We start from the raw sequence: 69,568 nt of genomic DNA, 5'->3' as shown, positions 1-69,568 counted from the left end.
TCTTGGCAGCGATGGCCTCGTACTGCATGCGGATGTCCCTCAGAGCAGCAGTCAGGTCGGGTTTGGACATGTCCATCTGGATCTGGACCTGAGTGTCCTGCATCTGGCTCTGCAGCTCACGGATCTCCTGCAAGGTGGCAAGAGAATAAAGAAAATAATTTGAAACAGACAAGAAAAAAAAAAAAAATGGCTGAAAGCTTAGAAAGGAGAAAAGAATGAATTTGGTGGGGATTAAAGATAAATAAACAGAGCGCGAGGTTCTCGTTTAAACCTTGGTCCTGGCACAATTACAACACTTTCCCACTAACTTGACATTGGAACTCAAAAAAGGGCAGGCTTAAAACATAAGTCAATAAAGTCAGCGTAAGGCATCCTCCATCAATGACGTTTACATGTAAATAAAGACAAAATATAAAATGTCAAACTATGAATTTGTTCAGTTGTGTACCGATGCAACGTCATTCAAATATTATTAGAAATCCAGAATACAACAGGGTTGATTTGAGCAAATTTCAAATTGGTCAGCTTTGGTCCCACTCAGCTGTCTTCTGGTCTAACCAAAGGATATAAATAGCTTTGCATCTGTTCACATGTGCACACAAACGCACACACAGACACAACAGCTGACATGCTCTATTTAACCTATCAGCAGTTCGGCATTTCTGAGAGGTCAAAGTTGAGGCAGACTTTATGACAGGAAGGGACCTCAAGCATGCCAACATGTGTCCTTTGATGTCTGCAAGTGAATGTGCAAAAATGTATCTGTTGCTTATGTTGCTCTTGCTCTGCATAAGAACTAAATGTACAATTTGTTGCATTTTCGTAGAGGGAGGAAGAGATTAGAGAGAAAGGGGGTGAGAATTTGTAAATGTCCCTAATAAATATCTTTTAACATCAGTGGGTGTGTTTAGGTGTGAAATATTTGATCCCTGCGTGCTGCGTGCCTACAGAGTCTTAAATCTGATATTACAGTATATCTTCACACAGATCTGTTATATGATAGAGTACGCACCCTAATGACACACATAGTACGTAGACATATTACTCTAGATGTGGTGGCCTCATTGGAGGCAGCCAAGCAAAATTTATAGTCAGATCAACAAACCTCCTCATGGATCTTTTTGAGGAAGGCAATCTCCTCTTGCAGACTCTCAATGCGTCTCTCCAGGTCCAGCCTGGCCAGAGTGGCATTGTCAACATCCTGGTTACAAACACAAAAACACAAATAATTATAGTGAAAACCAACAGAAAAGGTAAAAAAAAGGTGCAACAAGAACAAGAAATTGAGAGGCAGTTGAGAGGAAGACCGTGGTTGATGAGAGATAAAAGGGAAAGTTGTGGTTTTTTCTACAAGCTTTGAGGAGAAATTGGCTAAAGATTGAGATATACAGGAGGGATTTTATGTTCATAGAAGACATACAGCTCTGAAAGCGGACAGGTTGTTTTCAGCCTCTTCCTTCTGGTGAATCTCCTCCTGCAGTCTGGAGAGAGCAAGAGCAGCAGAAAGGGAGGAAAAAAAACAAAAAGAAACAGGAAAGTTGAAACATAGGTGAATAGAAAACACAACAACTGTGTTTGAGAGCTTTGCTTCTTCCCCAGGGATCCATTACTAGACAGATAAACTAGTGACCACCTCTCATTCCTCCGGCTTTCCATTCTTTGCTCTTTTTGACTTCCGGTAAATTTATAAGAATAGAACTGACTTGACAATTGCACATCACAAACTAACGTTTATTTTTTACATATTCCCCCATATACACACACTCACACACACTTGCTCTTTGAGTGCTAAAGCTGCGGTGCAGCTGCTCTCACACTGTCAGAGTCAGAAATATAACAGTGAGAATAGTATAGAAGTCTGCCCTTGGGTGGTACTGTTTCCAGAATTAGTATTTCACTATGCACCCTGAACAAATGGGAACTGTAGAAACCTGTAGAAAATGCATGCAGAGACGCCTCTGCCAACTGCAAAGGTGTCTCTGGTTCAGGATTCACTGGTTGGTAGTTTCTGCTTATTCTAAGGTTGTTAAATGCTCATTTAAATAGCTTTGCAGGTGTGAATGTGCAATATTTAGGAAAATGTTCCATGAAAAGCACAGTTTTAACAGACGTGAGTCAGGAGCCGTAGTTATTAATTTGATATACTGTTAGGTAAATTTTATTTCCTTTTTTCATATTAACTGGAACAGCTGGACAGCACTTAGCATATCATTAATACTTAAAGTGTTCCATAGTGCCTCTGCAGAACATATTTTCAAGAAACTTTTCACCTGTGCCATTCCCATTAATAGCCCGGTAGTCCTTGCAGTGTCTTGTTTTAGCTGCTGTTGTGTGTGTGTGGAAAGTACATTTTATGTTTTGTTTTTTGCTGGTACAGCAAACTGTCTTGCAGGAAAAACAGAAGTTAGTCAGATAATTTAAATTTAGTGGCAGGTGGTATCTTTAAACTGTGCTATCGTTCTCTGGGTGTGTGTGTGTGTGTGTGTGTGTGTGTGTGTGTGTGTGTGTGTGTGCGTCTGCAGGCGTCCATTGTGACTGCTGGCAGGCAGGAGGTCTCTGTGAGTATTTTTTCATCTTAGTGGGAGCAGCAGGTGCTTTGGCAGGCTTCACTCAGTGCTGCTGGCAACAATTTAAAAAAGGCTGATAACGAGAAAGTGGGTGTTTGAGCATGTGCATGTGCTGTGTGCATGTGTGTGTGTGTGTGTGTGTGTGTGTGTGCGCGCTTCTATATACACTTAAATTTAAGTGATGTTGCTTGCTGTTGCAGTGACAGAAATTCTAAATTCATAGAGCTGACCTAGTAGCTACAAATAGCCAATTCAAAGATAAACCAACATCACAGCTCTCTCTCTTATCTCTCTCTCTCTCAAACACACACACACAGACATGCACACACACAAGCTATGTGTATTTGTTGGTCTTTCATAAAATTTTCTTAATTTTTCTAAGTTTCTTCTCTCTTTGTAAACACACACACACACACACATAACAGGCTGTATGTATTCATCTGTTTGTTTTCATCTGTCTACTTCCCTTTCAATCTGTCTCAACTTTATTCCTGTGAGTCTGCAAGTCTCTCTCTTTCTCTCTCTCTCTCTCTCTATTTTTCTCTCTCGCTCTTCATTTTCTTCATGCAATGTCTCCTGTGAATAAATTATAAAACATCTTTGTTAAAGGTTGGTGGACTGTAACACTCATTAAAGTGAGCCTATCCTCAAATCTCTCTTACTTTGTTTCCCCTTCCTCCAACAGCATAGCGACACCTCTAGAAATCAATGAGTTGATGATTTTAACTCTTCTATTGCATTAATTGGGATAACTACCTTAAATGCTCCCCTTATTCTTCCCCTGCTTTCCTTATCTCACGATTTTCTCAACCAGCAACCTCCAGCAATTTGCCGCTCTGTATTTCAAGTGTGTACCAGAGACTGGAAATGGGAAAAAACACGAAATACAAAGGGTTTTACCTGTTCAGCCTTGTAAAAACTATTCAAATGAAACAATCCGGGGAAGGAACATCGCTCCTCAGTCGGAATGACAACTCGTCGTGTTAGTAGAAGGGCGTAGAAATTGTTTTGCTTTATAGGGCTCACAGGCCAAAAAGGTTGGGAACCTCTGATGTAGGCAATTGTTTGAGGCGATTATAGAAGTACCGTGTGTCAGAGACTAAACTCAAAATTAACTCCTGCTCCTTCCTGCCAAAGTGCATCTCTTTTCTGTCATATCGTTAAAGCCATAAGACATATCAGTGTCCCATATTCACGTACATACATATATATACAAATCCAGTGACATTACAAAACCTAATTTATTCCACCCTTTCTTATCATTCATCCACACATTGGTACAATTTAATCCATCCCAGTTTACCTCAGCTTAAGTTTCTGCAGGTCATCAGCAAGGTTGTCTCTCTCCACCTCCACTCGGGCACGCTGGTTGGAGAGGGCCTCTATCTGCCTCCTCAGCTCCCTCATTTCCTCCTCATACATATCAGCCACGCGGCCGGGCCCCTCGCGACCCCTCAGCTTCTCGATCTCCACTGTCAGTGCTGCATTCTGCTGCTCCAGGAAACGCACCTTCTCGATGTAGCTGGCAAAGCGGTCATTGAGGTGCTGAAGCTCGGCCTTCTCATTGGTCCTAGTGTTGAGGAAGTCCTGGTTCATGGCATCAGCCAGGTTGAAGTCGAGTTTCTCGCCGGCATAGGTACGCATGGCTGTAGAGGAGCTGAATCCAGCTCCCCCAGCACCAGAGGACACCCTGTAGCTGGAATAGGAGGGAACGCCAGTGCTCTTGACCTCGTAGACTCTGGTAGACTTGTGGCTTGAGGAGGAGCTGCGGCCTCCTCCTCCAGAGGAGAAGAGGGAAGACATTGGGGATGAACCAACGCCAGAGCCGAAGGTGCGACGGTACGAGGAGGCAGTCTGGGCTGAGGAGGAGTAGGATTTGCTCATAGCTAGTTGACTGCTTGGTTGGCTTGTGATCTTGATGGCACCGCTTGACGGGCTGAGACCCAACTGTCCCACTGGGCCACTGGGAGGGAAACTAAGTGAAGAAATACCAGGCTCAGAGCACAGCTATTTGTAGATTTACCACACCCACTCCTACCCCAACCCCTCCTCTCTGTCCTCCCTCTGCCTCCATTCACCCAATTCTTTACTCCCACTACCTCCTTCCCCACGCCCCTCCACTCTACCTAAACCCCATTTTCCGTTTATTGATCGCTTAATCTGCATTTTAAATCGAAGCCCAAACCTGAAAAAAGTTCACATTTGACCCATTTTGGAAGATTTCCCCAGGTATTAAGATTTGAAATGAAAATTTTCCCATTCCTACCTCAGGTTACTTTTATCTAATCATCTTAAAATTTCAAACGAACATTAATGGTGCTTTTTTAGAGACTCTGGACACTTTTGAAAACCTAGGAGGTAGCTGTTGAAAGCATAATCGTAAGGCTGCTTTAGTCGAAGTACAAATTAAGTCTTATTTTTGGTAATTTTGGCTTTATTTTGGCTTCCTTTTTTACATCCCCTCCCCCTCTTCAGGCACTCTGCTCGTTCCTCTCCCCCCTTGTCACTCCTGTTTCCAGCCCTCAATTCAGCTGTCGAAGGGGTCTGGTTTCAGCTGCTGGAAACGACAGCGGCCTCCTGTGTGTGTGTGTGTGTGTGTGTGTGTGTGTGTGTGTGTGTGTGTGTGTGTGTTCTTGGATGGATGTATGATTGAGTGAGTGAGCAAGTGAGTCAGTCAGTATGTCAGTCTCTGCATTTGTGTGCAGGAACTCAGACGTGGGAGGTTGTTGTAGAGACAGTACAGGCTTGTTTAGTTAACTCGTTCACATACAGGGAGGAGAAGTGGATCACAGCCTATTTTACCTCGCCATAAGTAATCTTGAAATAGCTTCACATGTTTGAGATAGCCATGGCATATTTACTGTAATTCAGCTTAATGACAGTTTTATGGAGCTGAAGAAACTTGATCATAAAAGCACACAGATCTTTCCTTTGAGATTTACACTCTGTTTTTTATTGTCAATTTCAAAACCTTAAAATGTATTAATTTGACCATTTCCAAGCACATGAAACGGATGTTTAGCTGTGTCCTGATACTTCACATTAGAATTTATTCTAGGCTATACAATGTTTGATTTACTGCTCCGCCAGTAGCGATAGTTACAACAGAGTTATGTATTTACCCTTGGTTACATAAGCAGCAATATGGCTTGACTGATAGAGCTGCTGCCAGGAAGGTCACACACTCCATTTTGTTGTAAAGGCTCTCCACTGCACTTACTCAGACCATGAGTGAGTGTAAAAGTCTGTGTACATGCACTGTCTGATTAAATATACCATTTGAACATTTTGAAATACTGTATGTGAATTAGCAGTCTGTGTGTATACTCATTATGTTGAAGGACAAACTTTTTTCATATGGGGGGAATTAATGTCAGATTATCACGTTACAAAGTTGTTGTGGCTAGCATGTTGCAACTGCTAAATTACACATCCAGCACACATAAGCAAAACATAAGCTTTGTGTTTCATCAAATATTGTATCTATTCTAATTTATTTTGTATCTTAATGTCCTTATTTTGCTAAATGTTTGACTTGATTCACTAGTTAGTTGCTTACTTCATCTGACTACTGTTTATTGCTGGGCAGCTAGCATACAGTGAAATAATCCAAGCTTTTTGGGGTAAAATTGCTGCCAGCTGATGGAAACAGGGTTGAGCATTTAAGACTCAAACCTACTCATAGGAAATGTTTGGGCCATTTAAACAAAACAGTTAGCTAAAATAGGCTAAAAAGCTCCATATAGCTGCGGAGTTTGTAGATAACTCTTTGATTACATTTGATCATATTACATTTGATTCCATGTTCATTTAAAAAAAATAAATTATGGTTAGACTTAAGGTTAGATAAGGGTTTGGGTTAGGCACACAGTAAGGTTATGATAAGCCTCCAAATCCCTGCATGGAAGTACAAATCAAAGTCCTTAGCAGTTTTTACCATAAATTTATGTGTGTGGTTTTTTTCCAGTGTGTTTGTGAGAATGAATGAATTCTGGTGGTCTCTAACAGATGGACGTGTCAGACACCCAGGGCCCTAGCTGAAAGCAAGCCCAGACATCGCGAGGCATCTCTGCCCCACCATGGGTCATAGGACCTACTGTGCGTAAATGTTATACTCCCATACAGGTGTTGTCAGTTACCTCAGCTGATTACACCTCTGTTCCGGTTCAAGTTGGATGGAGCTGTGCTGGTGACGTCACAAAACTCTATGGACCAATAAGAAAGAAAACAGGGTAAGTTGTCCTGCCCTAGCATGCCAACAAAACTAGGAGGTGAGTGAGCGAGATGTGAATCAACCCTAGTTTGTACAGGCCCACAGAGTCCTGAAAAGGGGTCTAATCAGGCACCAGCCGACATGCCTGTATGGGTGGACCATGGGTATGTAGAGGCTTTAATGTCTTCTCCAGTCTCACACTATCTAAACAACAGTCGCACGCCACATATCATCAAAGCAAATAAACAGTCTAGAATCTCCTGTGATTCCCAGTTTTCAAATTTTAAATCCCCAGACCAACAATATTTCTGACTGCTATCAGAAAGGAAACATTGTGCTAGTGTACTGTACAGTATGTGTGTGAGTGTCCATTTGTGTAGGCCATGTGTTGAACGCGGAGGAGTCTTCATGTGTGGTCGTGCTTGTATTTGCGTTTCACAGAGCAGTATGTGTGTGTGTCAGCTGCTACTGGTGTCAGCTCTATTTTTAGCCTTCCCGTTTGAACTCTGTTGTCCAGTCACTTTCCCAGAGGATCATGGGACTGAAGACAGAGCCCAACACCCTCAATAAAAAAAGGAATTGTGATGCCAATTTTAATGGCACACTCTTGGATAAATATAACTGCTGACAATCAAATTCTAATATCAAATATCAAATGAAAATTAGATTTGACTTACATTGCAGCACCACTCAAACCAATCTACTGTGTGTCAGATCTCTTTGTAGCAGCTAAGAGAGAAGCCATTGTTAAACACACTACCATGTTTCTTCCATACTCAAGAGTTGTTTACATTTCAAAAAGCACTCTCTTTCCAAATGTCTGTTTTCCTTTAAACTTGTTTGAAGTATACTTCATTTTTCCTGAAAGATAAAACGACAAAATCATGACATTATATAATGTTTAAATCAAGGTGTTGAGGTGATACAGGTGCTGTAAAAACAAAAAATTACTTTCAGTTTTCACTTCCTTTACGCCTCAGAATTCTCTGCTCACAAATGTAAACAGATATAACTATATAATAATAATAATGGCTGCCATAACACACACACTCAACCTTTGTTTTGCCTCATGTATATGTTTTGAAATTAACCTTACTAACGTGCTCCTGTATAATTGATTTGTGTCCTTTATCATGAGACAGATACCATCATGCCTCCTTCCTCCAAAGATTTGGACAGAAATACTTTTCAAAAGACAGTCCCAACATATTCTAATGATTCCTGTGAGTCCTGTGGTTTGTTACCACTTAGGTTTGGACTTAAAAAACTGGGACGCTGCCACTGCATTAACGATGACTTAGTCACATCCTCAAACTGTTACCCCATACGATTTCCCATCCCACTCCCTGGAAAAGACGAAGGGGCTTTTCCCCGTTAGATGTGATGTGAAATGACATGATATGAGCATGGTGTGATTTGACTGTATCATCTGCTGATGAGACTCATCAGCAAGGCTACCTACGAGTTGCCAAACAACCACAGACACACAAGCAACACCTTACCCATAGCCTAGAAAAAATAATTCTTAAATTAGCAGCCAGTTCCTAGCACGGCCAGGAAAACAGTTAGTCAGATAGACAGAGATGCATGTACGCACCAAGTCTGAGAATATCAACAGTACTTAGCAGCCAATCCCTACTCAGCCATGTCATGTTTCTTTATTTAGGGATAGGATGCAATATTCCAGTTTAAAAATATCAGCAGTAATATCCTCAAGTTTGCATTAGAAAAAGCTAATTAACTAAATTAGGTTGTAGACTATAGATCTCTACGTGTTTGTCTGGATTCTTAAAAATATGACAGAATGAGTGAGTCAGAGAACAGTTTCACATATTGGGACTTTGGCTGGGGCAGTCAGAAACCAAGCAGTGTGGATGACGTGATGGGAAAATGGCAATTCTTTTTTAACCACTGGACATGAGAAAGTAAGACTGACAATCTGTGTGTTTTTATTAAACAGACAACATCACAGAGAAACCTATAAATGCTTTTATATCAGGGTAAATACACGGTAAGTAATACAGTCGCAGACTTGCGGTAAATTACGTCAGGCAGCTGCAGAATGTGAAAATAACAGTAGTATAATAGCAACAGGGGGAGAAAGCAAATTGAAAGGCAGTGAAAATCCTATGATGTTTTAAAATGACTTAAATTGTGTCTTTAGGTGAGGGGTGACCAGCTGGCTTGAGCCTTCATAAACACTGGATGCCTGTTGCCCGGCAACAAGGCAAACACGCATACACACATGCCAATGAGTTGAGGTGCTGCACAAGAGTGACACAAGGATGAAAGGATGAGAGCTAAGGAGAGTGGAGAAAAGAGACATGGACTGTGTGTGTGTGTGTGTGTGTGTGTGTGTGTGTGTGTGTGTGCGCGCGCGTGTGTACTTGTCTTTTTGTGTGGACGTATTTTAGTTTGCAACCACTGGTCGTCACCACTTCAAACAGCCGTTTGAGGGTTAGGGCTCGGTTTTAGGGTTAGGGTTGGAGTTCGGTTTAGGTGAGGTTTATTTAGTTGGCATTTAGTTGTGATGTTTAAGGTTACGGTACGTGCCTAGGGAATGCACTGTCAATGAGGGTCCTCACAACTATAGAAAGACCAAAGTGTGTGTGTGTGTGTGTGTGTGTGTGTGTGTGTGTGTGTGTGTGTGTGTGTGTGTGTGTGTGTGTGTGTGTGTGTGTGTGTGTGTGTGTGTGTGTGTGCGTGTGTGCAGTATTTGTGTTTGCATATTTTTGATAGCATGCAAGTGTGCAACAACTTTATCGATGTCTTTTACAAGGATCTACTTTGGGTCTATCTTAGGAGAGATACGATATCAAAAGCCAACAGCAGAACAATGTGCCGGAAATAGAGAGCAGTGGACATCAAATCAAACCATGTGATTCATCAGTCACGCCAGATAGAGGGGCCACTTCCTGTCTTACTACAGACCAGTTGCCCCAGACTTCTGTCAGTAAGAATGAGCACAACTTAATATTCAGTAGAAATAAAATCTCAGGAGTGTAAGCAATGCTAATCCCACGGCATTATCAGACATTCACCGGATGCTGCCTAAGGTATATGATCACTGTGTGAATATAAGAGCCAATGCCATCGGGCAGTCTATACGTTTGGTAATGTTAGTCTGCTCAGATTAAAATGCAATGTACAGTACTTTTGGGAAACATGCAAAAGCTCCACAGCAGCAACAACACAGGTGCAATTTTTTATTGTATTTTAAAAAAAAAATTCAGAAGTGCAGAGCAATTTCTTGATTTGTATTTTTTACTATTCATATTATTTTATTATTATTATATCCTCACGAAATCCACAACAGAATGGAGAAGAGGCATTTCATAAATATCTTGAAAAATTTAAATTTAATGCAAAGAACATTCTATTCTATTTTGCTAAGGTTTACTTCTGTTTGCGCTCTGGGTACAGATGGTGCCAACAGCATTTACCTGGATCTTTTTTTTTTACATTATTAAGTGCCTATAGCGGGAGGCAGTCCATGCGGAGAAGCTGTGTTTTGAATCGGAAATAATGTCAGGTAAATTTCATCATTAATTCTAATGGAGTAACCTAGTGTATTGCAGCAGTGGTTGCAGTTCAATCTAAGGCAGTAGGTAGCCTTTCCCACTGGTTAGTTTTAACAGACACAAGAGGGAGCAATTGGACAACTGAACAAGATGAACTGCTGTGACAGCACTTCCCCAGGGGAAATATTATATATAAATATATATATATATATATATATATATATATATATATATATATATAACCTATAGGGCCTATAGGTATGGTTCTTTGAGGTAAGGCTTGTTCCATTTTTCTTTCCTTCCTTCTGTTGATTTTAAGGGAAAAAGAACTGTTCAAGCTCATCTTACAAAAAATGCCTGACATTTTCGTTTCATCACCGAGTAAACATCAGGTTACCAGTGTTCATTTTCAGATACATCTGAGATTTCTAGACAACTGTCAAACGTGCAGTGAAATACAATGCGAGCTTGTGACCTGTGGGTTTGCTTAAAGACAAACACACGAGCAACACATCAGCTACAGGGGCAGGCCTTGAACGGATATACCTGTGCACACCTTCAGGCTGTCTTAGATAGAGACGTTGCTCTTTCTGAATAATGAACGCATGACGTTTATGAATGGGTGGAATGATTTCTTGTACCTCAGAGAGCCCCCCTTTTTCCTTGGGACTCTACGTTATTTACGCAGCTGTGCTGTCGCGAGTCGATACTACGTCGCATGTTCACATGCCTGTCGATCCTCCCCCCTCCTCCCCCATCCCCACGCCCCGCCTTTTTTCACTGAGGAATTAGTTCTTTCGCGTATATTTATTTATTTATATTTTTCCGACACATGGGCTTTTTGACTTGAGCGCGAGCTGTCGACACAGGCTGCAGCTCCTTTGAACATTATGGGGATTTGAAGGAGGGGGAGAAGGGACCAAAGCACAGGGACCTGGCGTCGTTCTCTCGGCATCTCTTGCGCTGCTGCGAGGCTGGAGAGGACCATGCGACACCTTACACCATGGCGAGCTCTGCTCCTTTTAACCGCGCTGTGCCGACCGGGCATCTCAGACAAATACGGTAAGATGATGCCGATGGTGGTACTGAGGATGGCACGACCCTCGCCATAAATCGCCGTTGCACCCCCGTGATATTCCCGCAGGTACATGGCGTGCCCAAGTAGCTAATGACTTTCTGGTGATCTCATCCTCCCGTCGGCTACTTTATTCCCTGTGGCATCGCTATCACGGTCCTGTAACATTCCAGCCCAGATCACAGTTAAACTGTATTTGTGTGGCTTTTCGGAGGACTATGTGTGATGCTTTTCAGAATCAACTGCATGGTGAAACATGTTTGCCAGTGACAGACACAGTGTGTGGGTAAATGTAGAGAATGGTAATGAGATTAACCAGAGGCGGAGGAGAGATGGAGGAAAGGATGCAAAGGGGAAAAGAGAGTCTAGTGAGTATTTTATTTCTGTTTCTGGTAGCGCAAAGGACCATTTTGGGGATATATGACCCATACCATGCCTCCCCAAAACTGCTTATGCTATTACTGACTTAAAGTCCTTTTTAAAACAGCCACCAAATCCAGATGTTCGGCATTAATAAACAACGACCAGACTGGTGTGTGTATACAATACAAGATGAAAAGTAGACAGCAGAACTATGTAAACAATTTACACATAAAATCAGAGACAACAAGTAACGTTTAACTATACACATATATATTATATATGATACCAAACTCTTGGTGACTGATTTATTTAAAGCCTTTTTTTTAAACAACTGTAGGTTGCATATCTTCCATATGGGTTAAAAATAAAGAAAAAACGAAAACAAGGGAAGTTAAACAGGTTTTTGCATTTTTAAAAACATGTCTGCAGATGCCTTAACATTGCCAACCTCACATTTCCCTCTCAGCATTCTACAAATGGCAGTGACATTAGCAGCAGTGGCTGTGATGTTAATAGTATTGACAATGGCAGCAGTGGCAGTCTCAGCAATAATTACTTCATATTGAATATTGCTACAGATGGAGTGACCTGAATATTTCTTTTAGTAGATTGATGCATTGAGCTGGCATAATTTGTAATTGATACAGTACTCGTTGAAATTATTGGCACCCCTGAGTTTCAAGTACAGAATATAGAATATCTTCAGAAATAAATGCAAATTAACCAATTTTCTGCAATCAGAATATTTAATAAAATGTCCAAGGTTGCTGGACAAAAGAAAATGAAAAAAACACAACTTGCATAATAGTGAAATAATACAAACACAAAATGTACCCCAGACACAATTATTGGCAGCCTTCACTAATATTTGGTTGCAGAACCTTTGGCAATAGTGACAGCCTCTAAACATTTCTTGTAGCCTTCTCCTTGGCCTTGGCCCATGGAGCCCTTCTAGGTTTAGTGTGGGCGGCGTATAGTACAGGCTGAAACCACCGCTCCAGATAACTCCAGGTCAGCCTGAAGCTCTTTAGATGTCTTGTGTGGTGTTTCTTCACAGGCTTCTCTCGTTGAGTTTTCTTCTTAACTCCACTTCCTGGAAGTGTCTTAACAGTTTTATGATTGTGAACTTTCTTGATAACATTACACCCTTTTGAAACAGGGATTTCAAGACGATCGCCTTGTAGCCTTTGGAATTATTATGTTTTTTGATAACAGCATTTTTTTTTTTTTTCAAATTTAATTTCATCAAAAGGGTGCCAATAATTGTGTCAAGCCCACATTTTACGTCTGTATTTTTTATGTCACTATATGAAACCATTTTTTTTGGTACCGTAACCTTGGACATTTTATTAAATATTCAGATTATACAAAATTGGTTAATTTGCATTTATTTCAATGATGCAACAAGTGCACTGTAACACCTCTATACCTTTTTATACATGTAAAAAAGCATGTAGGTGGAGATTTGGGAAGTAGGGAGTGAATTCAATGAGTAATTCGGACTGAGATTGAGAAAGACCGGATGTTATTCTCTCCTTCAGGTTTTTCCCTCCACCTCTGTAAATGTTCAGTCATTTCATTTGTACGGGATATTTTCTATGTTTTCTTACTTCAGTTTTATCTATTAAGTGCAATCAGAAGCAGAAGGAACTTACTGCAATTGCAGGAGAGAATAAGACTGTAGAACTATAATATATGTGTAGTTTTTCAAAACTACTCTATGAAATATACTAAAATTAACAAAAACTACTGGTCTTTCTTTACAATTTGCCATAAAAAATCATCTTGAGGAAAAAAAAGACACATCCCAGAGAAAACCTAAGAAATTACAACAGTTTAAAAAACAAACAATGAACAATGCACAGTACAATGAAAAGCCATTCTGCGAGCGCCTGTGATTTCAGCACCATGGAGAGAAACTTGAAACCACTGTTGCTTCTCTTTGTCCATTCATCCATTAAGTCCTCTCACACATGCATCCATCCATCTGTTCATTTGATCAGCCATCCATCCATCCATATGTCCGTCTGCCCATCCTCACACGCACAGTATGATGTTCATGTCTGAGCTGACATCTCTGCAGCCAGTCTTCCCTAGGGGACAGCTGTCCTGTTGCTATGACAAATTAAAATTTGCTTGCCAGTATTTACTCATTGAAACCTTTGTGTTTTACTATGGTAGGGTATACGTTTTTCCATTTCAGATACTTATAATTGTTCTTGTAAAACAATAAATTATTGTTGTTGCTTTTGCTACCAAGCCAACTGTTGGTCTTGGGAGGATGTGAACTACAACATGCCCTTCTCTGATACACCTGGACTGGCTGGTGACTTATTTCACTTGCCACTGGGGAGTCTTTTCAGACATTCACATAGGTGAATACACATGCTTTAAAAGTTTACATCCTCTTCAGTGTTGCATTTAAAAAACCAGAGTGTACAGGCGATTAAAATAAAGACCAGAAATAAAACCCAGTTATAAACCCTAGAAAATAAACTGAAATAAATTTGTTGAATTGGCTTTGTGATTTGGCTCTTTGTTTAAGCTCTATGCTGATTGTTGGCCCAACATTACCAAATGTCCTTCCCTGGACAATCAATCAATATTTGGCTTATACACACAGTGTCTTGTGTATGTTACTCGGATACCACTTGGCTGTGTCCCAATACAATAATATCCGTGTGTACTTTTGCTGAAGCTTGTGTGAAGGTTCACACAACCCCCCACAGATTGGTGAGAACAGGTCTCTTAGATAGTGCGTATGTTGATATCTTCCATGCCGCCCAGACAGTAAATGCTTTTACGGTGGTTTTAATTTTAAGTGTGCGTGAAACAGAAAGAGAGTAAGATTTTGTCCAAATAACTTCAGATGAACTGAAATCTGGAATTCCATAAAACTTCTCTTCTCTCAAAACCTACATATAGTGTCAGGTGTCACACTTAAAAGTTTGAGAGGGCATCAGAGAAATACAAGATATTGCACTGTGCGTGTACATTGTGTGTATGTCTGTGTCTCCTCGAAGAAAGAAGAGGTGAGTCACAGAAAACGCTGCCAGGTACTGCGTCACTTCATTTAAAGGTAGAGAAAGTAGTTCTCAGTCTTTGTTCCCTTTCCAAGTATGTGGTCAGGTAAACATTCAATCCGCAGATCCATCAACTCAGCAAACCAGCTCGTCACTTGCCATCTATGGGATTATATCAGCTCTGTCCTTTTTTGCTCACACACACTCACAAACAGATTTTACACCCCTCATTTGATATTTATTTTCTTTTTGTCTGTTATACGCTTGGATGGACTCTGGAAATTAGGAGCAAAAAGAGACATGAAATGTGACATGACAGCCAGACAGAGCTCTCCGTGCGTATTCCGCTGTGTTACTCTCCTATCGCCAACCACCTGCTCCTTCCCACATTGCCATACCCCCTAAGGTCTCACTCACCAACCTAAAATAAGAAATAGTGGAAGAGAAATACAAACAAATAACTAAAAGAAAAACAAATGACAACACTATTTTGTGTCCCCTGTTCAGTCATAAATCTGCATAACACACTAGCTAATGAATAACCTCTCTCCGTGTGAGTGTAAAATCAATATAGAGCTTGTTTATCTTATTGTACTTTTTTCCTGCGTCTAACCAGGAGTAAAATTGTCCAAACGAAGATGAGATAATTTTTGTATTTCAAGGTTTTCAGAAGTTCCAAGTTTTGAGATTAAGAATGATATCACTTAGGGTGAGGGACTTTTAAAATGCTTCTTTGCCATTATATAAAAGTTTTATTACTGATAAGTGTATTAGAATTTAAATATTAAGGACAGTGTGAAGGTGGTGGGTGCTAAGTTGTTGGTGGGTTGGGTGTTTTTCAGTTTCTGCTGCGCAGTACGTTTGAGGCTAACGATAATGATTAAGCCAGGGTTAAGCTCACGTTGTTTGGTTCTCATTTCAGCCCTCTAAATGTGAGTTAAAGCAGACGTTGCCATGGAAATTTCTGAGAGGGATCTTACCCCGAATACCTACTAGCAATCTCTTTGCCTTTCTCCCTCAGGTTGCCTGTTTGAGAGAAAACTATGCACAAGGGCTCAGTTCTGCTCAGATGGTGAGTACCACACACACACACACACACACACACACACACACACAAACAAACATAATCAAACATAATCTCTTTTCAGAACTTGAACATTACACTTTTAAGACAAACTGTTTTCTTAATCCTTTCTGTACCTTTATAGAATTTTAGATTATTAACCCTGCAGCTGGACACACAACACACACGCACACATGCGCGCACACACGCACACACATATACACTGTCAAACACAAATCAAGGATTTTTCCTCTCTCAGCAGCATGCATCTAACTCTGTCACCTGCCCCTCTCCCTTTCCTCATCTTTATCTAAGCCCCTCCCCCGCTCCACTTTCTCCATGGCAACACTGACATCACGGTGAGGTCGCCACCCCCACAGTTGTTGTGCTAATACAGTGATGAGTCACTGACACACAATTACGCACTTCTCGTCAGAAAGTGCGATTACGCACATACACAGCCATTGGACAGAATACATAATGGATTGGCGTACTTACGGCTCGGGAGCAGACACAGATTTATGCACATCTGTGTGTCTGAGGACTGAACATGAGAGAAGAATATTTAATGTAACAACTACTCAAACATTTTTAGTCTGATTGATTTTAATGAGCCCTTTATTTCTCTATCTGTCTCTCTGGCTCTGTGTCTCTTCCAGAACGTACAATGCGAAATAAGCTGTGAACAATCTGTGTGTTAGACACCGTCACTCATTTTTTAGCTGGTTAAGAGAAAAATACAAGAGTCCACACAGAGCATAACCAGCACAGTCTCGATAGACACGTACGGGTCTCACAGTGACTTGTCACCTCATGAAGAATACTCAGCTACCGTGCTGAGTTTAGATGAAAGAGGTCTAGGAGGTGTTTGACTGCATGAGACAGCTAGGGGCAGAAAACAGTAACAGTAAGATCAACAGAAAACATGAACTGGTCTTGATTAACTGAAGCAACACCATCCCGACCAAATGATTTGTTCCTTCTGCTTGTGTTCAGTATAATGTTTGTTTGAGTTTGTAAATACATGGTTTTATTTGTTGGATGACGTTCGACATCCAAGGCAAAGAAAATATTATAATACTGTATTGTTAGATTATCTAAGAAAAACAAACATATAACAATAGCTGATTTTTTTCCCTATTTTTGTCCCTCTCGTTTATAACATAGACATGCTATTGTAAATAAATCGTTGTTTTATTTAATGTTCTGTTTCCTTTTGTGTGTCTTTGCTAATGCAAATTCAGCTGTATGTAGTATGATAACTTTTTTCAGAAATGAAAAGGCTGAGAAATTGCAATTAAAATTTCTATTATATTAGCCATATTAATCCTACAGTTTCATTATTCCATCATTTTTTGGAGGGCTTCTCTGCTGTGGTGCCAATTTCATCCCTCTGTGCTTTGCGTGTTGTAGAGACTCATCCATTACAGAGGGCAGCTTGCCTCCACAAAAAAAAAAAAACAGAATAAATCTCCTAGCTTAACTTAAAAATGAAAGCAGTACATAATCAGTTACTATGAATCTTCAAACTGAACTAAACAAAATAATTCTAATTGGCAAAGTAATGTGTAAATTCGGTTTCTATCCAACACAGATATGCCAGCTTATTTTATGGTGTCCTCTATGGTTTCACCACGGCAGTGGTACATCCACAATTGGTCTCGGAGCAATAGTTTGTCTAAAATGTCTAATGATGTCAGCAAAGCATGGCCTTCTATCTCTTTGCACCAAAACTCCTTTCTTGTGGTTAAAGTCCCTTTTTCCTACCAGCCTCCTGCCTTCCACTAGTGATAGGGAATACAGATTGTTTCATGTGTGCCTTGGTGTGCTATATTGACAGCACAGCATATTTTAAGTGTTGCTTATGTGTGTCTGTGGCAGGATGTGTGGCTAATAGAACTGGCTGTGCAGTCACTGTGTGCATTCTCCATACATTTGGTCCTCGCGCCCTTTGTCCCGACTCCTTGCGCAGTGCTGGACACTTTGCCTCTCCACTCAGAGGTGCAGGTTTTGTTGGGTTATGTTTTGTTTGTGGTTCTGTCCAGCCTCAACTGTGGAACATGCTAGAACAGATAGGTCCCCTTTTATGTCTGGACCGAGATCATGCTTATGTTGTTGATGCAGGCATCTTCTCTGTAAGCCTGTACAGCCTCTTACAGTCTGTGGCATGTGTTAACCAGAACAAGGTCATGCATTATCAGTTCAGTTCTGTGCACACAGATGTAGCACCCTGACCTTATCACCTGTTGCTCCTTGGGATGCTGACAGCGTCAGCGGGGCCTGAAGACTACAAGTTTGAAAAAACCGAGTTTACCAGACCTCTGTATCCTGCTCGCCATCTCTGCTTGAGGCTAGTGGCCTGAGGCTACATTAGCCACTACTAGCATAACTCAACTAAATATCCGACTGAACTGTTGGCAGCCGAGCTGCGTTGTGGGTAATGTAGGCTCCATGTTTTGACAAGGAAGAAGAACGCATGGAATAAAAATGATGATATCTCTGGTTTTGCAGTATCGATTTTGATCTTTTTGTCCATTTTTATCTTGAATTGTCCAATTTAAATCAAGCATTGAGGCATTGATTGCAATGGCAAGTCATGGAGTACTCTTTTAAGGTCAAGAAATGAACTGCGGCAGAACTGTTTTCCAAACAAAGGTTTAAACTTTGGGTTGGTGTTGTTGAGGTATCACTAGAAATCTATTAGAAGTGAAAATGAAGATTCCCAATAAACCATCTAAATCAATTAGAAGTGAAAATGAAGATTCCCAATAAACCATCTACCAGACCATTTATTCAAGTCCCTAGAGTGGTTGCATGACTTGATGGTGAACACATATACCTTTGTTTCCAGTCTGTGTAGGACTTAAACACTCGTGCTTGTCATGACAATCACTTGTTTTGGAGCATTTTTAAATCATGTTATTTTAGCTAAATATTTCATTTATTTTACATTTAACAGATCCCCCTGTACAAAAACAGAAATAACTCAAGCTCCAGAAATAGTCCAATCCAATCCAACCAAGCCATGCAGTTTTCTGTCTTGCCTTCATTCATCTTCTATTCCTCCTCCACATGCCCTCTGTCTCTCTGCCATCATTCAGTTCACCGCCAGGGATAACAGGGGCTATTGTACTTCACCGGTGCAATATACTGCTAGGATGCAATATCCTGTGTCACAATCACATCATCAGCATCAACTATTTGTAATACGATCAAGGGTTTTAATCTCTGGGAGGAAAAATATGAATAGAAAACATTCTGTGTCTCTTTTCTGTGAGTTCATATTGGGAAAGTTCTGCAACCTTGTATCTGCATCTCTCTGCATCTCTAGTTAGTATTCTGTGTTACTTGTCGGACTTTGGTACTATCATGACACTAACACAAGACACTAACACCTGCATTGCATACCAACCCACCCAGAGGGAGCTACTTAATTAAACCGAAATAAAGTGAAAACATGTCTCTCTACTTATTCCTCAATACATCGAGTAGCAAAAAAGAAGCAACACTGTTTCAGATCAGACTTGTGGCTATAAAAACACTGCTTTTCCCCTTTAATCTGTTCAGTATAACAATTCACCATCTCACTGTGGCTGGTTGGGTTGTATGAGATTTATCCGGTGTAGTGAAAGACTGTGGTGACTCATCAGTGCGCCAGATAATACATACAGTAATCTGCTCTGCCTCAGTTCTGTTCCTTTCGCTTAGCAGTCTGACAATCTTTCTTTCTTTAGAAATATAATTTTTTTTAACTCACCGAGAGTTCAGACTATAGATGAGATTTGGCTTTTCACACTGTAATAAAGTTAGAAATTGTCAGTATCTAACTCACTTAAACAACCTGCACTCCGTGGTAGATTGCTTCTCTCCTCCTGAATCTTTTTTTATCTGCTGCGGGAAGCAGAGCGCTGAGTGGATCAGGAGTTTTCCAGTTCAAGCCAGTTTTCATTGTGGCTTAAGTCCAAACTAATTATTAAATTATTGTCGTTAATTTAGGATTTAGAAAGGGTAAACTCCTCTTTACCTCAATGCAATGCAACAGACCTACAGTGCAGCTAATTCTAACTTTGTCAAGCTCAGAATGATGCATCAGCTTGTATCTGTGTGAAGAGTGGATGCATGAAATTGTGTGGGCTAAGGTTGACATAAAGTAAAGAATTGGTACATTTTTTCAAGTACTGTAGCTGTTCAAAAAATTTATTAATTTATGATCATGAAAGAGAATGGGTAACAGAAAACAATTCTGGGCAAATGCTTTTATTATTTCTGTTGCCATGAGGCTGCCTGCAGGTTAACAGCTATTTCAAGAGGACACACACTGACAGTGGCATGACCTTGTCAAAAGGACTCAAACAAGCAGTGTAAAGTGTGTGGACTCTACTTAAAAACTATGAGTCACTGCTGTAACCTTGTGTGGTGTGCGCTACCCTAAGAATTACAGGTCATTACAAAAATACTGTGCATCGAAGCGCAGCATCACTGAGCCATTTGTGGTAGAATGTATACAGTTTCAGGGGTCAGTTAAGATGCAGGGTAATGTTTTTCTTTTTGTTGGTCCACACTGAGAAATAGTGTTGCTTATTTGCTGTTTTGTACTGTATCCTCTAAGGGCAGACATTTTTGACTTGTCACACTAGGTAAAGCACAGGTGTATAACTTTAACAATGGCTCCGTTCATTCCAGGTGTCCTGATAAGCCATGGCAATGTGACAGGGAGCCAAAACCAAGGCCCCTGCAGCAGCTGAGTGGAAATAAACCATCATTAATTTTTATTATTTATACCTGTGCTTTTTTTCCTGTGACATGTTAAAACGTCTTACATGAAAAAAGCAAATTACTTTACCTGTTTCTGTAAAGTAAGCTGGATTTTGGACCAGTGGTCACTTTAAAAGAAACTTCAAGCAGAAATATGGCTTAAAAGTGTTTACAGTTGTGTGTGTGTGTGTGTGTGTGTGTGTGTGTGTGTGTGTGTTGGTTTATTCCAGACGGACTGTTTGGTCAATGTCGCAGCTCTAAGCAGGACCAGGTCCAGTACCAGGTGTCAGTTCCGGTTCTGAAGAGGATGCAGGAAGTCCTGAAACAGCTCATGCTACAAGGTAAGATAGAACATGAAAAGCATCAATAATATTCATTTACAAACCTGAACCTTTTAAAGCGAGTACCCCATTGCTTCTAAGTAGCTGTGATAAAAAACACACAGTCAAAGGTTAGACAGAGAAGTTGTGTGTAATTACTTGTGAGTGTCTTTCATGTGTCATTTTGACTGTTCCTATATGAATTACAGTTCACTTTGACTTGCATTCTATTTTCTACCTAAAATTAAATTTTCAGTCTGGTGTTAGTATGTGTCAGTATAATTAAATTGAAAGAAAGCCAATACAAAATACTGTAAATGCTTTTAAACAAGACTATTTATCATGCTAGTTGCTCTGTGAGGCTGTACTGAGCTAAATGCTAATGTCAGCATGCTAACATGGGGATGTTAACCAGTTCTAATTGTTGCCATGTTCACCATCTTAGTTTAGCATGCTAGCATGCTAACAGTATATGCTAATTAGTACAAAAACGGGAAGTGCAGCTGATGATGATGGAAATGTCTTTAGTTTTGCAGGTATTTGGTCATAAACCAACGTACTGTATAGTCAAAGTGAAGTTCATTTGGTCATGTCAACTAGTGGCCATTGTTCTGACATGAATACTCAAAGTCATGGATGCTTTATGAATACAGGCGGTAATCCATTTATAATGCAAGCACATGAACACGAGTCCTATTAGAAACAGTGTAGATTTTAGAGACTCTTTCTCTATCTGTCTATCTCTCCCTCACACACAACTCCTTTCTGCGCTTTCAATCTCTGCCTCTGTTGCATTCTTTAATGCTGTATGTATGTGTGTGTGTGTGTGTGTGGGGGGGGTTTGTGTGAGCAGGCCTTTCGTGGCAGGATGACATCACCCAGTATATTTTATCAAAGGAGCTGAAGAGAGTTCCCCACATCACCCACCCCTCTAAGCCAAACTCCCCTTCCTCCCCTTCTCATTCACCTCAGTAAGTACTCTCCAGTTACCACCTTTTATTTCACTCTGAGCCTGCTTCTTTGTCCGTCTTCCCTTTTCAACCCCTCTGGATCCATCCTAATCCTGTCTCTGTTTATTTCCTGGTTGCCAGGTCTAAACAGCACATCCCCCATCACCACAGTTCTAAATCTGGGTCCACACCTCCTAGTGGCAACTATGTGGACTACATGATCGTTGAGCCTCATCAGTCCCAGTTGCGAATGCAGACAGCATCCATGGACCCATACACATACCACCAGGTATAAAAAAACACACACATCATGATGTGTACAAAAGTTACAGCAGAGGGAAAAAATCATACATTAAATCCTGATTTATACATTCTAAGCTGACAATAGTACACAGCAGTCTAGAGCTTAGCTGAAAAGTAACAGTGTAATACCTCTTCCAATCACAGCATAGGTACCAAGATGAAGTAGAGGGATCTCTCTTAGGGACAAGAGGCAGCTATGCCCGCCCGTCTTCAAGGTCCCAGGCCAATCAGAGAGAGCGAGAGCGTGGCAGGCAGCTGCTACAGGAACCCTTGTCTCTCTACCTTGCATCTGCACAGCCCTCATATCGCCACCGGGGGGGTGCTTCCATGGCTCCTGCAGGTAAAAGTTTTTTCAAATTTCATAAATAAAACACTCGAAAGAAGCTACTCAGGAATGACGACACATTGTACAATACAGTAGAACAAAATAATTCTCTTTACCATCATAATCTATAATACTATGAGCAGGTCTGCCTTACTATGAGGACTTGGAACTTGAGATACCAGTGGACTATGTGGAAGACTACAACCTAGAGGAGAGACTTACTGCAGGCAGACAGCAAATGCTGCAGAATAAGAAGGTTCCTCAGGACTTCAGCACTCTGTCTGGAAACAACGGTGAGGAAAAGGAACTTAAACTTACTTACTCTTATTTGCATAATGTCTTCAAGAGAGGAATACTATGCAACACAAGCGTAACACCTGATTTACACTATGGATGCACTTCCAAAGTATGTGCTTATCCATTACATGTTGACATTTTCTAAATTGGACAATGCAAAAAAGAGAGCTAACTGTGTTATCTTGTCTTAGATGGCTTGCTCCAGAGGATGTCAGGAGTCTTGCAGCGGTATGGAGTTGACCCCAGAGAGGTCAGTCAAGAGCAGCTCTTCAAGCTAGCCCTCATACTGCAACTTCTGCAGGCCCAAGACAAAACAGGTACAGTCCCCAAGCTATTAACAAAGAAACAAGAAGGGAAGAATGGGAAAAATAAATAATACTAAAACTTAATTGTGTTTTACTGTAGTATTTGTCCAAAAACAGTCGTTTGTATCTCTCAACACAGATCCAATTGAGAAAGACCTCATCACCCTCAAGGAGGTATGTCGGCATCTATTGTTAGAATTTATTACAAATTGTAATCGTGCACTTTTTTCACCAACAAGTCCTCTACCATTTCCACCCACAGAAGCAGACGTTAAAAACAGACAGCGGGTCAAAGAAGCCGCAGAGGCCTGATGCCCCTCCTGCCCCCTCCTCTGCCTCAGTCCCAGTTACACCTCCAGTCAAGAGCGCCAGCCTTCCCCCCTCTGCCTCCCAGCCTCCTCAGGCCGCTCCTGCAGAAGCTGGACAAGGCTTGAAGGAGCAGGGACTGCCACTGGTTGAGGGTACGGGAGCCAAGGAGGAGTATGGGTACATTGTCACCAACAGGAGGTCTGCACTCAAGGACATTAAGCTATAAATTCTTCTGTTTGTTGTACTCTGCTTAAACTTGTGTTTGAAGATTGTCATGATCTTGCAATAGGTGAAAATCACTGCATGCTTCATTAATTGCCAGTAAAGAGCAGCAAATAAAACATTGTATTGACATAGAGGATGTTTTTTTCTTCCCAGTCCCCTGAGTCTGTATGATGGAGTGAAGCTGTTGGAACTACTGGCTGATAAGATACACCTGACAACCAGCAGCTTCATCAACATCAGGTAACCCCGCCATTATGTGTGTGAGAGAGTTGTGCATTTTGCCATTTTACACTAAACACTAAATATAATTATCACAGTTTTGAAGCATCAAATGTGTGCCCCTGTGTATGCGTGTCTCCAGTGTGGTGGGTCCGGCGCTGACGTTCCGTATCCGCCAGAATGAACACAACATGACGGCTGCAGAGGTGGCTGCTAAATCTGGTGAGACTCAAAAAACACACACGGAGACGCTCACACCTAAACACCCACACAAACACTCAGGCATGAAGTGAAAAGTGGCGAATGTGGGTACATTATTCTGTCACTCAACAGTTTTTTTCTTCAAATTCCATTTCACCAAAGCTTTTTTGTCACATCCGGTAATAATATGTTTGTTGTTTTTTTTTCAAACCGGCAGTATCTGAAAAGAACTTCCTGGAGTCTCAGACAGGGCTGAAGATTGTACAGACTGGTGTGGGAGAGGTACCTGCAACACATACATGGGCACACTTACACAGCCTCTGTGGAAAATTTCCCTTGTAACCCCTCCTATCAGTAACATATGGAGCAGTTGTCAAGGCAACAGAGATATAATCACTCCTCTGTATTCTTTACCATTTTCACTTTAACCATTCATTCATGGGCTCTAGCTTGACTTGGTAGTGTCAACGGAGACTCCCAACAGTGTAGTTTTCACATTGTAGTCACCACATATTGGTTGGTAACTTTTCAGAAAATGGGCTCCATTTTTTGTAAGAAAAATGACATTACAAGCACAAGCCCTCTGATGTTAGGGCACTGTACTCTACTGTGCAGCACAGCCAAAGGCAGCACTTCTGTCTCACCTATAAAGCTGGTTTTCCATATTGCGTGTGGGTGTTTGTCTATGCATGTAAACTGTGTGCACCTGAAAGGCAAGTGGCCAGAACAAATCAGCACGGCAACACTTTGTAACAACCAGCATTTCACTTGTTGCCATGGCGTTTCATCTCCCGCATCCCCCTGATCCCAGGTGCTATGGCAACAGTCACAGGTGTCATTAACCTCATTATTCTTTATTTACAGAAACAGGCCTCTGACTCATCGCTTGCATCTCTCATTTTGTGTGTAATGGATTAATAATGAAATGCCCATTCAGAATTAATATTAGGATAACACACACACAGATTTCATTCAGGGCTGCAAAAATAATATTGTAATTATCCTGCCAGTACATTAACGGTGTGTGTGTGTGTGTGTGTGTGTGTGTGTGTGTAGTACTGATGTGATGAGATTGCAGAATGCAATGTAAGAAAGAATGTAATATTTAACAACATTATTTCTGATTTCTGAGTTCCTGTGTTTGTTCAATTGTCCCAAATTATATAAGAAGGTGTGTTCAAATTCTGTAGTTTTTAGTGATTTTCTTCAATTTTAAGTCATATAAGGCAAAAGCCAGTGCTTATTTCTTCTACTATTCAACATACTACATAAAGTCAATGATGTGCTTTGGAGCAAAATAAAAATACTTTTATAAATGTCAGTCCCTGTTTTTTATTTGGGTCTTTTGTTGCCTCTATTATAGGACACATCAAAATCCAGTTTAGTTGCTGCTCTTGATTCGTAAGGCTTTTAGCATGGATTCATTCTTTTAAGGCTGGTTATTTTATTGACTCCATTGATGAAGCTGCAGTTTTTCTGTGGACTGAACAGGACTGTGGTGATTCAGTCCTTGTGTGAATGTGCATGTGGAAAAATGGGACTGAACACCAGCTTCAGATTCAATTGGTAAGACTGCGATGTTTAAATGCATTGGGCACATGTGAAAAAAAGATGAAGAAGAGGTGAAATGACACTCTGGAGCAGACTAAAACTTAAAGCATCAATGTGTGGCATGTCCTATGCCAGGGTTCACTGATCTCCACCAACCTCTGCTGTCTTATTAACGGGTTCCTGGAGCATAGCACCTTGACCTTCCAGGCCTCTGTCTTTAAAACTCAACTTCAGCTGCTCACTGAGCACAGCTCGCTGTCATGTGCAGTTGTAGAGAAACAAATTTTTTGTTCAAATGAAACAAATGACCTTTGAATTCCAGTGGTCAGAGCAGATTCCCTGGGGTGGCTTAGCTTTTAATAATCTGTTCTCTTTGTGTTCCTTCCGCCTCCCCATGTCTCCCTCACTACTCTTTATTTTCTCTTTTTCCCAGAGGACAGATGTACGGGGTCTCCCTCAGGTAACCAGGGTTTCCCAGGGTTCCAGTGGGACGGTTATCACCCTTGTTTCCATGGCAATCGTAGGAGGTGTGCTGGTATTGGCCATGGCCGTAGCTTGTTTCAGGCACTATGCCCAGCAAGTGGCCAATGGCAAGCTTGGCCTGGGTCCAGAGGGAGGAGCAGAAACACACTTTGACTACCAGGTAAGGAAACGTAAAGACATTCAGGATTAAGGAAAAGACATTTTATACATTTATATTTTAAACTATTTAAGAATGCAATGTCCCTTCATACGTGTGAAGAACCTCTTCTATACTGTATGTCAAACCTTCTACTGTGTTTTCCTACCTGGTTTCCAATGTGGCAAAGGACTAAAGACATAAAAACCAGGTGATGGACAGTCAAAAGCGCACTATATTTGTGAATATCTGACAGATTATGTATGAAGCTTATGATTTGAAGGCAACAAGATAGCAAAATTGTGAATTTATTGAAAATGATTAACTGATTATTCAGTTAATACCATTTACCTTTAACTGTTTTCACTCCCTATTGTCCATTCAGGAGCTATGTCGGCAGCACATGGCGTCCAAATCGTCCTTGTGCCGCCAGGACTGTGTGGGCGGGGTGACCGGCAGCATGGCGGGGTCTGCCACGGGTACGGGCGCTGGTGGTCGACGGGGTACAGACACATCTCGCGTCAGCAGCGTTTCCTCCCAGTTCAGTGACGGTCCCCAGCACAGCCCATCCTCCACCCACAGCTCTACCCCATCCTGGAGCGAAGAGCCAGCCCAGTCTAACATGGACATCTCTACTGGTCACATGATACTGGTGAGGGAACACACAGTCAGAGTAGAGAGAAGATTTACTTCCTGGTGTAGCAAAGGATTCTCCAGCTGTAGAAATCATGCTTGTCCTTGATGAGAAGTTTCTAATGTCTCGCGTGCTATCTCTCCCGCAGGCATATATGGAGGATCACCTGCGTAATAAGGACCGCCTTCAGAAGGAGTGGGAAGCTTTGTGTTCCTACCAGGCTGAACCCAGCTCCGTAGCTGTGGCTCAAGTCACAAGCAACATGGACAAAAACAGACACGCTGAATCCCTCCCCTGTTAGTTCATCACCTTGTTACTCTTACTTATCATTTCTGTTATATGTCAGGGTGTCATGCATCTTTCAGTTATCAATCACCCTTCAATATTCTAAGCGCGTAAGCAAAAGTAGAAAATATCATCATTTCAAACATAAACCATCCTTATGTTTTGTTTTGTTCCAAAACATCATTTAAGCAGCATTGTTCATTTGTCTTTATTTTTTTAACTGACTAATCCTTACTTAACACCTGTTCTCTTTTCCAGATGATCACTCTCGGGTGAAGCTGAAGACTGAAGTAAACCCCAGCAAACAAGATTACATCAACGCTAGCATCATTGTAAGAAATTCTTCAAACATTCCAAAACATTTACAGTATTTGATGATATTCAGGATTATTGGTTTGTTACATGGTGAATTATCCCCTTATCCAATAGGAAGTTTTATATAAACAGCCATTCTTTGATTTGTTTAATTTCTAATACACTATAAAAATTTAAGAGACTCCACTCTTTTTTTTTCTTTCTAACCAACAGTTTGATCATGACCCTCGCCAACCAGCTTATATTGCCACCCAGGGACCTCTGCCCCACACTGTCGTTGACTTCTGGCAGGTCAGTGCAATCTTCGCTCTTCTTTCCTTTTCCTGCCTCGTTTTTCTCCCGTCCTGCCAATTTACTGAATTTGCTTTTCTATTTGGTGATAAATACAAATACTAAAACGATGTACGCCACGGGGCCATTCAGTCAATCTATAGGACTTCTGCCTTGTTACTGCCAGATATCACAGACTTACTTTACTGCGACAACTGAATGTATGTGTGTGTGCTTGCTCTATCTAACCCGCAGATGGTGTGGGAGAATGGCTGCACGGTGATAGTGATGATGACAGCCCTGGTGGAAGATGGAGAGAAGCAGTGCGAGCGATACTGGCCTGATGAGGGCTCATCACTCTACCACATCTATGAGGTTCATTTCATATTGTGCACAGCACAAATATTTAGTGTAGTGCTTCCTAACAGTTTTGATCAAAAGACGTGCAAAAATAGAACAGGGCCATATGTAAACAAATAAATATTTAAGGTCTGAGATTATTCTAAGAATTTTGAGAAAAAAGTCAGATCTCTGAGATTAGATTAAAAAAATATTAAGATTAGTCATAAATCTGATTGAAGTCAGATTTGGAGGGAAAAAAACAGAGAAGACAGAATACAGACTTCAGAATTAACTTCTGTTATCGTGAGATTAGACAGGAATATCCAGCAGGTAGTAATGCGTACCTTTACAGCCCTGCATGTAAATATCTTTTTATGTGGCCTTGATTTTCTTCTGCAACTTACTGAGAGGAACACTGGGGCCCCATGACCATCTGGCCCAGTTTTCACCTGCGGCACCGCTCATGTCTTTTACCTCATCCGCCGCCCTTGTGGTCTGGCTTATGTAAGCAGAACGTCAAGGCCATTGTGCATTCGGATTAGGGAGCATCACAGCAGCGTGAGAGTTGGTGGCGAGAGCAGCCCCAGAGCAGCTCGTTTCAAATGGGAGCACCAAGCCACCAGCTGCCTATGATGAAATGGCACTGAGAAATTTGAGAAAAGATGTGAAAGGAAAAACTTCACCAGCATGAAGCATTTTTGATATATACTCAAAACTGTATCAATGCATGGCATAAAGGAGAAATGTGTAAACATTATCCCTCCTTATAAAAATAATAAATGCACATGTCGCTTCTCCCCTCTCTGACAGTTTGTCTCCCCCTGGTGCCAATTGGTTTTCACAGAGAAGCAGATTTGTTCCCCCTCCTGCACAATCACAGCATGTTTCTTGTTTTCTAAAAAACGTGTATTGCAAAAATGAAAAAGTGGAACAAAAAAGGGCATAATGTGTGTTACATTGTAAATCATTGGGATAATGGGGGTTATTTTGTATCTTGTGATCCACTCACTGTAAGTTGAGCTGTTTGTCTGTAGAGATTGACTGCATTTGGTTAAAATGAATTGCATCTTTACCTGACAAAGACCTTGTAGGATGAATTTCTTGGAACTTGGAAAATTCAGTGGGTGGACTCCTTTCCTTGACAAGCGAGTGATGTTTTTTTTTTTTTTTTTACCCTCTTGTCCACATGTCTTCTCTGTCTGCCACCCTTTCCTCTCTATCAGGTGAACCTGGTGTCAGAGCACATCTGGTGTAAGGACTTCCTGGTGCGTAGTTTCTACCTGAAGAACGTCCAGACACAGGAGACCAGAACCTTGACGCAGTTTCACCTGCTGAGCTGGCCGGCTGACGGCATCCCCACCTCCACGCGACCGCTGCTCGACTTCCGCAGGTAAGAGACTGCACAGACTATCCCCACATGTGCTCTTGATTTCAACCGTTACCAAAAGATTTAGCAGTTGTCGATCAGTGAACACAAAATGGAGTAAACAGGCAGTCAGGATGCAGTGGGTGAAATGTCACGGTGACTCAGTGGTCACATCAGTGGGTTGGAATCCTCCTGACCATCTTCATCACTTTCATCTCTTTTCTTTGTTTCCCACCTTCTCTGTCATTTTTGACTCTGTATTATCAAGTAAGGCGTCCGAGCTATTAACTTCATGCGTTATCCATCACCTTAGCTCTCTCTCTCTCTCTGTCTCTCCCTCTCTCCTAGTGTGCAGGTCGATAGGTTTGTATTTTAACATCTCCCAGTGTCATTTTTGTGGTTTGCAGCTAGTACTCTGGCTCCAGTTGCATAGTCACAAAAATGAGCATTGGCAGGTGTGACTGGCTACTGCAAGAGGGACAGTGAATCTGTGGCTTTCTCTTCACTTATTCTTTCCTGTTTTCCCATCTCGCTGTCCTTCATAGCCTCTTGCAGTTTCAATTTTTTCTTCCCTGATAGTCTTTCCCTCATTCCTAATCTTGTTGTTTCATCTGACATTTGCGTGTGTCTTTCCATTCCTCATTCTTCCTACGTGGTCACATACTGCTTTCATGTCATTGCTTTTAGTTTACCCAAATCCCACCATTACCTGAAGCGGCACAAGAGACCTTTTATCCTTTGCTGTATGCATCTCATTTTAGTCGTACTTTCTTTCTCTACTTTCCCTTGTTCCCTTGCTTTTCAGGAAGGTGAATAAATGCTACAGAGGTCGTTCCTGCCCAATCATCGTTCACTGCAGGTAAAAAAAGAAAAAGAAGAGATTCTGATGGGTCACAGAAAATAACAGAATTCACAGGGGCATACAATGTTTATGTACTATTTGGAGAGTGGTTTGAGGTAAAACACTTTGGAAGATCATGTGTGCTTTGACGGTTTCCTTGTGTCTCTCCCACAGTGATGGCACTGGCAGGACTGGCACGTACATCCTCATTGACATGGTGCTGAACCGCATGGCCAAAGGTGGGCCGCTCATTCAAACACACATGCTTTACAGATGTATAAATCGGGTATAATTCAGTACCCAAACATTTTGACATAGACGAGCCCATAGATGATCCAAGGTGCGCATGGAACATTTAGGGAAGGTCAGCGTTTTGGGGTGAGGGTGGAATTATGTCAAAGTTATGTTACCTATTGTGGAAAGCAGGGGGAGTTATCGTCACAGTATAGTTAAATGATTCTGCTTATGGGACATTTGAGTTATTATTCCACATTAGGTATGCATAAAGGCATGTATTATCTATTGGTACCTTAGAGGGGCAAGTTAGCTGGAAAACCTTTTAAAAAAAGGGTCATGATATATGAAACTTAATTTTTCAGAATTATTACATTGCTCATTTTTGGTACAAAAACTGAATGAGAAGCAGCTTCTTAATATGGTTTTGCTGTGTTTCTTTGTTTACAGATCTGAAAGTTCTGAGTTTTAATTTTTCAAAGATCATAGAGCTGAGGAAAGTCATTCAAAACCCCTTTTAAAGAATGTATTTGGTAACAGATGGAAGCTCAGATGTGTTACTTACCTTTTATATAGGTTGAGTGGATGTAGAGTGAAGGGTGTTATCTTCTGTAGCACCAAAATAGTGGTAGGAAACCTCAAAAACTGTGGCAGCGATGCTCTTTCTGTTTCTGTTGTTAACATTAGGAGTGAAGGAGATTGACATCGCAGCCACACTGGAGCACGTCAGAGACCAGAGACCTGGCTTGGTCCGCACCAAGGTACCAACAATCTGTGTGTTGGTGCTCAGTATTTGAGCATATGTTCCTGCTATCTTGGGCGAAGCGTCTCCCTCCGTCCTGTCGTTGACCCTCTCTGTTTTCTTTCCCCTCTTCTCGCTCCCTTCATTATTAGGACCAGTTTGAGTTTGCGCTGACAGCAGTAGCAGAGGAGGTGAATGCCATCTTGAAAGCCCTGCCACAGTGAACTGCAGCAGCTGAGGACACACTGGGGACATGCAGACAAAAATAAAAAGTACACGCTCCAAAGGATACACTCGTGGCATCCAGTCATGTGTGTCTGGCCATCACTGTAAATTAAAATTTGCTCTACCACACTTGTTTTCAGCATGCAGTATTTTACCATCTACTCATTCTCTGGGTTTTTAAAAGTTTTGGAACTTAGTGCATTGAACGATGAGGGTGTAAATATGAGCAGGGGATAGTTTTTTCACCATTATGGCACAAATCTGTGTTTGTGCTCTCTGAAATGTCTACCTAATTAAACAACAATGAGGCCATCAGACGTGAGCTAAGAAGAGTAAGGAGGTGCATATTCTGCGCTGGTGTGAATCCAGGTGAAACTTTTGCCTGAGTACAGAAAAGGGAGCCATTTGCTGTCTGGTCATACAGTCAGAGAGGACAGACTACACCTCTGTATGACCATAATGACATATTGAATTTTCTTACTGCCATTTGATTCCATCTTTGCCTGATCTACCCTTTTACTGGATATGATGACATGATTACCTCAAATGATTAACCAACAGATTATTTACGACCAACACTGACGGGTTTGTTTTGGCTGTTCTGTTGAACATTACAATCTTCTTTGCCTAATGTTAAAATAATGTCGAGTTGCTTCAAACTTCTAACACATCCATCTTACTGATATACAGTAAGGTTTTTCTCCATTTAACTCCCTGAGTATGGTGTTATGTGTCCACCAGAATACTGTATGCTATCGTCTAGTGTGTGTCGATTTCCAGAAAATTTTATTTGTGAGGCTTGTCTTTGCCTTGACAACATGATTGTTTGCTTTAAGCACTTGCCATTTTGTAAAAGATGCTGTACTGTAGATTGACCACAAAGTACACATCTCACACACAAACACACACACACACACACACACACACACACACACACACACACACACACAAAGTAACTTTGATAGGGTTCTTTTTTTGTCTTACTCAGTGTCCGCCCTTGTGATTAATGCAAATAATTCATTCTGATGATTGTGTTTATTTCATGTAGCAGACTAATAGAAAATATCTATAAAAATGTATTTTTGACTAGACATTAATAAATTTGTGATGTGATGCAGCAGAAAACAGACAAAAAAGGCTTGAGTGCTCTTTTTTTTCTGGGTGTGCTTTTCAGTATGTTTAATGAAAACAATCGTTACATGGTAAATTTAAAAAGGGTTGTTTTCTCTAATCTATTGATATGAAATCAACATATCATTCAACCTGTATCAACAACAGTGAGGCCAGACATTAGCATTTCATCTTACCAGTCACACTTATGTGTTTTTCAGATAGCTGTCTCTTGTAGCTCCCACGTGGAACAGCTAAAAATAACTATTACAATATTGTCAACAAGATTTTTTTTTTTTTTTACCTCAAATAATTTGTGGCATTATATTGTCAGTGGTTTGATATTAATACTACCACGGACTGATTCAGTGTAGTCAGCAGGAAATGCTTTATTTTTACTGCTTCATAAGTTTCAGAGAACATTTCTTTTGCCTTATGCATCATTTTCCACTTGCAGGGATAATTGTTATTCCAGTGTGGTAATTTCCAACTCTTTCAACAATAATTACAAATATTGTACCTACTTTTCCCAGAACAAAAATAATTAAAATACAGTGGATTATCATTGTTTAATGCAGAGATGATTAGAACTATTTCCTTGGGATTCAAAATACAAAGTTTCCAGTCTTTCACTCCACAGTGAGCAATGAACACACATTCACACATATACATGTAAAATACACATTTGTATCTTTTTTTTAGTGTCATTCAGTGGGTAGGAGCCGTGGTGGGCAGAGAGAGAACTCGTGGGGAACTGACTTTTGACCTGTAAGAATAGATGTACAAGGACATGTTACACTTTATCAGTAATGCAAATAGGCATCACTTGTGAAAGAAAGACTTGTGAGAAAGATGGGACTTCACCATCTAATCTGATCTGATCTACTGAGGGGGCAGGACTAGGAACAAATGAACACCTTTCAGGCTGCCTCAGATTCACATTGGTTCTTTACCTCAGGGCAGGGCTAGGGCACAGAGCAGCTCGAGCCAATCAGGTTAGCTTGTGAAGGCCTCGAAGTCTGAGTCTGAAACAGGAAGCAGGAAGTGTAAGACAAAAACCACAACTTCCAAACATAATGCCACATAAATGGGCGGTTTTTGAGACAATATAAATGGACAGGGCTTGAGTGGGTAAATGGAGACACTTGGGTTTAGATAAGATACTGAGTGAAAGTAACTGTAAGCAGACTAAATATGTTTTAAATTAGAAACATTCATTTTAGAAATGGATCTGTTGTCTTATGGAGCTCCAGATAAGCAGTGGGAATCATTCAGTATACATGTCAAATCTTTGTTATACAGTAAATGTATTATCAACATGTAGTAATAGTACGACAAGTAGTCAATTTTAAGCATGGAATTAGTGTAAAGTAGTGAAAAATGCATGACTGTTACTGCCATATTCTGAAAAAATCAAATATCCCAACTCCTCTTTTAGCGCAATCTTTATTTGTTATTTCCCTTTTAACAAAGCGAAAATAAAAACAACAATAAAACTTGGCAGTTCAATGTAGTACAAATAATACAGGCTGGTATATATTTATACGAGAAACCATCTGCCTCTTTCTCTCTCGGTCCCTCTCCGCACAAAATAACAGTTTTGGAGAGGATACATGATTAACAACTCAGAGTCAACAGTCAAAATTATCTGAATTTGTTTAAACTGGTGATATATTCTCATAGCTGTGCTTCATTTTTTGCCAGTGATGATAGTTATCCTTTAAAGTGAAAGCAAAAACCCATGCAATATAAAATAACTCAAGCACTCATGAAAAATATATGACAACCAAATAACAAACCTATTGTTCTCTATGAGCAATGTAAAAACTCAACAAGGACAGGGACACTGCCCGTAGTAAGATACTTATTAAGACGGGCATGTCTTTAAACAGTCGTAAAAAATATTTTTTAAACATAGAACTACATATTATTGGTAGTAGTGTTTATTTTTAATACCTTTGTGTTTTGGCACCAATAGGACTTGGTTACTTTCCGCCTTATTTCACAGATACAGCAACAACCACATTTGAAACAGTCATTTGCGTTCCACTGTGAGCGTGTGCACGGGCCTCTGTATGGGTGTGTGTTTTGTTGTAGGTTAGCCCAATAATCAGACTAAATTGTCATATTGTTTTCACTTCATTAGACGTCTACAGTCAGGCACATTTAGGTTTCATCCAGCAGCACCATGGTAACTCTGACTTAACATTCAACAACTCAGTTCTCTCTCTCTCACACACACACACACACACTCACACACACTCACACTCTCCCAGATAACTGCACGGTGGGTTTCTGTTTACAGAAAAATGCATACCTCTACCTAAATGTACTACTTAGATGTCGAGTTCCAGTGCAAAGGAGGAAAGAAACAACTGTTTCAGTGAGCTTCAGTGAGAAACTAAACCCAACTCAACAGCAGCTAAGCTGACATTGATATAAGTCTGTAAATTGTAGAAATATAACATTACAATTTGAAACCAAAACATGGTTTGTTTATTCCCATATACTTTCTAACATTGTCATTTATTAAGATATGCCCTTCATTTTGGCAGATTTAAATACTAATTTAACACATTCATGCATTCTTATGTCAGGCAAAAGCCCAGAGGGAATCAGTGCAGGTGGAGGGAATGTTATGGAGTTGCCATGGAGGATGGCAGTTTAGGTAATTTTACACACAAGACAGCTCAACTTGAGCAGGTAGGGGTTGAGTACCTTTCTCAGGTGCACTTAAGGAAAATGTAGCTACTGTATCTCCTCTACTCTGACTTTTCAAACCAATCCAAGGAAATCAGAGTAGAAGTGTTTTGTTGATGAAGCTGATTTTTGACTTTCACACAACCATAGCGGTTCAATTTGATCACTCGTGCACAATTCTTCATCCAAACACCTGAGAACACTCCCAATCACCAATGCAGAGTTTTGCCACGTTCCTCTATTGGAGGAAATATTGTCTGGAAAACTGGTGCTAAAAGAAAAAAACAATAATCTAAAACCACAAAAACTTCAGGCACCTTTCTGACTGAAATACATTTGTTTTGCTTAAAATGCATTTGTGTTTCTGACCAAACATTTCGGTGATAATGTTAGCATTGTAAACATATCAACTAGTTCAAATGTGCAAAGGCACCCACAGGATCAAAATATAAAATATTTTTTATCATGATTGTTTGTAACTGTTCTACAATCTGTCACAATGCTGTACACATTCTACAACGTGCTTAGCCTTCACAAGGTCTGGTTCCCAAACTACAATCTACAATGTGACCAAAAATAGTGATGATATTTTAGTAAAAGTGCATTAAGGCCAAGACGTGATGTACTCAAATTTAATGATAAACGAGCTCCTCAATACTACAAAAAATATAAAAGCTGGGCTACCGGTTCTGACTGGGGAGCTTTTATGTATCGTATATACAAAGTACTTGTATTTGCAAAGCGTGTGAGTGTTTGCTTAACGTTAACTGTTTTTCCTTTACATTTTCTATCAGTATCAGTTGACCAGTGAACAAAATCGAACCAGTTTTTCTGTCATCATGACAATCACCAGAGAAAGTTCTGTGGCCTACTTTCGATTTGGATCTATTGTTTCAGACTGGGCTGAGAGTGCCACAGTTCTGATACGTTCCCTTTTGCCAAAGAGCCTGAATGAGAAATTTCTATGGCAGGGTCTCAACTGTACCACAGAGAGATGCACACAGAAAAACATGTATACACACACACACACTCACACTCTCCCAGATAACTGCACGGTGGGTTTCTGTTTACAGAAAAATGCATACCTCTACCTAAATGTACTACTTAGATGTCGAGTTCCAGTGCAAAGGAGGAAAGAAACAACTGTTTCAGTGAGCTTCAGTGAGAAACTAAACCCAACTCAACAGCAGCTAAGCTGACATTGATATAAGTCTGTAAATTGTAGAAATATAACATTACAATTTGAAACCAAAACATGGTTTGTTTATTCCCATATACTTTCTAACATTGTCATTTATTAAGATATGCCCTTCATTTTGGCAGATTTAAATACTAATTTAACACATTCATGCATTCTTATGTCAGGCAAAAGCCCAGAGGGAATCAGTGCAGGTGGAGGGAATGTTATGGAGTTGCCATGGAGGATGGCAGTTTAGGTAATTTTACACACAAGACAGCTCAACTTGAGCAGGTAGGGGTTGAGTACCTTTCTCAGGTGCACTTAAGGAAAATGTAGCTACTGTATCTCCTCTACTCTGACTTTTCAAACCAATCCAAGGGAAATCAGAGTAGAAGTGTTTTGTTGATGAAGCTGATTTTTGACTTTCACACAACCATAGCGGTTAAATTTGATCACTCGTGCACAATTCTTCATCCAAACACCTGAGAACACTCCCAATCACCAATGCAGAGTTTTGCCACGTTCCTCTATTGGAGGAAATATTGTCTGGAAAACTGGTGCTAAAAGAAAAAAACAATAATCTAAAACCACAAAAACTTCAGGCACCTTTCTGACTGAAATACATTTGTTTTGCTTAAAATGCATTTGTGTTTCTGACCAAACATTTCGGTGATAATGTTAGCATTGTAAACATATCAACTAGTTCAAATGTGCAAAGGCACCCACAGGATCAAAATATAAAATATTTTTTATCATGATTGTTTGTAACTGTTCTACAATCTGTCACAATGCTGTACACATTCTACAACGTGCTTAGCCTTCACAAGGTCTGGTTCCCAAACTACAATCTACAATGTGACCAAAAATAGTGATGATATTTTAGTAAAAGTGCATTAAGGCCAAGACGTGATGTACTCAAATTTAATGATAAACGAGCTCCTCACTACTACAAAAAATATAAAAGCTGGGCTACCGGTTCTGACTGGGGAGCTTTTATGTATCGTATATACAAAGTACTTGTATTTGCAAAGCGTGTGAGTGTTTGCTTAACGTTAACTGTTTTTCCTTTACATTTTCTATCAGTATCAGTTGACCAGTGAACAAAATCGAACCAGTTTTTCTGTCATCATGACAATCACCAGAGAAAGTTCTGTGGCCTACTTTCGATTTGGATCTATTGTTTCAGACTGGGCTGAGAGTGCCACAGTTCTGATACGTTCCCTTTTGCCAAAGAGCCTGAATGAGAAATTTCTATGGCAGGGTCTCAACTGTACCACAGAGAGATGCACACAGAAAAACATGTATACACACACACACGTGCGCGCGCACACACACACACACACACACACACACACACAAATATTTGAGAGCAGAAAACACTCTAATTGGGATTTAAATCACTACCAACTCACCGCATCTATATCCTTCTTGTTCCCACTGTTTACAATTAAAAAATGAACATACATTCAGAAACAATCCTTTGTATTGCTTCGCATGCATAAAGCAAAACTATTTAACTTTCGCTTTTGTATTGGTGGATTATGTTGTAATGTCTGGGTTGGCTATCAACATAGAAAACCAGCAGGAAACCACAAACCCGGTCAAAGCTGACTCACTGTCTTAGTGGTGTTAAGACTACACAAAATCCTCCTGATTAGTTGAGCCACTGCCTCAAATAAAGAGTCCGGCAATCACATTACATTAGAGTCTGGCTGCAGGCAGAACACTGAGGTAAGTATAAAGAATAAGGCATCCCAAACATACACACACACACACACTGCTTTAGCACATAATACACCCACACTTCTTTTTCTTTTTCGCACTGCCATCACTATTTTTTATGGCAGGTTCAAGCTCTTCTTCACTGCGCTGGCTTAGCGGTGTGGTGTTGGAAGTTGTGGGTGACTCAGGGGAGAAGCCTGGTTCACTGGTTCCCTTTCCTTTATCTTCCCACCTATATCCAAGCCCTGGGCCCATTCTAAACTGCCCCCCTTCTTCTTTCTCCTCTGCAACAACCTTATTACCAGCCACATTTAATTTTTTTGTCTTAAAAACCCCATCTCCTTTATGGCCACCAGTTTTGCCACTAATGGCTCTGCCCCCAACCCCAGCACCTGATATGATGCCAGAAGCAGCTGCTCTCTGCTGTGCTTCCATTTCTGACAGGCTGCATGCCAAAGCCATCTGCAGTTCTTCGTCTTCTTCCTCATCCTCGCTACCTCCCACATTCCCCCCATAGTTGTAGAAGGGGGCGGAGCTAAATGACCGCTGTGTGGCTGCAGAGTAAGGGCTGGGGCGGGATCTGTCAGACTCAGCAGGTGATGTATTTTGGATTCCTGGCTTCTGAGGGGAGTGATGGGACTGTCCCTCTCGTCGGCTTAGCTCTAAAGCAAGGGCCATTTCATCTTCCACACCTGGGAACAACACACAGCAACGCAGGTGTAACATGAAGTAACATTAGCACAAACGTGCAGAAATACATAACTAAGAGGGGCAACAAGATTTACAAAATGGAGAGACGTCATCATACCACAAATTTACCTTTAGTACCAATATCTAAAACCTCTGCTATTCTAATACAATAGTTTGAAAAAATCCCATGCTTGACTTTAAAGTTTTTTATAAGCAATTGTAGTTCCTTTCTTCGCAAGCTCTTTTACTCTTATTTTGCAAGTGGTACAAATTTTTTGTCTTATATAAATATAAGACTAAAGTTTATCACAAAAAATCACATAAATTCAGTGTGTGCGGTCTTACCATTAATTAGGACACTCTTTAAAACCCCATCCTCCTCAATTTCTATTCTTTCCTGCCCGTTTTCCTTTATCCTGTAAAGAAGACAAATACAGGGACAAATGGTAGTGTTGTAGAATGCATCTATAATTCTTTTTCCACGTGTGTGCATGTATTATAGTGTCTGGCATTTGCTCTTATCAAACATAAACGCATATTCAGTCTGGTAAAAGTCACCCTGTAGAGGAACTTCACTGAATTCCTTAAACATCCATTTAACTATAATGTTGGTTTCAACCTAGCTAGAGTGAGGTTTGTTACATCAATATCTATTTTTTTTTAATTTCTGAAAATGTAGAAAAATAATGGCAGGTTTCAGATACTTTTTTTTTTACAAATAGTTCACTTTTCTGCCTTAAAAGTACAAACAACTTCCCAGGTTGGGTTTTTTAGAGGAAAGACATTACATACTTCTTGGTAGTGGTGCGTTTGCCATTTATGATGCGAGTGGAGGTAGAAACTGATTTGAAGTTGCCCATCCCACCACCCATGCTGTCCATCCCCTCCAGACCCCCCAAAGAAGAGGAGAAGGAGGTAAATTCGACTGGATACAGACAGATGATCAGGAAACGGAAGAGAAGAGAGGACAAGACGAGAGAAGCGAATGATTCATTTTGCTGTATCATTACAGTATCCATGTCTGTGCAAAAGTAATACTACTCCTGTTTAATCACTGCAGAAAGTATGAATATAAGTTTGCAGAAATGAACAGTAAGGTGCCCCAATATGAAAAATTAAGGAGAAGGTAATGAGAAAAGTGTTGCCCTCCAAATTAATAACCCTGTTAAAAAGGCAGTCACCTGATAATTTAGCATGAAGCATGAGTATCATTATTATGATAGTATGGCGTTCAATATACATTTCACACTGATTTAGAAACAGCTGTCAGACTGTTGCCTGGAACTATGTGTGAGGTATTCTTGCAGCTTTTCATACAGTATGTAAATGTTTACCTTTGCTTGAAGGGAAAGAGAAGAATCGGCTGGGGCCGAGGCGAGAGGATGAGCCTCCAAACGATGAGAAGTCATCTGAATGAGAGGAAGAGTCATAAATCTGTCAGTTACGTAAGATGTAATTTTTCAGTAGTTTTTTTTAAAGGGTAAACTTTAGTCAAGCAGTGGGATCTTGGCTTTTAAGGGACTATGTGTACTTATTGCACCACAAGAGAAAGGTTAGAAAAATGGATGATTTAACAGTTGTTAAAAGGGGACCCATCAAAAATGAAAAAGGTCTCATTCACTGGAACTGACTGAATGTGAAAACAAATATTTTGATTATAGTATTCATCTTACAGGATATGACAGCCCATCTAATGTCCACAGTAGCAAATTAAATTCCTCACTAAGTAAAATTTTAAACATCAAGCCTGGGAAAATTCATTAAAATACTAACAGAACCCCACATGTATCGTATATTGTGTGTGACATACCAAAGAAACTAGTGAAGGGATCATGGCCACCAAAAAATTCTCTGAACACCTCATCTGGGCTGCGGAATGTGAAGGTGAATCCTGGGAAATCTGATGAAAAGTCAGAGCTGGAGGAGGAACCTGGGGAAATGAAGTCGTCCAGGTCAAGTGGGTGAAGAGCAAACAAGGAAGAGAAAGAGCAGAGGGAGAAAATTATACTGAGGAGCGTAAAGAGAAGAATAAGGAGGAATGAAAAGGGGAAAAGGGAGAAGAAGTCTTATAGAGGTGGAAGGATAATGATAGCCAAGGAAAGAAGCAGAGGGAATAAACAGGAAGAAGAGACAGAGAGGGAGAAGGAGAAAAACAAAGACCTAACACCATTTATGTGTCCCTGGGTCGTAGGATTTTCCAAACTATTACAATACTGGATGCAACAATATCTCAATAGCACCACGGCAGTTTTTTATTTACCTGTGTGTCGCATTCTGTCATTTCCATATCTGTCATATGGATCACGTTTACTCTCTATGAAAAAGGAAAAGAGTACTTTAGTAATGGAGTCAAAACCCCATAGGCATCAATGCTTACGTCTCTTCTTTTCTCATACAAACACCCAACACACACATTAAATTAAATTACAGATATAACTAATGTGTTATAAATTCACATCAAAGGTTTTATGAATGAAGTTAATCTCTGAAAAGCTTGACATCATCATACAAAGATTCAGATTCATGTCTCACTGCGTCAAAAAAGATCAAGACCTCAACAGCCACTTGACAACCCTCAGTTATCACACACACACACACACACACACACACACACACACACACACACACACACACACACACACACACACACACACACACACACACGCATACACACACCCATATATAAACATACATACTGTTATGACTCACTGTCAGACAGGACTTCATAGGCCTCAGCAAGTTCTTTGAACTTTCTCTCTGCTTCCTCCTTGTTGTCTGGATTTTTGTCGGGATGCCATTTCAGAGCCAGTTTTCTGTACCTAAAGACACAACACAAACAGAGACACGGCTGCACATACTTATTCATAAATCAAAGTAAGCAAATATATACAAACACATGCACTAACACTATGATCTCTTCAACAACAAGAAAACAGGTTTACCCTATGGAAAAAAAAAATGACACCATTCCATTTCTTTTTGACACATCTGTATTTTTCATACCAGTGGTTCTCAAACCTCTATTTATGGGTATGAGCTGGTTTAGTTTCAATATATAATGAGCTAGTGTATTTTTGGTATTGTGTCATTTTTTGCAAATACTTGTACATGTTTTGAAACGAGGATGGTTTGTTTGAAAATAAATTCAAATGTGGTCTAGAGTCCATAAAATCCAGAAACATAAGACTAAGGAACTGCTGGTTTTGGAGCAGGCTCAGTGTTTTCCAGGCTTATATAACCTGGCAATTCTAAGTAAGACGTTACGCTTCAAATACATTTTTGGAAACTATATTTTCTACTCAAGTGAAATATTTCTTTATTGTTTATGCCTATGATTCCTGCTATATCCTTCAGAGAATCTCAGGATACCCACGCCTTCTTGATGTCGTCCTGAGAGGCTGTTTTGGACACTCCCAGGATATTGTAGTAATCCACCATGTCGCCTCCTGTCACTCCTCACCCCTCTGAGATGAAAATACAACAGAGTTTTCTTTTGAGTTATGCATATAATCAGCTCTGACTGGACACATACACATTCTCGGATGGCAAAAACTTTGAAAACCCTTGATATCTATAGTAAAGGAAAAGGAAATGAAATAGCTCTACGCTCATTATTTACTCAGTGTGCAGACAAATTGTTATACTGTACAGAGCAAGGGCTGTATGCAGGTAATGTGTAAAATAAAACATAGTTGTTTATCATTCTGTACACTGGAGCGTTGCAGATTATGGAAACATGTTACTTCCTTTTTCGGGAATTTATGGATCACCTACACAAGAGTTTTCACTTATTCTGCCTGTTTAGGTTGCCTATTTTCGCGCACAGACGAAACTTGACTGACATCTCAATCTTTATCCTGTTAGTTTTGCTGCATGTTAAGTCAGGACAGCTATTACTCTTCTTACATGTTGTTCAATGGCATCCTGTAATTCAAAGCATTCTCACCCAACCTGAACAGCCAGAGTAACTGAAAACACCTGTGCGCTAAGTGTTATTAGTGTCTATGTGACAGTAATATCTGTGTCACCTCCTTTTTGTTTCACTAAAAATGAAATTCACTTCAACTGAACTATTGCCTGCTGAAAAGCTAAAAAGAAATCCTCTTAAAAAAACATTTTCGGTGGCACTTTACAGACAATTTATGCATCATTAAGTCATTTCAACTTATAAATTGACTGTGTGTACAAGAACAGGCTGCCTTAAGATAACTGAAAAAGCACTGTCCTGTTTGGTCAACACTTACTTGGTGTAAAACTCGCGGAGTTAACTAAACCTAACTTCATACAATTCAACACTGATGCCTGTCAGCTGTCGTCTGATTTGTGTTGACAAGAGTTACTTGTTAAAGCTGCACTCTTTCAGTAGTGCATGAGCCATGAGTCATCATGCATCCCACAAGCAATGAATTGTCGACTGCCATTTTGATTCAGGCTAGAATCAATAGTGTAATCTAAGTGTCACATCTATGGCCAGAGCTTAAAAAACAATTACCACAGAGGTAGGGGACAACAGAAGTCGTTTATGGTTCGCACTGTTTTCATTTCTATCCATGAAAGACTGGTGACTTATGTGAGAAACATGCAGGAAAAGACTCGTAAAAAGACTCCATTAGGTAACTTTATTCAAAACCAGAAGAGGAAAAAGGTTTTGTGGAGAGATTCAACCTAAATCCAGCGCATGCTGTAGACTGGGATAACAGGATAACACTAGTTCCTAAACGTTTCTGGGCGAATTTCTGATTACAATTTAAGAAATATTTGGATACCAAGAAGTTTTCCAGTTCATTTGACATACACAGAGTTAATGAAAACGATCGGCTGATTTCTCTGGCTCTTTAACACTCAGTGCTACGGTAGGATAGAACACGGTTTTCATTTATTTACACACTGAATCAGTTAAAGATGGAGGCACTTACATATCAGTAATGTCCTACCGAGGCCGGTGTGTTGCTGAAAAGAAAAACTTTAAATAAATCAATAAATAAATGTATGCTGTTTAGCACAAACACTTGAAAGTGTAACTATCAAGTGCCCTTGAAATGCTAAGACCTCAGTGCAGTCAGCGGGTCCGTTATAGCCACAGTTGGAGTCAGCAGGCTGACCTCCATGCCAATCTTATTAGTGGACCGCAACGGTCTTGGGGTTGAAGGGGACTTCCAAACCGAGGTAAAACAACTAAACTTAACTTTCTATGCCCCCTCGGGAGCAGCCATGCGCTCACACAAGTATTATTACTATGTTATTTCTAGCGTTGTGGCATGTGACAACTGCCGCTGAAATGACAGTGGGCCCACGCGAACTTACGCACACACAGGCAGATGCACTTGCAGGCACAGGTGCTGGCTATATTCAAGTACGCACCACCAACGTTAAGGGTACCATCAAGATCCTTCGGGCTTTTCGGCGACACGATATTTCCTATTATGGAAAAGTTAGACCCGTATAACAGACCGCAGCAGCTACGCAGTCCCTTGGCTTGTCTCGACGAGCCAAAGCCGTGGACCTACCGTCTGAGTCCTTCGGCCCCTGGTCAGCGACGAGTTCCGCCGTCTGTCCGCCGGGTTGGAGCGACAGGGAATTAGTTATGCTAGCGGTGCCTGTGGAAATGCGTCCCCCCCCCAACCTCTTTCCCTCTCTCTCTCTCTCTCTCTCTCTCTCTCCCTCTCTCTGCGTGACAGCCACACACCCTTCCTCCGTCGGTCTGCCCCCTCCGCCGCGAACGTCCGCTTAACGGCGCAGAACCGCTATGCCTCCGCGGTCCACTCGGCGGTCCCCACCGGGAAGAGACGGGCGGAGAGTCAGCCGCGTCCGACCCGCGTGCTGGTCTAAGACGCACGCGTTACGTCACCATCAGCTGAGAGAGCGAGCGAGAAAAAAAAAAAAAAAAAAAAAAAACAAACCTGAGCGTCTAGAACATGCCAGTGTCTGGGAACGTCATCGGACCCGCCCTGCCCCAGCGTCTGCCTGTTGCCCCGCGATAGTGTGGCTCAACCCATGGACGCACACGCGTGGGCCATAACCTGTCGAAACCAGCAGCTTCCAACGGGGGCAGCGGCTGTCTGCCCTACGGCCGAGCATTCAGGCCGGACCTCGAAAGCGAACAATCAGACCACGGATTCGCGGATATTTCGAAACGCTCCCGTTTCAAAATGTCACCGGCCAGATTATAGCCACGTTCCGTTAGACGAATTCACTTCACGCTCAGCTAAACTTCGGTGCGACTTCTACTCAGTTACTGTACTTAAGTACAAATGACTTGTTCTTGAGTATTTCTGTGGTATGATTCTTTCTTATACCTTTGTAGACTAATTTTTACTCCACTAAATGACCTACAACTTACAGATTTAAAACGTTCATCTAAAACACATTATCAATCACTATTATACATAGAAATGCCCAATAAAATTGGCTGCAGTTTAACCGCAACATTATGCAACATTAAAAATACTTGTGTGTTAATTAATCAGTGATAATAATCCATCAATATGTCTAATAATATAAAGCTGTGAAAAGGGCCATTCTGCCTAGAGAGAACTTTTACTTTTTATACTTTAGGTACATTTTGTTGGTTAATGCTTCTGTTCTTTTTCTAGAGTAAGATTTTGAGTGCATGACTTTGATTTATGTTATTGAGGTGCTATGAATAGCTTTAATTTAGGTAAAGGATTCAAATGCTTCTTCCAGTACTGCAACTTACATACAATACATTTCATTAGTGTTTAAAGTGTGATTCATTGCATTAGATTAAAATGTCCAACAGTATATAGAAGAGCTCTGCCTCAGACCCCCCTAACATCTTTCTTACACATTTATTATGATTAGTGCTAAGAAATCAAATAATTTATCAAGTAATAAATTGCTGATAATATAATTCTGACAAGGGCCTTCTGCTGCATAATGAGTCCTTTTACTTTTGGTACTAAGTACTTTTACTCGTGCAAGTTTTTGAAAACAGGACTTTTATTTGTAAGGGAGTATGTTACACTGTGGTATTGCTTTTACTTAAGTAAAAGATCAGAATACTTATATTCAGTCATAGCTGTAGCAAAGAAGAGCTCAATTCTGACATTTACTGTAGTGGACCAGAGACGTGAACTGTAACTTACAAATTTACTGTGTGACTCATCAGCGAAGTCACTGGTCAGGATCACATGATGAGCTCATGTAAAGTCATAGTTATGTGGACTGGTCAGTGATGTTTAATATGACTATTTATATGCTGCACAGTCTATGGACTAAACCAACTCCCACAACTTTCCTAGGTGCTTACGTTACTCCCATCTGGTGGCTGAGGCAAGGAATTGCAGGAACGAGTCCACCCCGGCACACGGTGCACTTTCTGGCTTGATCATCAACGGGGCACAAAAAAGCAGGAAATTGACAAAGGCAAAGAAACTGGAATTTCCTTTGTAAATGAATGGGAGCTGCACGTAATCTGAATCTGATATCCAGCAAAACACTGCAAGAAAATCCCCTCTATGAAGAGCCAATATAACAACATGTATATTGTAAAATTTATATTACATTATATTACATTATATGTATTTATTTTGATTTAAATATTTCGTTGGGTGCTATTAATGATTTTATTTTATTTTATTCTACTTCATTTTATTTTGTCTATATTTCTTATGCAGATAACAATCCTTGTAAATGCTGGAAGAGTTCAAGAATGAATACCAGTTCTTTTAAAAGGTTCATGAGAACTTTTTATTGATAATACTGCTATATCACCACCACAGGTTATCAGAATGTTGTTGGGAATGTGTTACGTTCATGATAACTTTTGGAATGTGTGATGATGTTTGACCCTTCAATATTCCTCTCCCTCTTCATCCTCCTCTCCCATGCTGTCAGTGCCAACCTCTTCGTAATCCTTCTCCAGGGCAGCCATATCTTCTCTGGCCTCTGAGAACTCTCCCTCTTCCATGCCCTCCCCAACATACCAGTGGACAAAGGCCCTCTTGGCATACATGAGGTCAAACTTGTGGTCGAGACGGGCCCAGGCCTCAGCGATGGCTGTGGTGTTGCTCAGCATGCACACAGCCCTCTGCACCTTGGCCAGGTCTCCACCAGGAACCACAGTTGGAGGCTGATAGTTGATGCCGACCTTGAAGCCTGTGGGGCACCAGTCCACAAACTGGATGGTGCGTTTGGTCTTGATGGCTGCGATGGCAGAGTTGACATCTTTGGGCACCACGTCACCACGGTACAGCAGACAGCAGGCCATGTATTTACCATGACGAGGATCACACTTCACCATCTGGTTGGCTGGTTCGAAGCAGGCGTTGGTGATGTCGGCAACTGACAGCTGCTCATGGTAGGCTTTCTCAGCAGAGATGACCGGGGCGTAAGTGGCCAGAGGGAAGTGGATACGAGGGTAGGGCACCAAGTTGGTCTGGAACTCTGTCAGGTCAACATTGAGGGCTCCATCAAAGCGAAGTGAGGCTGTGATTGAAGACACAATCTGGCCAATGAGCCTGTTCAGATTAGTGTAAGTCGGCCTTTCGATATCGAGGTTTCTGCGGCAGATGTCGTAGATGGCCTCGTTGTCCACCATGAAGGCACAGTCAGAGTGCTCCAGGGTGGTGTGGGTGGTCAGGATGGAGTTGTAAGGCTCCACAACTGCAGTGGAAACCTGGGGAGCTGGGTAGACGGCAAACTCAAGTTTTGATTTCTTTCCGTAATCAACAGAGAGTCTCTCCATCAGCAGGGAGGTGAAACCTGAACCAGTGCCTCCACCAAAGCTGTGGAAGATTAGGAATCCCTGCAGGCCAGTGCACTGATCAGCCTGAAAGGTAAATTGGTTTTGATTAATCAAAATCCCATTCCTGCTGCACAATCTTTAGTTTACTAAGGTATAAAATCAGAAATTGAATCCCTTTTCTTTCCTCCTTTTTATGAAAACAGCTATGGCAAAAATGTTTTTGCAGAGCTCAGAATCTTGATAAATGCTAAACTAACCCAGCAAACTCATATCACAAAGCTCTCACCAGTTTACGAGTCCTGTCCAGAACCAGATCAATGATCTCCTTGCCAATGGTGTAATGTCCACGGGCGTAGTTGTTGGCAGCATCTTCCTTTCCTGTAATCAGCTGCTCAGGGTGGAACAGCTGCCGGTAGGTTCCTGTACGCACCTCATCTGTAAAAGGGACAATTAAGGATGAGAGTAAGAACTAATGTCCCTATGTGAAGAATGTGCTAAATATTTTATTTGTTCTGATACTGTAATTAAATATGAGAAAGCATAAAAGTTGTAATACCTTGCCCAAAGTTAAAGTAGAGTATCATAAGTATACAATAGCCTTCCTAGCTCTTATGTGCACAAGTTAAAATTAAACAAAAAATAATGTAAAGTAATGTGGACTACTTACCAATGACAGTAGGTTCCAGGTCGACAAAGATTGCTCTGGGAACATGCTTTCCTGCCCCTGTCTCACTGAAGAAGGTGTTGAAGGAGTCATCTCCTCCTCCAATAGTCTTGTCAGAGGGCATCTGTCCATCTGGCTGGATCCCATGTTCCAGGCAGTACAGCTCCCAACATGCATTGCCCATCTGGGCTCCGGCTTGGCCGACGTGCATAGAAATACACTCACGCTGAATAAAAGGAGGGGGAGAGGTTGATTTCAGGTCACCTTACAAGTATGTTCAATTGAGAGGGTTCATGTTATTTGTTATAAAAATGGCAAAGGAACATAGAGCATCTATTGTATTTCCTTACTGCTCTATGGTGCTCACGTTCTTTCTTTGAACTCCATGATTTGTGACAATCTTTGGTATCATGTCTGCTCTCAGTTCAGATAGGTAACAGCTTAGTTGGTAAAGAAAGTTTGACTGCTGAACACTGTATGCCAGAACAGAATGTTTAAGGCTTTGGCTACTCAAAGTGTGTACAATCAAGTCAGCATTTGCTTGTGACTGCTGCTGCCTAGGGGTCGTTTATGATTTTTCCAAAAAAAAAAAAAAAAAAAAAAGAATGGAACATACAAAGTAAGGCAGTATGTGGCAGACAGGAAGGCCATGCCTCAAGAAAATGGGAAAACCTTCCCCCACTTCTCCATCCTGTATCTCCTCCCTTTCCTCATTCCCTCCCCTTTTGTGCCTCTCTCCTCCCCCATCCTGTCCAGCTGCATAGAGCGGTGTAACAGTCAGGGATGTCTCCCTCTTTCTCTCTCTCTCTCTCTGTCTCGCTCTCTCTCTCTGTCTCTCTCTCTACATCTCTCTCAAACCAAAAACTCCTAACAGCTGCAAAATGGCTGCCAACTAACTCATACTGCCTGGGCCAGACCACTCCTCTTTTCTCTCCTTTTTCTATCCATCCCCCCACTGCCACGATTACCCCGGTCACTCCTTCTTAGCCCAGAAAACTGTAATTCCTCAACAAACACACAATTATGATTCTAGTTACTTTTTTTCCCTTTATGTACATTTGTATAATGTTTTATGACTAGCTATAATATATAAAATAGAATGAAAATGTCAAAGCAGTCGAACTCATAAAGTGTCTGCCCTCTGATCTAGATTGTTCAGTTTCATTACATAAATTCAGCTCAAAACTACTATCATCTAATAGGATAAAGCTGTTTTCGTATCAGTAACCTTCAGCTCCACAGCAGATGCCTTATGAGCATTAAAGAAGCCTAGCTGTGTAATCCATGTAACGCTAAGAAACAGAGACAAAGGCAGGATGAAGGAAAGAGAGACTGGAAATTTCAAGGCTACGTCATCAGCCGAGCAGTTACTCACCATTTTGTCTGCTTGTCCTTCGACTGACGTTGAGGATTCAGACACAAGGCAGAAGTGCGGAAGAGAGGGAGAGTCAGGGTTTATATATGCGAGGATGTGGAGGGGGCAGGCAGGAAACCACAGCAAGCAGCTGCATAGCTCATTGGCGGGAGGGATCAGCAGTTTTAAAAAAAAGAGGGAAGTCCCTATTGCTTTATGATATGTTACACACCCTTGTATTTATCTGCTTTGTCTTTCAGTTTGAGATTAGATGCTTAGATGCTTCATGTTCTCTTTAGCACCTTTGCCCTGTCTCAATTTATGTGTGTGTGTGTGTGTGTGTGTGTGTGTGTGTGAGACTGTGATCATTTGCAGCTAAGCACTATTCAGAGTCACACATATAGCCACATATAGTATAGTCACACATGATGGAACAGTCTATGAAATTCTTTATTGTTGATCATCGAATGCAAAATATATTTTAATGATGGGAAAAGAAAATGGTGAGTAGTAAGCAACCTTAAAAATAATGTATTAAGACAGACATGACATGGCGCTATGCAGCAGAATACACATCATCACATTAGCAACCAATAAACCACTGAAATGTTAAGGATAAAAAAAAAATAAAAATACTTCCAAGAAATGTCGAGGCCAGTTTTCTACTCTTCTATGGTACAACTTTTTAACAGCCCTCTTAGGATCACAGAACTGTGATTCATACATAACTGGGATCCTTTTGTTCCTGCGGGCCACTGTCTGAGTATGAGCTACACAAACAACACTAGTCAGTGAGTTAGTCAGTTATTTTCTCTCTCTCCCGCTCTCACGAAGCACAGCTGAATGGCATATAGAAACTGACATAGGAGCCCTTTCATAACTTACATTCCACATGGGAGAGGATAGTGGGGGGAGGTGCACAAAAGAGAGGGTTTGGTCTAAGTGTCTCAGTGTGATACTGCAGAAAGAAAGGATCTTTAAAGGCCTAAAACAAGATATGTTTGACCACAAGATTAATGATTCAGGTAAATGTAATCCTCATGTTTTCAGACTTTCATTAATATTAAGATGTTCAGCTAAGATTTTGGATTAGGTTTGTTTTGTGAATTTGTGTCACAGACTCTTTGATTGTTTTAATAATAGGGAGAATTAAAATGTTTTATTTTCAGAGCCAAAAGGTAGTTCTGTTGCTGTATACATACGTTTGATACATACTGTATGTCTTTACTACAGTAAACTTTACTACTAAACTAAATGACCCATTTTAAAAATAGGGATGAATAATCAATTTACTTTGGCTGAAGTGCAGGCCTCAGTAAAGTCAGTATTCTTCTCCTTCTTCCTCCTCTCCCATGTTATCAGCACCCACCTCTTCATAATCCTTCTCCAGGGCAGCCATATCTTCTCTGGCCTCTGAGAACTCTCCCTCTTCCATGCCCTCCCCAACATACCAGTGGACAAAGGCCCTCTTGGCATACATGAGGTCAAACTTGTGGTCGAGACGGGCCCAGGCCTCAGCGATGGCTGTGGTGTTGCTCAGCATGCACACAGCCCTCTGCACCTTGGCCAGGTCTCCACCAGGAACCACAGTTGGAGGCTGATAGTTGATGCCAACCTTGAAGCCTGTGGGGCACCAGTCCACAAACTGGATGGTGCGTTTGGTCTTGATGGCTGCGATGGCAGAGTTGACATCTTTGGGCACCACGTCACCACGGTACAGCAGACAGCAGGCCATGTATTTACCATGACGAGGATCACACTTCACCATCTGATTGGCTGGCTCAAAGCAGGTGTTAGTGATATCGGCAACTGACAGCTGCTCATGGTAGGCTTTCTCAGCAGAGATGACCGGGGCGTAAGTGGCCAGAGGGAAGTGGATACGAGGGTAGGGCACCAAGTTGGTCTGGAACTCTGTCAGGTCAACATTGAGGGCTCCATCAAAGCGAAGTGAGGCTGTGATAGATGAAACTATCTGGCTGATGAGGCGGTTGAGGTTGGTGTAGGACGGGCGTTCTATATCGAGGTTTCTGCGGCAGATGTCGTAGATGGCCTCGTTGTCCACCATGAAGGCACAGTCAGAGTGCTCCAGGGTGGTGTGGGTGGTCAGGATGGAGTTGTAAGGCTCCACAACTGCAGTGGAAACTTGAGGGGCTGGGTAGATGGCAAACTCAAGCTTAGACTTTTTACCATAATCAACAGAGAGTCTCTCCATCAGCAGGGAGGTGAAACCTGAACCAGTGCCTCCACCAAAGCTGTGGAAGATTAGGAATCCCTGCAGGCCAGTGCACTGATCAGCCTGTAAATTTAATAGTTCAAGAATGTTAAAGTCAATTTATAAGTAATTCAAGCAAAATATATCAGAGACATGCACTACGCACTCTCAGGCAGTCTCACCAGTTTACGAGTCCTGTCCAGAACCAGATCAATGATCTCCTTGCCAATGGTGTAATGTCCACGGGCGTAGTTGTTGGCAGCATCTTCCTTTCCTGTAATCAGCTGCTCAGGGTGGAACAGCTGCCGGTAGGTTCCTGTACGCACCTCATCTGGAGAACAAAACAATAACATACCAACGGATTTACTGAATGAAAAATCCTAAAGTTTAATTACTATAAACAGCTTTGTATTGAAAAGTTTCTGTTTTGGTAAAAAGAAGAGCATCATCTGCATGTTCATTTTTTGTATAATGACAATGAAAATAGTGCAGTACTTGTTTTTTATTTCCCGTCAAAACGTAAATATGTTTGCATTTATTGTAATGAACTGAATGTGATACTGAGCTAGTCATCTCGGTGTTTTACATTTAAACAGGTTAATGTTTTATGTTGGATTTTTTTTTTTAATGTAAGCAAATGTACATTTAAACATTTTGAGAATGCAACAACCCCAACCCAATGTTCAGTCTCTAATACCCACATAGACTTGTTCTAAATAAAGCTACATAAATGCATGAAAACATCCAATCTATGTAATATATCTTCAGCTATTTAACTGGCACTGACCGATGACAGTAGGTTCCAGGTCGACAAAGATTGCTCTGGGAACATGCTTTCCTGCCCCTGTCTCACTGAAGAAGGTGTTGAAGGAGTCCTCTCCTCCTCCAATAGTCTTGTCAGAGGGCATCTGTCCATCTGGCTGGATCCCATGTTCCAGGCAGTACAGCTCCCAACATGCATTGCCAATCTGGGCTCCGGCTTGGCCCACATGAATGGAGATACATTCACGCTGCAGAGAGTGAGCAATACTGTTCAGTTACCAGAAGCATCAGTTTACTTTCTACATGTCTTTTACACAGAATTATATTAATTTTAATTTTATTTTAACTATTTATTATAATATACTCTACTCTGTCTGTTATGGACTGATAAAGATTTTTTTTAAATTGATTGATTTTGTCTTAATGTACAATATCTCACACTTCAATTTAAAAACCGACTTAGTTTTGACAAAATACAGTACATCTCACAGTGTTAATAAATACAGTAGGATTCACTTGGCAAACCATATCTTACCATAGTTTGTCTCTCTTCTCCAATGTCCAGGTATCGGTAAGAAGATGTAGCACTAAAGGCAGCTGTGTTTCTCAGTGCTTATATACCTGCAGCTTAAGGTGAACAGTGATTTGATCTGAGCTGTAATCAGAGAACGTACTGATGAGACCAGGATAAGATCGCCTGCTTGACTGAGATACACACAATGCAAAAGGAGGTCACCACCCTATTCATTGTGTGAGCCTGTGTGAGTTTTTTGTACCGGTGTGTATGTGAACCTCAAACCTTATGTAGTTTCACTGGGCAGTTTCGAATGCTTGGCTCAATGATGTAGGTTATGATAGGATAACAACCTCCTTTTGTCTTGGTCTTCTTCTGAAGAACACTTGTGGGAAATTCAAACAAAATACATGCTACAAATATATGATGAGAATATGATGTATCTACTGTATATGGAAAGACAGAATCTCTAAACACGTAACCTCTATTCTGAATCCCAGTGGCACCTTTAACGAACTAAAATGTACTGTTTGATTGAAAGGAAATACATTGTTTGTCAAGCCTACCACTTTCCCAAACTCTTTCCCTAAGTTGACATGAACTATCAGACTCAACCTCTTGAGAGAGGAGAGAAAATGAATACATGCGAATGGCCTCATAAGGCATCAGCTGAGTAAATGGAGTAAACAGTAACCGCCTGCTAGAGTGGTTTCACTACATGCAACGTAAGAGTCAACCACAGAGACAGCGCACCTTGGGTGTCCATGTCATTCCATTCAGATTTAAAAGCCTAGAAAGCCACTCATAACCAACAGGTTGTATAGTTCACATGTTTACAGACCTGTTCAATGTGACATTCATTTGGGTAGCACTAGCTGCCTGTTACAGTTAGCAGGAATAACCTAAACTGTTCATACAATGCCATGGCTTGAAAGTAGAACACTCAGCTCTTTGATATTTAATCCAAATCACATCACTTACAAGACCTAGGGGGCATCCACTGTAACGTCAAATGAGATCAAACCATATGGGAATGTTGATTCAGTAACATCTTCTCTCTTGTGATAAAGCACTGAGGCAATCTATGGCTTCACTCAAAAATGATACATATATACACTGTATACTTCCTCCTTGCTATCACCATCACAAATTATTTTCAGCCAAAAAAGCAGTGGATGTCAAAATAAAAATTGAAGATTAATGACTAACTCAGCACTAAGATACACTCTCTCTCGCTCTCTTAGAAACCATCCTGGGTGACTTTAAAAAAAAAAAAAAATTGTGGTAGCCAGCAAGATAAGAGTGATGCCACAGTGTCAACTGCACTGCGGTTCATTTTAAGGTTAGTTTCTCTCCTGAGGCTGCGACAATCTTTGATAACAGATACTGTGAATGATGTTAGTATTATATTCTTTTAACACAAAGCTCGCAAAGCAGTGTGGTGTAAATGGTATGCAGTGTTATCTCAAATGTACATGTTTTGGCTTCATATTGGTGCTTTACATCTGTACTTACAATGTGTTTTATTACTTTATAGAAAAGACGGGGGTGATTATAATACCAGCAATCATGCATTCATTTTATAAACCGTACAACACAATATATAGCAAATGTGAAGGCTTCTTTTTTTGCTGTAGAAGCTGAAATGTCATTGGGAAAGCACACACCTTGCTGTTGTCTTCTCATTTGTTTTGCTCTCATAGTTGTTGCTGAGTCATAAAGCTCTGACCCACATCCATTGTTTGAGAGTATAGGTCCCTAGTGCCCCACATTTAAGTCTCTTCACAAATGGGTCGTAATAATTGTATCGCTGAAAAGAAAGATGAAAAAAAAGACCAATCTGTGAACAAAATTAGATTTAAAAAATGTTTTTGACTAATTTTGCGGTCATGAGAGATAAATATGTTGTACAATTTTTTTCAATTTTATTGAACAAGCCACATATGGGGAACAAAGCAGGGTAACTGAGGGGTGACACAAATACAGAAACACTTCGCAGGACCCGCTGTAGGGGTGAACAAAGCGACTTCTACTCCGAGACGTCAAAGGACTGTCTCTCACGCTGTTTTCCTCAGCCGGTGACTGGCGGTGGAGCGACAACCACCTCTAGCTTTCGGCGACAGCGCCCCCCGTGAAATGGCCGTCTGAGGCTCCGCGTTACGGATTGCTTTGCAGTACGTCCGTCCCACCCACAAGCGAGGCGACTGCATAGGCGTAACCCCTGACCGTACTTTTGACAGGCGAACTGATTCACTCCGGGGTGTTATTTTTTTTTTTTTTCTGTTTCGTTTGTTTTTTCATGAAATGATTAACGTAAGAAAAACCACAGGACTCATTATTTCCCTACCATTACCGACAGTGGACGAGACTTTAAACAGCATTCAAATATCCCTCATCACGCAAGGATGGTGTGAGATACATAGAGTCATCGCTGTGTCTGTGGGCACTGCGCTCCCTTGTCCTCCTGCGGTATGCGGTAATGGCAGCGAAAGCGTGCTGCAGCCCAGTGGCCGTGCGCGCTCCCCGGTGCGCGCTCCCGTCGAAGAGACAGGTGGGAGTGGTTAGCAGTCGAATATAACGTGAGAGCTCCTCGCCCACCTGGCATTACTTACTCACTCGGACCACATTGACGGCCGCCGTGAGGGGGCCCCCCGCAGATAGCCTGAAGCGAACCGCAAGCTGTTTTGGTTTTTTTTCTCTTGAAGGACATTCTGCCAGGAAGCTACAATGGTGAGTGTCGTCTTTATTCTGACTCGAAGGAAACTTCCACCGCAGAAGTTCCGTTTGATTTGTATCTTCCAAATGAAAACTTCATCAGGAGTTGCACAAAAAAAAAAAAATATGACTCAGTAAATATTCAGTATTAGACTGTGCCAGGTTAAAGGTGCAATGCAGCAGCTGTGGGCAGGGCCCTCTGTGGCGTCCTGTAGCAGGAGCCCCCCTGTGTCAGAAATAGATCTTTCACTCTGCTCGATGCTGGCCTGGCTGAGCAGGTGTCGACGATTAGTCTACATTTTAAACAGTCTGATTCCCCCCCCCCCCCCCCCATCTATTGTATCAATAGTCAAGTATTTTTCAGATTAGATGAAAGAGCACTGCTAGATTCTCGAAAATAGCAATTTATAATTTTTTTTATAATGCCTCATCATGGGCTGCAGGGTGGTTAGGTGTGTGTGCGTGCGTGGCGTATACCTATGTGTGGTGAGGAGTTTAGGCGTGTCCCATAATAAACCTCTCAACAGGTCCGCTCAGATTGAGACAAGGCAGGTATTTGTGCGGAGCAGGGAATATTTTTTCCCCTCCGAATTCAAATGGCCAGGGTGTGGCTGTACAAGCGACTACATTTGCATTTCCTGTGACAGTATACAATGGCTTGGGCCAGACTTTAATCAACCTTAACAGTTTGAAAATTGTTTCCATACAGTAGAAAGCAAAGGTGATTGTTATTCATAGTAAAATGGGACTAATAGCTATAATCCCTGCCAAATGAAACGGACATAACCTTGCAGACTCTCTGAATGGGAATATTACTGGTGAAGTTTTTTTTTTTTTTAAATATATACCATGATAAGTCTTATGATTCAGTGTCAGGAACTGAACTAGCACTCACACACACATAGACACACACACACAGACAGACACACACAACCTCTGTGTTCTGTTTGCATAGTGTAGTATAAACACAGCTTGTTGGCTTTGTCAGTAGTGCTCATTACACAAAACAAAAACAAGTATCATTGTGTACTGAGTACAGTACTACAGTTATACCCGCCTTGATCAAATAGTCCTGGTACATAAAATTTAGTTTCTGTATTGTTAGTGGTAAAGTGCTTTTAACCTGGTCGGTGATGGCACCGAATTTAAAAGCAAGGCTTACCTTGGGAGCATGAATGTGCTCAGCAAATGTCAGGATAGCCAATCGCTTACTGTATGTTGTGTGCAAATCTGGTTCTAGTCGTGTATTGCCTGACTTAGCTGCCAAGACTGGAGCAGCAAAACAGGAAGGACCAGGATGTATTCCAAATCAACAATGTTCATCTTCGACCATGAATAGCCACGTGACATTGTTTGGCATTCTGGCCTATACTTTGTTTACAATGTTTAGAATTTGATTAAAGACACTGGAGGGAGGGTCGTTTATTGAGCACACAGAAATGACATTGGGTGCTTGGACGTGTTAAATTTTATGGTAATCTCACAGTAAGATTTTGACATGCGTACTCTCAAGGGGACGTTTTGGCCTGAGCTGGCAACAGGAGAAAGGTCAAAGGTTCATCACAACAGTCGTCTACATGGGACCACGAAATATCCACAATGGAAATACTCAGGCCAATTCACTTGTTAGATAGGTTTTAGGGAGAGGAAAAGTACTGGGTCTTTGGGTGTAGCCCTGCATTTACTGTCACTTACTCATTCTTGCGGTGATTTAAAAAAATAACGTCTCCGCATTCAAGTAACAAAATCATTTTGACAAAATAATCTGTGGCCTGTACATCGATCGTTCAGCCTCAACACTGACGAGATGACTTGCGCATTGTAGAAAAAACGCAATCTGGCAGCGACCACTATTTTCAGGACTGCCTGTCGGTGTTTACTGAAACAGTCAGCCTTTACTGCTAGGTGTCAGGTTTGCATGAGGAACCTAAAATAGCTGCTGCGCAGAGCTCTACTAACCTGGAAACCCAGGCCAATCTTTGTGTGTGTGTGTGTGTTTGTGGGGCGGGTCACCTTTGCTTTGGATTACTTCTGGTGATGAAGTACTACATACATCTGAAAAACCTTGTTAATCTGCGTGGTTTTAGTGAGATTTAACAGACGTTAAAATGATAACAATGTTCGCTAAACTTTTTCCCTCGCTTGCCCCCCATCCCTCACCCACCAGCACCTCCCCTCGTCCATCTGATCACTGAGAAGGGGAAAGTCTGGGGGGGGAAGGATAAAAATAGCAGCCTGACATGAACGAAGGTGGAAATCTACCTAATGTGAGAGGTTGTCACTGTTCTATGCAGTGGGATAAAATGATAGGGGCAGTGTTTAACTGAAAAATCAGACAATTGTGTCATGCAATATCCAAGTACAAAGAACATGAATTTAATTTGACTGTATTTATTTTTTTTTTTCTGGGATTTAGTTTAGATGTAACCATGATACTAGCATTACTGATAATCTGACTTTAGGCACTGGTTTGAGAAAAGCCAGTTGTCTTTACATCCAAGTCATTCATAGAATAAATGTTAAATGCTCAATTGTTCTCAGAACTCGACCTCCATTTTTAGTTCATGAGATTTGCTCATTGGCAGATGCGTGACAGCTGCAGCAAATCTGTTTTGTTTTGTTCTTTCCACTTCAGCCTTCATTCCCCTATATATGTCTTTGCTTCCACCTAGTGGCAGGATTCCTAAATTATTCCTTTGGATTCCTGCAACTGTAGCTTTTGTGTGTAAGATCTGATTATATCTTATAAACTTTGTTAAACATTTTGCCATTCATAAGTCTGCAGTCATAACAGTAGCTCCCTTAACTCACTGGAAAAGAACAACAAACTTCCTTGCATAGCCACTTTCTCTTCCCTCCTCTGTATTTCTTTCCTTCTCCCCGACCCTTATTCAACCTCTCCTATTCTTCCCTTTTAGCGCGAATGCATCTCTGTCCACGTAGGCCAGGCCGGTGTCCAGATGGGGAACACCTGCTGGGAGCTCTACTGTCTGGAGCATGGCATCCAGCCGGACGGCCAGATGCCCAGCCACAAGCCGATAGGAGGCCACGACGACTCCTTCACCACCTTCTTCAGTGACACTGGGGCTGGGAAGTACGTTCCCAGAGCAATCTTTGTTGACCTGGAGCCCACTGTGATTGGTCAGTAGTGTTGTGGAGTGGATTTTGTTTTGTTGTTAGGCATCAGTAATGAGATGACAGTATCATCTTTTGTGCACAGCATGTATTGTATCACTGTTCCAACACAGAGGCCCTAAAACTCTGTTTGAAGAGGAAGTTGTCATCTTACCTATTTCAGAAATTAAGTGTTTGAAGCCAGTTTATAGTTAAAGCTCAACTCTTCGTATTTTCCTGAATTGCTCAGCCTATAAACTTTGCATAAATATAACTTCAAGTAAATTTATAAATGTTTTAACAGCAACTGTGAATATTATCTTCACATAATTGACAATCAGGAAAGTAGATGCCACAATGTAAGTGCCAAGTATTTTGTTTTAGGAGACACTGCAGTTACATGTCAACATAAGACTAACTTTACTGACTTAAGGAATTGAAAAATATATTTTCCAAATGTTTCCATTTCATGTCTTTTGCCAAACCACATCAGCAGATCTGCATGCTGTACTAATTTAACGAAGAGAAGTGTCTTAGTGTCCTGGTGAAACGCTTTCCCCAGTAATAGCAGGCTGTATATCAGATGAATAAGTTATCTCAACATTGCTTTTGTCTTCAATTTTACAGATGAGGTGCGTACAGGAACGTACCGCCAGCTCTTTCACCCTGAGCAGCTGATCTCAGGAAAGGAGGACGCAGCCAACAACTACGCTCGTGGACATTACACCATCGGCAAGGAGATCATTGATTCTGTCCTGGACAGGATCCGCAAACTGGTAAGGCACTCCAGGGGTAGCCATCATGTTTTGATTCACATTCACACAGTTTTTCCCTTTTAACAAGGTTCCATACATTGAACCCCTCATTTTCATGGATCTGTGCTCTGAAAACTTGCACATACATGTTCAGCCAAGCAGGAATGAGCCTGCCAAATGTGACAGTTAGACCTGTACACAAACTTGAAAGCAGGCACCAGTCTACATTAAATGCTTTAAGCAACTTTACACAATAGCAAATACAGCAGCCAACTATGGGTTTGTCTACAGCCTACTTCTATCAACACAAATATAGTACTCATAGAAAAAAAATATGCTGCTATTCTACAAAAAATTAGGGTTATCAAAAGATTAATATTGTAATTATTGAAAGAACTTGAGCATGTATAGAAATTATAATAAGCTGTTTCGGTTTTTTTATTTTTATGTAAGTGTTTGAAATCATTTATTTGTATCCATAGGCTGATCAGTGCACCGGTCTCCAAGGCTTCCTGGTATTCCACTCCTTTGGCGGAGGCACTGGTTCAGGTTTCACCTCCCTGCTGATGGAGAGACTCTCTGTTGACTTTGGCAAAAAGTCAAAGCTTGAGTTTGCCATCTACCCAGCCCCCCAAGTTTCCACTGCAGTTGTGGAGCCTTACAACTCCATCCTGACCACCCACACCACCCTGGAGCACTCTGACTGTGCCTTCATGGTGGACAACGAGGCCATCTACGACATCTGCCGCAGAAACCTCGATATAGAACGCCCGTCCTACACCAACCTCAACCGCCTCATCAGCCAGATTGTTTCTTCAATCACAGCCTCACTTCGCTTTGATGGAGCCCTCAATGTTGACCTGACAGAGTTCCAGACCAACTTGGTGCCCTACCCTCGTATCCACTTCCCTCTGGCCACTTACGCCCCGGTCATCTCTGCTGAGAAAGCCTACCATGAGCAGCTGTCAGTTGCCGAGATCACCAACGCCTGCTTTGAGCCAGCCAATCAGATGGTGAAGTGTGATCCTCGTCATGGTAAATACATGGCCTGCTGTCTGCTGTACCGTGGTGACGTGGTGCCCAAAGATGTCAATGTGGCCATCGCAGCCATCAAGACCAAACGCAGCATCCAGTTTGTGGACTGGTGCCCCACAGGCTTCAAGGTTGGCATCAACTATCAGCCTCCAACTGTGGTTCCTGGTGGAGACCTGGCCAAGGTGCAGAGGGCTGTGTGCATGCTGAGCAACACCACAGCCATCGCTGAGGCCTGGGCCCGTCTCGACCACAAGTTTGACCTCATGTATGCCAAGAGGGCCTTTGTCCACTGGTATGTTGGGGAGGGCATGGAAGAGGGAGAGTTCTCAGAGGCCAGAGAAGATATGGCTGCCCTGGAGAAGGATTATGAAGAGGTGGGGGTCGACTCATTTGAGGAGGATGAGGAAGGAGAGGAATATTAGACAGGCTTAGCTGTGTATCATTTTCAGGGACAAAATTAATCAGTTATTTATTGAATAGAAAAAGTAGAACATATTTTGCATGTTGATTTCAAATTCAGAAATATTTATTTTATTTACTTTTTTTTTTTTTTAATTTAAACAGGTACCATCAGCCTAAAGGTCTGATGTTATTTGTTTGATGTGCCATTTTTGACTGGTCTTGTGTCAATATCTACCTTTTTATTATTGTTTTATCAAAATGACATTATGCAATAATGGAATTTTTATGTTTGAAATGTGTCGTCGCTGAATAAATCTTCCCTGCAAACATACTGCCTTGTTGTGTTTTTTTTTTTTTTTTGTCTCAAGCATTAAAAATGAGTCCTTTTTCTGTGAAGCATGACACTTTTAAAAAAAATAGATATAATTCCTGTTATAAGCAGCTCATTTCTATTTGATTTTTGCACCCGTTTAAATCCAGTCAGGTGGGATGTCGAGCTTTTGCTGTGTCACTGCCTCACCCAACTCTGGAATGTTGATTGTCTGCAGCCAGAGGAGTCCAGTCAAATCCAGTTTACGGAGCTGCTTTTACTACTTCCACTGAGAAGGAGCTTTACAGATAAAGATATATGCATGATAACATAATGTATATGGTGGAGGTGGTCGAGTCACTTTACTGCATACTGGGAAGCCCCGACAAATGCTACAGAGAATTGGCAATTTTTTTTTTTTTTTTTTTTAATATATATTTTTTTTTTATTTACCTCAGTCCATGTTTCAGCTCGGACTAATTAAAAGCAATCAAGCTAATTCTGATTCTTTTTTCCTGTGATATATTGTTACAACACAGGCCTTATGTCACGATATCTTTCTATCCAGTGTGGACGCGCCTCTGGTGGAGGTTTTTGGCTCCTCAGCACGGTTGCCAGGTCCGCGGTTTTCCCCTCGGAATTGGGCTACTTTTGAAGCGTTGCCGCGGGTTGAATTTTTTTATTTATTTTTTTGTCCGCTGGTTTGGGTAGACCTATTGTGCACGCAAGTTACACGAATAAAGTCTATACATAAAAATCCAGGCGTTAAATTAAATAATTTATTTATGCCCATATCCTACCACACACAAACACTGCGGAAAACTACTTTTAATGCTGGCAAGCTAGACATTCATGGTATTACTTTGTAGATATTACAATGTTGCATATTTAGAGGGCTGGTATTGGGCTGATTTTGCCACACAGACCTGGCAACCCTGGCGTTCAGCAGTTGGAGAGATTTACAGGGAGCAGAGATCAACTCGACGACACGGGGTTGTGTGTTATCCATCTGCAGAGCGACGTGGAGTTTACTTCGGTTGGCAATAAAAAAAAATCGACGCCAGCTTGTAATGGCAACGCGCTGGGGGATATGCAGTGCCGGTAAAATTAGTCACGACTTCTCGGTTGCTTTGCGGACCCTGAGTCCCGGGGACCACGAGGTAATTAGTTGTTGTTGTTTTTTTCAGCTGATGTGCACACTGTCGGCGTGTTCTTTGATTTGAGAGAGGACAGACTCAAAATACCATTTAACCTTTTACTTCAAATTGTAATATTATAAAATAGCTAATCGCCCAGAAAAAAAGGAACCCCAAACGAAACTTGCACATAATAATATCATATTGAATATGAATGTGATTGGTGAACTATAGTCGGGGAGGGGCCGTGGTTTAGACTTAGCCCTATTAGGTGCGCAGACTGGTTCCAGCCTCTAGGCACCGGACCACATCCAATCCCGGGAGACAGCGCCCTCTAAGAAAACAAGCCCTGCCTCTTTGTTTACTTCCTGGTTCTGACTCACGTGACTAGCTGAGCTGTTTCTGGGGGGGGGGGCTGTCCTGTCCTGCCACCTCTGGTACCTGCATTCAGGGCCGCTCTGTGCATGCGCGCATATCAGTAAACTCTTTAAGTGTTTCATCTTCCGTGAGGGAGTGTGGGATGTGAGTGCAAACTGTGAACAACGCATTCTGCCTGTGACAGGTCAGTACTGTCCCTGTGTTAACTCTTCACACCGCGGAGCTAATGCTTAAAACCTTCCCACTGCATGTAACAGACAGCTCTTATAATTTGAACTTCACTTTAACAATGTGCAAAAATATAAATAAAATAAAAAAAAGGAAAAAATTCAACCCAATAACACCTACCAAAACGATGCATAAGGGGGAAAGTGTTTATTTCACAAAGAAAGTTAATGAGAAAGACTGTCTTCTTCCTCCAGAATTTTTTTTTGCATCAAAATGACACATGAATAGAATAGATCTTTCTGCCAGACATCAACACATTGATGTGCTCAACACAAAAAGATTGTTAGAGACAATGTTTTTCTGCTCAAATATTGGCTACCAAATGTTTCTTGGGCAGCTGGCTGTCATTTCAATGTTATTTCATGCACAAGAAAGTTCACACGTGGGTCTGAATGTTTATTCATCTAGATGCAGAGCATAAACACACAATAAACACACAAATGCAATAAAGAAACAAAAACAATTTTTTTGTTTTTCCCCAAAATCCAGTATTTTGGAAAACTTGTGTTGTGAATGTAACACTTAACATACCCAGCAGGAGAAAACCACAAATGGAAAATGTAAGAAATGAACACTGCCTCCTATTTTGGTCTGGCCACAACACCTCATCTCCATCATAACCAATGTTCTCCCTGGCTAGAGAGCGGGGAAAGAATGTTCTGGAGTGATGGATCCAGCTGCCGAAAGCAATGTGCCTTGCCATTACATGTACAAGTCTCTGAACTTTACTGGAGGGATGAACACCATTGTTCCGAAAGCTATTCCCTCATTTGGTGTTTTGATGATGTGGTGGAGAGCACTGTCTAACATGTTGGTCCAAAATCTCCCATAGGTGTTCAATTGGGTTGAGATTGGCTGACTACGATGGCCATAGCATATGATTCACATCATTTACATACTCATCAAACCGTTCAGTGACCCCTCGCGCCCTGGGGGCATTGCTATCCCTTTTCTCCACTAATTTTTCAGGTTTTGCCTTTAATTTGTCACCCATCTGTATTTGGGCTGCTCTGGTCCACCCCACCCGCTTGGCTAGAATGAGGATGCCATGTATTGTGTCCAGGAATGTGATGACAAGGGTGGTGTTGTAGGGACCAAGGGCGGTATGGTGATAGAGGACGCCTCGCTGGCTAATGGCTGTGCACATGGTGGTATTCCCTCCACACTTTCCAGCGACATTCACAGTGGCACGGTGGCCGATAATGCTCCGTCTACAGCCCCTGCTTTTGGCTAGGTTAAAGCCAGCTTAATCAATACAAATATAAACGTGCTGAAATGCAACGGCATCCAGTTCCAAGACTCTCGGAAACAGACAAGATAATATGAGAAATTGACCTGGAGCAGTCAATATGGTGAAGCACAATACACTGGATTACAGTTCTGTAGTGTGTCTACACAGTGCTTATATGATAGTGAATTCACAATATAGTACTTATTTGCTCATATTCATAGCGCTGTCCTTTAACTCTCTCTGAGTTTTGCTGAAATGGCACCCTGTAGACCTGTTTCATTCAGATTGAGTTGCACTGTAATACACAGTTCAATGTAGACAAGCCAACCTGGTGAATGTTATTGAATATTGTGTTGTCTGCTATTATATGGTTCTGGATTTCTCGTATTCTGATGATATTGTTCACCAACACCACTATGTGCAAAATAGCGGTCTCCTGTTCTGGTGTGAACAGCCCGTGTATTCCATCATGGCCTGGTCGTCTCTCAATGCTGGAGAAGATCCAAAAATATGATATGACTGGTCTTTTTTTCAGTATGAAATGACATTACTGTAACATTGGCCAACAGTCACTGAGTAACATAGGCCTACAGATATGTTAGCCTGCAGCATACTACAGCATACATACATAACGAGCAGTGGCATAGTGTAGACAGCAGGTAATTTACCAGTTCTCATTAATGAATGTACGGATGATGGATGCAACTGTGTGGCAGCTCAGGTTGGGCTGAACTCTCTGCCCAGCCTCCCTCATACTCACTCAATATTGACGGTCAACCAATGTGGCCCTGATCTCGTCTGAGACAACTGACCTTCCTGGTCCTCCTATTTCTTCTCTTACTCTTACTTCTTGACCTCTAGCTCTTGCTTCACCATTGACCTCCATTTTCCTCCAAAACAGGAGAGCTCATTTGTGGCCTTTTTTTTAATAGTGCTAGAACTATGAATGCTGAGTGAACACTTTAATAACTAGTGTTTACACCTGTGAGGAGTGGGTGCCAACTGGTAAATAAAGCTTGGCATTGTGATTGGCATTGCTTTCCAAAGGGACACACAATTTTAATTTTGAATGTTTTGATTAATGTAGAGAACTGTTGGAAGTGTTTTGCAAAAAGTGTGATTTAGAACTGAAGACTGAGTGTTAAGCAGAAATTGCGCTTGCAATTTTGCAGGCTAGGTTTAGGGATTTGGTACATGTGTTTCAGGTTTCAGTGATTGTGTTTCAAGTTCCAATTTGAGTGTGTAAACAATTGTAAAAATCTGTAAACTTTGTTAGGTTGCAACAGCTTAATTGTTTTTAACTATACCTTTTTATTAGCATTACTGAGCAGGGAGTACAGAAATGTGTCCGTACATCCTGAAATGTATGACGTAATGAGTGACACCATCTTTCAAAGTCTATTGTCTTACTAATTTCTTAAATTATGGTTGCATCTGTGTTTCATTTGTTGACAGATTTCTGCTCACATTTTCATCGGTATTTAATTTTTGGTGAATATTCATTAATTACAAATCATTGTACATACATTTTACATTAACAAAACATTTTCTTTCATTCTCAGATAGTGGCTGTCGCAGCCAGGAACCTGCAGCATGCTGAAGAATTTGCCAAAAAGCACAACATCCCTAGATCATATGGAAGTTATGATGAGTTGGCAAAAGATGCAGACGTTGGTGGGTTCTACTGGCAGCATATGGCGTAATGTTGTGGTCTAAATGAAGAAATCCTACTCAGCTAAAGTGTCTTTAGGCCAGTCATTGAATCTCCACCTGCTTCAGGAATGTTAATCTTTAGTGGACTCTGCATTACAGACTTGCATATAAGTGAAATATTAAATAAACATTTCTAAACACTAGTCTCTCCATCCCTCTCTCTCTCTCCAGATGTGGTATATGTTGGCACCATCCATCCTTTCCACCTGAGTACTGGCAGGCTCTTCATGAAGTCTAAAAAGAATGTGCTGATTGAGAAGCCCCTGGCCATGAATTCAAGGGAGGTGCAGGAACTCATCACTGCAGCCCGAGACAACAGTGTCTTTCTCATGGAGGTAACATACAGCATAAAAATATATCCCCTTTCAGCCAAAATCACATTTATCATTTACCATTCATCTGTCCAATCCATCCCATGTCTCCCTTCCAGGCAATTTGGACACGTTTTTTTCCTGCATCCCTGGAGGTGAGGAGACTGCTGCAACAGGGGGAGGTAGGTGATGTTCAGATGGTGAGGGCTGATCTGGGGGCTCCGCTCAGTCACATCCCCCGCCTGGCCGAGAGGAAGCTAGGAGGGGGGGCACTGCTGGACCTGGGCATCTACTGTCTGCAGTTTGTCTTCATGTGCTTTAATGGCGAGAGGCCCGAGTCCATCCAAGCCACGGGGCATTGCATAGACACAGGTGATTGTCTCAGAAAAGTCCATTTACCAAGCAAATATTCCTGAAATGATCTCTATAGCAAATAAAGACTAATACTCTAATGAAATATTTACCATTTGGAAACCCTGATACCTATTCTTACAAGAGTCCAGAGGTCCTCTATCAAGGAAATTAAAGGACACTTAAGATTCCAGTGAATTCAAAGCTGTCTCTACATTGTCCAGGTGTTGATGGAACTGCAGTTTTGGTCCTGAAGTTCGCAGGGAACAGACTAGCCATCTGCACTTGTTCCATCACCATGATGCTGACCTGCGATGCGGTTATCACTGGGACCAAAGGCACCATAAAGGTAACAAGAAACGCAGCATGCAGGAAGAAAAGTTGAAATGTCTCTGCCCAGAAATACATAATTGATCAAGTAACGCAGGTATGTTAATATGCCAATATCTAACAATTCATGCAAGGTCAGTTTTAATGTATTTCACTTATTTCCACATAAGGTGCCCCGCCATATGTGGTGTCCTACAACGTTGGAGGTAAATGGGAAGGAAATGCAATTTCCCCTGCCGGAGACGGGCATGCCACTTAACTTCACCAACAGTACAGGTCTACGATATGAGGCTGATGAGGTCCGCCGCTGTCTGCTGAAAGGTCCAGGATGAATTAATGCATAAAATTGGAACAGCTGTAGCATTTACAATTGATCCATATTGATGTGAAATGTTTTATCTGTCAAGATTTTCAGTCCTTTGTTACATTATATCCAAGTGTGAATGTGATGCTTAAGATTTAAATAACTTATCCAGACTAATTAACAATCCAGTGTACCTTAAGTGACAAAATTTTTAGTGTGAAAATGTGTGATTGACTTCTTTGTTAGTACTGAGCTAATAATAAAATGTAAAAAACAAATTGCACACACTGTTTTTGCTGCAAATGTTACATGATCCAGCTTGGGATTGTCTCTTGTTGTCGTCCCTTGCTTATCGTTATTTGTGTTTTCTTGTTCCCCTGTAGGACTAAAGGAGAGTCCGGGGATGCCATGGGCTCACTCCAGCCTATTAGCAGAGGTTATAGATGAGGCGAGAAGACAACTGGGGGTGACATATGACCAGGACAGCATTCAGTGATGTGTTCTAAGTGACAACTAGTGAGCAGACCTTTACCTCATCATGCAGAATGATGAAATGTTTCCTACTGAGTTCAACCATCATTCATTGTTTTTTTTTTTTTTATGTGCTTTCCTACTGTGACATGTCAAAGTATCTTCTTTGATAATAGTCTGTTACAGTCTTAATAGCAACCTCTTTCCCTTATTGTTTTGATTTTTGTTTTTTTCAGTTTCATTTTGAACAAATTTCAGTGACTCCATTGTCTTCTCATTAGGCAAATAAACTCAAGTGAAAAGCATCAAACTGCTGGGTTGTTCTTTTTACAATTTGAATTTAATTGACTGAATAGGAAATACGGTTACTTGTTAAAATTCAATCATTTTCATATTTAACATTCAGTGAACATCACTATATTTAGAAAATTGTAAAAACTAAACAACTTTTGATTATTGGTTGCTAGTCAACAGTACAGACGCGTTCCAGTTGAGGGACAAATAGAGGGTCTTTGCCCAGGAGGTTGTTCCACTCCGGATCCTGGAAGAATGGATGTGCTTTAAGCTCACTGGCTCCTCCTGGAAGAAGTACAACAATCAAACATTTAGTTTGTACATCTACAAATCTTGGGCCCGGTCTCTCCACACCGCCTCCCCAGCCCCTCTAATATCTTCCTTTGTTACAAAAACACTCAGTTAATGTGAACTTTCCTTCAAAGGTCTCTGGAGCTCTCAGCGGTTATCAGGACCTAGACTCTCTATGGACAACCTTCTCATTAAGGTTTATCAAGCTAGTCTCATTCCTGTTACATCTAGTGCACCTCTAACCCTGACACCCATTAGTACTATAATAAAAATGGAGAACGCTGAGCAGCTGGGACACAAAGCAACAGGAAAAGTCTTCGTTCGGGAGATGCAGAGTCACAAGCTGGTAATATACTGTATGCTACCTGGATTTACTGTTGGAGCGCAGTAATTCAAACATCACCAAACACCAGAAGCGGATAGTTGGCACTATAATGAAAATTGTATAAGTCAGTAATTTTGTTGGTTTGCTGAAGTAATTCCATGCAGCAATACTTTCACAAAACAGCTCTACACTACTACTGCACTGTCGTCGTGGGCAGAATAACAGACTGAGGGGCCTGGAGCAGAGACTGAGCCTTCTCTGTTACAGGCACCGGCCTACAATACTTTCAGTGGTAGACAATTATGAGGCGCACACACCTCAAATCTGGGCCTGCACGTAGTCACAGTGGTGGCATTAAATCAGTGCTCTTAGCTACTGTATGTGTGGAAACCAGCTGGAATTCACCGGCCTATTACTCCACAGGTTTTTCACCGAGCAGCGTATGTGTCCTACTGTATTCATCCACGTGTCCATCATTTGTAAAGCTGCCACTTACCTGTACCCAGGCGCTTCATACATTTCCTCTTCAGGAGACAGGTGATGAGGTCCCGGGCATCAGCTGACGCAGCATCTGCCCCCTGTGGCCAGATGAGCTTATCTGGAAAAAAAAAGCTGATAACAGTCATCTGATTAAGTAATTTTAAAAAATTGTCTATGCCACCAAAGGTATTGGCAGAATTCTTTTAGGAAAACCTAATTAACAACGTGTAAAGATTAAAATCCAAAATCTAAAAGGAACAAGGAATGAAAGCTCCATGTCAGAGTTTTATGAGAGAAGCTAAATCATAAAGTGGGAGAATG

At 41.2% G+C, this 69,568-nt stretch overlaps 7 protein-coding genes across 11 annotated transcripts in view; 3 read left to right on the top strand and 4 right to left on the bottom strand.

Annotated features, from left to right (window-relative positions):
• Positions 1-4,547, bottom strand: part of desma (desmin a) — an 8,202-nt gene extending 3,655 nt beyond the window's left edge. The window contains exons 1-4 of one of the 2 annotated variants that reach the window (XM_040148624.1): positions 3,871-4,547; positions 1,421-1,481; positions 1,106-1,201; positions 1-127 (exon numbers count right to left, since the gene is read on the bottom strand). The exon at positions 1-127 is cut by the window's left edge and continues 35 nt beyond it. In XM_040148624.1, the coding sequence (XP_040004558.1) occupies positions 1-127; positions 1,106-1,201; positions 1,421-1,481; positions 3,871-4,451 (865 nt within the window). In that variant the 5' untranslated portion in view covers positions 4,452-4,547. The remainder of the gene's footprint in view (positions 128-1,105; positions 1,202-1,420; positions 1,482-3,870) is intronic. The other variant, XM_040148625.1, reaches the window with a different exon arrangement.
• Positions 4,548-11,170: 6,623 nt separating this feature from the next.
• On the top strand, positions 11,171-32,572 carry ptprna (protein tyrosine phosphatase receptor type Na). The gene is made up of 24 exons (XM_040147651.1): positions 11,171-11,363; positions 15,784-15,834; positions 20,811-20,921; positions 21,754-21,871; positions 21,992-22,139; positions 22,298-22,493; positions 22,622-22,771; positions 22,967-23,092; positions 23,220-23,254; positions 23,343-23,587; positions 23,768-23,854; positions 23,976-24,055; positions 24,252-24,316; positions 26,019-26,228; positions 26,590-26,856; positions 26,987-27,134; positions 27,382-27,455; positions 27,652-27,729; positions 27,964-28,083; positions 29,274-29,440; positions 30,222-30,275; positions 30,432-30,496; positions 31,179-31,252; positions 31,386-32,572. Exons 1-24 carry the CDS (start codon positions 11,288-11,290, stop codon positions 31,455-31,457), a joined length of 2,817 nt encoding a protein of 938 aa, XP_040003585.1. The 5' UTR covers positions 11,171-11,287; the 3' UTR covers positions 31,458-32,572.
• A 57-nt stretch (positions 32,573-32,629) lies between these two features.
• dnajb2 (DnaJ heat shock protein family (Hsp40) member B2) lies at positions 32,630-44,499 on the bottom strand. Of its 4 annotated transcripts, XM_040148776.1 has the most exons (11): positions 44,368-44,496; positions 42,234-42,324; positions 41,570-41,679; positions 41,121-41,174; positions 40,671-40,790; positions 40,195-40,269; positions 39,653-39,785; positions 39,206-39,276; positions 38,563-38,862; positions 33,522-33,593; positions 32,630-33,334 (listed from the first exon to the last, which is right to left on the bottom strand). In XM_040148776.1, the coding sequence occupies exons 2-10, from the start codon at positions 42,296-42,298 to the stop codon at positions 33,565-33,567; spliced, it is 957 nt and encodes a 318-aa protein (XP_040004710.1). In that variant the 5' UTR covers positions 42,299-42,324; positions 44,368-44,496; the 3' UTR covers positions 32,630-33,334; positions 33,522-33,564. The 4 variants fall into 4 exon arrangements, with proteins under 4 accessions (XP_040004710.1, XP_040004707.1, XP_040004706.1 ...); XM_040148773.1 differs by lacking the exons at positions 32,630-33,334; positions 33,522-33,593 and adding an exon at positions 43,777-43,810 and having other exon boundaries at positions 36,335-38,862; positions 44,368-44,499; XM_040148772.1 differs by lacking the exons at positions 32,630-33,334; positions 33,522-33,593 and having other exon boundaries at positions 36,335-38,862; positions 44,368-44,499.
• A 2,047-nt stretch (positions 44,500-46,546) lies between these two features.
• Positions 46,547-49,673, bottom strand: LOC120802014 (tubulin alpha chain). Its single transcript, XM_040149436.1, has 4 exons — positions 49,607-49,673; positions 48,235-48,457; positions 47,854-48,002; positions 46,547-47,651 (listed from the first exon to the last, which is right to left on the bottom strand). Exons 1-4 carry the CDS (start codon positions 49,607-49,609, stop codon positions 46,674-46,676), a joined length of 1,353 nt encoding a protein of 450 aa, XP_040005370.1. The 5' UTR covers positions 49,610-49,673; the 3' UTR covers positions 46,547-46,673.
• A 1,176-nt stretch (positions 49,674-50,849) lies between these two features.
• LOC120802016 (tubulin alpha chain-like) lies at positions 50,850-55,565 on the bottom strand. Its single transcript, XM_040149439.1, has 6 exons — positions 55,421-55,565; positions 54,741-54,883; positions 53,095-53,214; positions 52,585-52,807; positions 51,980-52,128; positions 50,850-51,881 (listed from the first exon to the last, which is right to left on the bottom strand). The coding sequence occupies exons 3-6, from the start codon at positions 53,095-53,097 to the stop codon at positions 50,907-50,909; spliced, it is 1,350 nt and encodes a 449-aa protein (XP_040005373.1). The 5' UTR covers positions 53,098-53,214; positions 54,741-54,883; positions 55,421-55,565; the 3' UTR covers positions 50,850-50,906.
• A 95-nt stretch (positions 55,566-55,660) lies between these two features.
• On the top strand, positions 55,661-61,423 carry LOC120802015 (tubulin alpha chain-like). Its single transcript, XM_040149437.1, has 4 exons — positions 55,661-55,803; positions 58,707-58,929; positions 59,530-59,678; positions 60,140-61,423. The coding sequence occupies exons 1-4, from the start codon at positions 55,801-55,803 to the stop codon at positions 61,112-61,114; spliced, it is 1,350 nt and encodes a 449-aa protein (XP_040005371.1). The 5' UTR covers positions 55,661-55,800; the 3' UTR covers positions 61,115-61,423.
• Positions 61,424-62,310: 887 nt separating this feature from the next.
• On the top strand, positions 62,311-68,157 carry LOC120801532 (trans-1,2-dihydrobenzene-1,2-diol dehydrogenase-like). Its single transcript, XM_040148644.1, has 7 exons — positions 62,311-62,564; positions 65,940-66,051; positions 66,262-66,425; positions 66,521-66,773; positions 66,977-67,101; positions 67,253-67,403; positions 67,770-68,157. Exons 1-7 carry the CDS (start codon positions 62,475-62,477, stop codon positions 67,880-67,882), a joined length of 1,008 nt encoding a protein of 335 aa, XP_040004578.1. The 5' UTR covers positions 62,311-62,474; the 3' UTR covers positions 67,883-68,157.
• Positions 68,158-69,568: the final 1,411 nt, after the last annotated feature.

The sequence above is a fragment of the Xiphias gladius genome, chromosome 16 (genome assembly GCF_016859285.1).
Source record: "Xiphias gladius isolate SHS-SW01 ecotype Sanya breed wild chromosome 16, ASM1685928v1, whole genome shotgun sequence".
Lineage (NCBI taxonomy): Eukaryota > Metazoa > Chordata > Actinopteri > Istiophoriformes > Xiphiidae > Xiphias > Xiphias gladius.
This window is presented reverse-complemented; position numbering and strand designations above follow the sequence as displayed.

Bases quoted from the DNA above. Each gene is read 5' to 3' on its own strand.
- ptprna (XM_040147651.1), top strand. From the start codon at position 11,288: ATGCGACACCTTACACCATGGCGAGCTCTGCTCCTTTTAACCGCGCTG. The intron at 22,140-22,297 runs GTATAAAAAAAC...TTCCAATCACAG, and splicing joins ACCCATACACATACCACCAG to CATAGGTACCAAGATGAAGT. The intron at 27,730-27,963 runs GTCAGTGCAATC...TCTAACCCGCAG, and splicing joins CTGTCGTTGACTTCTGGCAG to ATGGTGTGGGAGAATGGCTG.
- dnajb2 (XM_040148773.1), bottom strand. From the start codon at position 42,298: ATGGTGGATTACTACAATATCCTGGGAGTGTCCAAAACAGCCTCTCAG. The intron at 40,270-40,670 runs GTATGTCACACA...CCTCTCATTCAG, and splicing joins TCCCTTCACTAGTTTCTTTG to ATGACTTCTCATCGTTTGGA. The intron at 39,786-40,194 runs GTAAACATTTAC...GTCTGTATCCAG, and splicing joins CTCTTTCCCTTCAAGCAAAG to TCGAATTTACCTCCTTCTCC.
- LOC120801532 (XM_040148644.1), top strand. From the start codon at position 62,475: ATGGCAACGCGCTGGGGGATATGCAGTGCCGGTAAAATTAGTCACGAC. The intron at 66,774-66,976 runs GTGATTGTCTCA...TACATTGTCCAG, and splicing joins GGGGCATTGCATAGACACAG to GTGTTGATGGAACTGCAGTT. The intron at 67,404-67,769 runs GTCCAGGATGAA...GTTCCCCTGTAG, and splicing joins CCGCCGCTGTCTGCTGAAAG to GACTAAAGGAGAGTCCGGGG.
- LOC120802014 (XM_040149436.1), bottom strand. The intron at 48,003-48,234 runs GTAAGTAGTCCA...TCCCTTTTACAG, and splicing joins CCTGGAACCTACTGTCATTG to ATGAGGTGCGTACAGGAACC. The intron at 47,652-47,853 runs GTGAGAGCTTTG...TTTACCTTTCAG, and splicing joins TGGACAGGACTCGTAAACTG to GCTGATCAGTGCACTGGCCT.
- LOC120802015 (XM_040149437.1), top strand. The intron at 58,930-59,529 runs GTCAGTAGTGTT...TCAATTTTACAG, and splicing joins CCTGGAGCCCACTGTGATTG to ATGAGGTGCGTACAGGAACG. The intron at 59,679-60,139 runs GTAAGGCACTCC...TTGTATCCATAG, and splicing joins TGGACAGGATCCGCAAACTG to GCTGATCAGTGCACCGGTCT.
- LOC120802016 (XM_040149439.1), bottom strand. The intron at 52,129-52,584 runs GTCAGTGCCAGT...TTTGTTCTCCAG, and splicing joins CCTGGAACCTACTGTCATCG to ATGAGGTGCGTACAGGAACC. The intron at 51,882-51,979 runs GTGAGACTGCCT...TTAAATTTACAG, and splicing joins TGGACAGGACTCGTAAACTG to GCTGATCAGTGCACTGGCCT.